This window comes from Malania oleifera, chromosome 7 (genome assembly GCF_029873635.1).
Source record: "Malania oleifera isolate guangnan ecotype guangnan chromosome 7, ASM2987363v1, whole genome shotgun sequence".
In the NCBI taxonomy this organism is placed as follows: Eukaryota; Viridiplantae; Streptophyta; class Magnoliopsida; order Santalales; family Ximeniaceae; genus Malania; species Malania oleifera.
In genome coordinates, this window is record NC_080423.1 from 76119355 (window position 1) to 76191443 (window position 72089).

The window sequence follows — 72089 nt, forward strand, 5'->3', positions numbered from 1 at the left end:
CCTCACCTGAATATTTGACACCAACTGTGGTGAGGCGCACACACGTGACCCTACAAACCTGAATTCCTGTTCTCTCGGAGGTCTGAAGATCACCTCTTTCTGATGGCAATCAATGTTGGCATAATTAGCTGCCAGCAAATCTATACCAAAAATAACATCTAACCCCTGCATATCTAATACCACAAGATCGGCTGGTAATACCTTCCCCTGAATGCCCACTAGATAGTTTTTAAGTACCCTCCTACACCTCACTACTAATCTAATCGGCGTAGCTATAGATAACTCAATATCTAGAAACTGTGTCTCAACCCCAGATACTCTAACATATTCCGATGACACAAAGGAATGGGTGACACCTTAGTCAAATAAAATAGTAGCTTTATATGGTAAATCAAAAAGTGTACATGTAATAATGTCTCAGGCAGCCTCAGCGTCTCCTGGTGTCAAAGCATAAACTCGTATCGAAGCTGCGTTCCTCTGCTGGCCTCCACGGGGTGCCTGATAGCCACTCTGGAATGGTCTGGGAACTGGTACGTAGATTGGTAGCCCTGGACAAGCTCGTGCCATATCACTGAGGCTCCCACAATGATAGCATACATCTTTCCTTACTCGGCACTCTCCCAGATTTTCTTCCCGTATGTCTGACACACGGGATAGGTCTGCACACTCTAATTCTTGTGATGTCCCGTCATCTGCCTCTGACCTCTACTATGTTGGTTTCCTCTCCATGTGCCTTGGCTAGAACCGGTCTGAAAGCCTAAGGGAACATACCTCTTCTTCTGGCTCGATGTTCCAGCATCTCCCTGATTGCTCTCCTCTACAATGGTGGCCTTATCTACTAACTCAGAGAAAATCTGTATCTTAAGAACTACCACTTCTTTATAAATGTCCTGCATCAAACCCCTCTCAAACATCCTAGCCTTCTTAGCTTCATCTGGGACAATATAGGAGTAAAATCATGACAACTCGATGAATTTTTCCGCATACCTCTGAACTGTCATTTGTCCCTAGGACAAATTCAAAAACTCTTGTACTTTAGCCTCTCTAACAATAGCAGGAAAATATCTATCAAAGAATATCTCTTTGAACCGGCTCTAGGTCATAGCCAGCGGTATGCATCTCTTCTCCTCCAATAACCTCGTAGCTGTCCACCACCTCTCGTCCTCGTCGATCAGTTTATAGGTAGCATATAGGACCCGCTACTCATCTATACACTAAAGCACCATTAGTATTTTCTCTATCTCCTACATCTAGTTTTCAGCAATTACAGGATCAACTCCTCCTGAAAATGCTAGGGGATTCATCTTCGTGAATTTGTCTATGGTACAACCCAGACATGCAAACGGACCTCCTTGCACCCTAGAGCTCCTAGCGATCTCAGCCATAACCTGCTGAGCCACATTGCGTAAAATAGCATCTAAATCATTTCCACCTGCCCTCAAGGGCCCTGCGCCCTCATTACCACTAGCATGGGCAATGCTATTCCCCGAGTCCATCTTGAAAAGACAATGAACATGGTTTAAGAACCCTATCTCCATACATATCTGTTAGCTTTGGTGTATTCCCAAGAGAGGGGGTGATATGGGTATTTAAAAATTAATCCCCTAGGTTCAACTAATCTAACAAGCAGTATTTCAAAAACCTAGGGTATTTCTATGTATTCACAATCCCAATCAAATATTTAAACCATAAACATAAACATACAGGTACAGAAAGTAAACTGCGAAAAATAAAATCAACACCAAATATGTTATCGGGGTTCGGCCAACTGTGCCTACGTCCCCGCCTTGGCCACACTAGCACAAGTATTCCACTAATGCTCACTCAATGGGTGGAGCGGTACCTAATACAACCGGGTCAATTAAAGGGGCTGACCTCAACCAACACGCCTTAACAGGATGACGCACCTAGCTTTCCTAACCGGGTCTAAACCAATCCAGGACTATTCCACAGGGCTAGTCTCCCTCTTCAAACCCGTGCCTAGAATACAACAAATGTGTCTAAAATATTGTGTACACGGAAATGCTTCTTACACTATTCAGATCATGCACCACTAAGCACAATATAATCCATGCACCTCAAGTATATATGAACTATAAGCTCGGGGCTCTACGTGTGCAATCAACACTTAATATTATGGATAATATCAAATATGCACAAGAGTGTATAAACAAGGTTTTCCTTGAAACACAATATACAATATCTCAATGTAAGCTTAGGGTTTCAAAGATGCCAATTAGAGTATTCAAACAACCTCAAAAATATTTTGTCAAATGTATTTAGCACATGAGTTGTTTGAAATCTAGCTTTATAAAATATTTTTCACATAAAAATAAAGGCTTAGGTTACTTGCAATGACAATGCAAGAACTGCAACCTTCCAAGTCTTTCCACACAAGATTTATCAAGTTAAATCAGTGGAAGAACTTGATGCTTCTACTCTCAATAAAATCAAACAATCAATATAATCTAATGAGAGTATTTGCAAATATGAATGATGCACAAGCACATAAAATATACTCACAACACTTGCAAGATCAAGAAGGATGATAAGTATAAGTATTTTGGAGTATAATAGGCTTAAGAAGGATTTTTGAATTTGAGAGAGTTTGACCCTAATCAATTTGGCTAAACCTTTCTAATTATGACAAATGAATAGGTATTTATAGGCAAGGAAGGATTTTTGACTATTGGGGACCCAATGGGAATAATTAAAAAAGTTTAAAACAGGTTTACAAAAATTAACCTCATTTACCTCTTTAAAATAATTAGAAAAAATATTTTAACCCGCGAGGTTTGGGTGCCCAACCTGAAGTTCGGGTGCCCGAATAGATTCAGTCACAAAAAAATTTTAAAAAGGGTTCAGGTGCCCGAAATTATGCTCAGGTGGTTGAATCAAAGTTAGTAGCTTTTGGCGCGCGGTTCGAGTGCACGATGCTACATTCGATTAATCGAACCAAGCAATTCGGTCATCCAAGGGCTTTTTGAATGCAAAGGTTTGGATGCCTGGGTTGGTGAAAAGCATCCTGACATGGGTTCGGTCGCCTGAGGGCGATAGGGTCAATACAGGTCCGGTCGCCCGAAGCCTGGTCAAACTGCTAACTTTCTAGCAATTCGGGCGCCTGATGAGTTTTGAACTCCTAGGGCTTGGTCGTCCGACCTCTCTCATATTATGTCATTTTGCCTAATTTTACTTCAATTAATTTCCCAGATGATATATGTGACATTGGGGACTTTCTTTTGTGCAAGTTCTGGGACTTAGGGTCTTTTCTAAGGTCTTACTGAGTATGCCAAAAACTTGGCGTCAGTTAACCGGTGATCCCTAAAGTCTCTAAGGTCTTGAGCTTTATAGTTCCTACATGCATGCAATGTAGATTATTACAGAAATTTTTCTTATTTAGTATTACAGACCCGAATAGAACAAATATAAATTACAATAAGTCTTCAGGGTCTTTAATCTTCAAGTCTTCTCATGTGCCAGCATATGATTTGATAATATAAATCTGCACACAAACTTAACAGACATTAAATATCAAGGTGTTTGTCATTATCAAATCCAGGTATGACCTATCAGGTCAACAATATCTAATATATTTCATCAATCTGAAATCCCATATTTTCGATTAACTTATCATCCCTAATCTTAATTCAAGATTCAATCCTGCAACCTAGACACATAACCCAATAATAGTTTACTATAGCTTTCCTGAAATCGTCACCCGAGGAAAGACATAGAAAACACCACAGAAATCTTGTACTCAGGCTACAAAACAAAACCTCAAATCCTTTTCCTATTCTCTGGTATTGTTTCCATTGTACTCTAACGTCTACAGAACCTAACAACCTAGGCTCTGATACCAAATTGTAACGACTTGATTTTTCATGCAAATTTTTTTTATATAGATCATAAAATTATACTACTCTGATATCCTAAATAAAATCTATAACATCATCCCGATCTAAGTAGGGACTGGGAAGCCTGAACATCCATAAAATTTCCTATGCACCGATAAACAAAAAGGCATATATCCACATTTATAATACCAAAGTTTCAGTATTTCCAAAATATAAATACAAATGAACATTCCCAAAAATCTTCCATCTGATCTCCTAGGGACCATTCAAAAATGCATCTTTCCTAAAAATACTCACCCTACAGACAGGGGAGTACTGTAGTTGCCCTACCTCCGAGCTTGATCTGCTCGTCTATCTGGTTCACTTGAAAAGTGATAAATTACTAAGATGAGACAACTTTTAGTAAGACGAAGCTATTACCGGTCTGTGGTAGAGGAGTTTGCATAACTATAATATCTTATTTAAAAATATTGTATGTTGTAAACAACCAAGTCTGAGAAAACACGCATACATAAAACACAGTATAACTCACACCTATGTTGCTTAACATAAACTGTTTTCCTGAATATTCTATTCAAAATACTTCTAATATCTATAGGTATGACTGCGGTTTCTGTAAATCTAGATATATAATAATATCTAAGAAAATTTTCCTAGATGGATAACTAAAAGTCATATTTTAACCCCTTATGATAGGGTTGTGCAGTCCGTAAGCGAGACTTAACCTTGGTTGGCTGACTAGGATAAGTCAACTAAACTCCAATAGTTAGATCGGCCACCTCAACCCTAATTGACGAGGAGCCTGTCCACAACAAAGGCAGAATCGACTGCTAAAAATCCACACACTATCTATGATATGTGATTGCACTCTGAACTGAAATAGCAACGGTACCGCGCTTTGAAAACTGATCTAATCCATCAGGATCTAATACTATATATATATCCCAAATATCTATGTTACCGATTAACCATGATTATGTTTAACTAAAATAACCATAACGTAGTAGTAAACTGATCTAAATAAACTGCTAAATCTGAATGTTATGTTTCTGTAATATAAATATTATGGTTTACTAAAACTGAATTTCATATTTCTGTATAAGTTGTAAAAATCATAATCTGTATAAATCATAATTCTGGCTAATACTGCATATCGTGCTTTCTGTATAAACTGTATAATCATGGTACTGAGAAAACTAAATATTTTAACTATATAAAATTACATAAATTCTTGAATGTTTAAAGTTAGTTTTGTTTGAGTTCATGTTTGATTGATGAATTTTTGGGTTGCATGTTTTAGTTACATGATAAAGTTTTCATTTTTTTTGGCGTTGTCCAAAATTTTTAACATAAGTTTTATTTCTTATTTGAATGGTTAAACATAGGATTATTTTCCATAGTTAATTTCGTTATCGTTTATTTTATTGTGCCTGTTTCCCTTTTCTTGTCTTTAATTTAGTGTGTGTTAGGTTCATAATTTAAATTTCATATTGTTTTAATTTCGTCACAAAATCTCAAACATCCCAAAACTCGAATCTGAACTGTGTTCAGTAAATCTTTTGTTTCTAATTTTCTTTTGGAATTACACTAAGTTTGGAATTAAATTACATTCCCTGAGGAGACGATCTGGCCCTTGGGCTAATTATTACATGACTGAACTTCTATACTTGGGATAACTTCCGAGCTGCTCATTTTTTGATTGAGTCACTAAGCTAAATTTGTCTCTACATGCACAATTACCCCAATCTCCCCGCTTTCCTAATCTCCCTTTTTCCCTCCTTTCCCTCTTCACCTCGATCCCCCTCCTTGCCCTCCTCTCTTCTTTCCTCCTCCCTCATTCCTTCTTCTGGCCTATGTGCGTCCTCTCCAGCCTTCCCCACGGCTACTGTTGCCGCCGTCATTGCTTCCCTCCGCTACTGTTGCTTCCCCCTCCTCCCTTCTCACAATTCTGCATCGCCGATTTCAAAGTCGCTACCAACAACTTCAGCTCAGACTTCATCATCTTTGAGAGCGGGGAGAAAGCCCCCAACGTTGTGTACAAGGGTCGCCTCCCGAACCATCGATGGACCGCTGTCAAGAAGTTCACCAACCTTGCCTGGCCTGACCCTAAACAAAGAAGCTGTCTCACCCTATCGTTAAATCAAACCACTCTCCGCAGGTGTTTTGTGCTCCGATCCACGAAGATCTCATATCTGAATAGGTATACTCTTCTACATTTATATTTTTTTTTCTTTGCTTTAATCAACTGCTTATTTTTTACTTTCATTTTTATGATTTTTTGTATTAATCCTTTTTTTTTTCTTTTGGGTAAAAATTTGCTTGAGAAAATTTCTAGGTTTTGTCTATGCCGCTGAATCAGTTCGAATTCCCAGGAGATCCATTGTCAAATTTATTAGGTATCGTTCTCTCTATTGCTTGTGATTTCTCTCCTCGACTCTCTCGACTTTTGACTTCTCAAACCAAGAGGAAGGAACAAGGGGAACACCAAATCAAAGCTAGCCATGAATTGTTTCTAGTGGTTTTATCCAAAATCAAATCTAGGATAAGTACCCTTGTTCATTGATCTTGCTCTGTACATATTAAAATTATTGGCTTGAATCACAATCTATATCAACTGTTGAAGTCTATATGTTTGGTTAGATTATAGGATTGAATCTTAATCTACATCTGGTTTGAATTGTATCTATTGGCTCTATACAGAGTCCATCAACTTTTATGATCAGGTTCTAGGTTCGAAATTGTTCCTTTGGAAACTATTAGATGAAAATTAATTCTGCTGAAACCTTTAATTTCGGAACTTTATTTATATAGATTTTTAATTTGTGTGTAAGAAACTATGCTCTAACAATAGAATAAATTTTAAATTAAAATCCCAACTGCAGATGATTCTGCCAAGCTAGTTCATTGGGTTTCATGTTTCTAATTTCACTTGGTATTAGAGGGTTCTTCAAATCTACGAGTCTCACAATATAGCAATTGCATGGTTTAAAATTTTTGTGTGTAACCTATACAACAACATATATTGGCACAAGATTTCTGTTCTTGGTGGTTCTTAATGTGGATTATCATTACAACTTTTGCATCATTGGCTTACTATATGATATTTCGTTTCAACTTCAAATTTCAAGGGCTGCCAAAGGGGTCTTTTTTACATCAACTTTGTCCCACTCCATCCCATTCACTATGGGTGTCTAGTTGTTGGAGGAGTTTTGTTTTTTGTTTTTTGATTTCTTCTTAATTGTTTGTGTGTGGGGGGTGGGGTGTGGAGGGGGGGGGGGGTTCAGTTCTTTTTAATATGGATACTTGAATTTTCACCTTCTAGCTAGATGATGATTACTATGGGAGTCTAATAGGTGATAAAGTTTTTTCACCTTCTAGCTAGATGATGATAACTATAGGAGTCCAATAGGTGATAGAGCTTTCTTTTTCTAATTTTTTTTTTTTTTAATTTTGTGGTTATTTATGAAATGAATGGTTGATGTAAGATTTTAGCAACCCATGGTTTAAGGCTTTAAGCCTAGGCTTGGCTCCCTTTTTGCGGAAGCTTCTTGTTCCAAATTTTATTTCCAAGTTATGTGGTGTACCTAACATAATCTTTGTGTTTGTGTATTTGAATTTGAGAAGTTAAAAAACAAATACATCATTTGGAATAACATTTCGCAAAGTTCAAATACATATATACATTGTTTGTTATTTTTAGTGATTCATTTACTCTTTGTATTTGTTATTGTAGAAAACAAAATACTGTTTGCTTAAGAATAGTATTATTCATAATATTATGATGATCATAAGAAAATTCAGATGCCCTGTTTTGAATATTTTCTGAGGAAGATGATATTATTGATAAGATGGATACTATAGAAAACATAATATTGCTATGATGATCACATGAAACCCCAGAAAATGATTGTTTTGCAGGTATACCTCCATGAATTTCTAGAACAGTTGAATCACTAGCATCTTGTTTGTTTATACCTCCCATCATTAAATTTGTGGTAGCAGTCAACTTTCCAACTACATTGGGTTCTCTCCTTTGTCGAGGAAGCAAGGTAAAGTCATATTATGTTTTCAATAACGAAAATGGAGAAAAAAAAAAATAGCATTATACACACACCCTTCCTAAGTGATGGTATTGAAATTTAGTAGGATTGAAATTTAGTAGGTTTGAAATTTATTATTTTTTTAAAAAAGTTAATTTTGAAAGTTAAAATTTAAAAGAGAAATTAAAATTATGGAGTTGAGTTTAATGGAGTTGAAATAAGAGCTATGGGAAGTTAATCATAGATAATGGAATTAGGGTACAAATAAGTTGAGACAATTGGAGTTTTATCATGTCTAAACTTGTTAAATTTTTAATTGGACTAAAGTTTGAGTCTAACTTGAATTTGCTTGCTCAAACTAATGCAATTGAGTAATTTTAATTTAAACACGAATACATACAAGCATGAACATGGAGCAATGGGGTGAATGGTGATGCTTTTCTGCTAGCATCCTTCTATTATTTTGATGATATAAATTTTTCCACATGAATGAGCCTCTCCCACTTTTACATTGTAAAGAGATATTTTGTGAAATAAAAATTCAAAAATGACTAGAGAATAAAAGGTAAAAAAACTAAAAACGGATGAGGTTAAGAAAACTATAAACCTCTAAAGTTCAGTGAAACGCAAATTAATTTTTATATCTTTATTCTTGTTTAAGCCTTTCAAAATGAGCCCACTACAATATAAGGAAATCCTACTTATCACGAGCTCCTTATGCAAACACACTTCTATGTTGCCAACACACAGCACACATTTACAATTCTTTTTTGTACATACAACACACACAATTTCTGTTGTTTGCGCGCTCAAATTTTTTTCCTGCGCACAATACACAATTTCCTATGCAGCATGCAAAAATTCTATATAAGTTCAGAGGGAATTCTGAAAAATCATAAATTATAGAATACTTGAACTATGACATTTGGCAATGTATTGCAACATCTTGTATTATTGTTTAAAACTTGAGATATTTTCTATAGATATTATAGTCTTCTTGATTTGGATATTGGATTATAGAGATGCTTACTTCTGTTGATTCTGCTGCCAATTGGGAAAAATATCATGGCATTGGCCAATATTTAGGCATCTATGTTCACTGGCCAACTTACCTGACATTACTTGCTTTGCTACTTATATGGTACGCTCACTGAGGTTGAGTGTGTGCTTAAATACTTGACTCATGCTGAAGGTATTACCCTTACTAATATGCGTCCTCATTATGCTAATTGCCCAATGCACACTATTACAGTAGAAGCGCACTATTATAGTAGAAGAGATTGTTTATTGCGGCAAACAAAAATTAGGCTAAGGGACTTTATACACTGAATAGAATATGGTATCTTGGTTGACTTGGATAATTGTTGATGACCCAAGAAAGGTGAATTTTTTATGCTATAGAAGTAACAAGAAGAAGTGAACCCATTTGAATAATTATAAAATAATGTTTATTCTCATTGAAAGCATAATCACATGGCAAAACCAATAATTTGGTGCTTGTAGGGCTTATCAGCCTGCGGAAATTGGTTGTTCTGTCATTAGTAAAATGTGCTTTTGATTGTTTTAACTGGGTTAATTTGTTTTTCTGGTATTAGTGTATTGGTAGAGGATTTGAGAACATGATCATATTTTAATATTGTTATAGTTTTAATAATTTTTTGTAGTTCTTTGCGCTACAGATCCATCTTGTTGTTCGAATACATTGTGAAATATACTAAACTAATTAAATTTTAATTGGACCTCTGATTAGTGCTTATGTTTGTTGTTTTTTCTATTGTCACTATTGTTCTTTTCTATGTCGTGTGTTGGGGGGTATAATAAATAAAAAGAAAATTTAGAAGTGTTTGCTTCTAAAGCACACACAGTTAACTTATTCTAATGCTTGACTGTTCCTGTTTTTGATCTTGCCTACTTTCCCTTTATGTTGTTGAAATTAAGGATAAATGTGATCTTTAAGGTATTGGCATTAAGAAGATCATTCTTGCATAGGGTGTTGGACTATAAAGACGAATTCTTTGCATTGCTGATGCTGGTTCATGAAAGTTACAGCTTACGAACTACAGGTTTTCATCTTTTAAACCCTTGACAGGTATTGCTTCATTAAAAAATTCTAAAACCCACCACCCCTGGCAATAATTTAAAAAACCAGGAACTTTGTTTGCTTCTACTGGAATACATACTTGTGTTGAATGCCAACTACATAGCTGATGAAGTATATTGTGAATTGCATGCTGGTAGTGCATTTAGCGTGTTGCATGCTTGAAATGATTTATTTGTTAAAAACAACCAGATTTCAGGTATAGGTTTTATGGAAAAATGTCCAGTTTACAGACAGAATGCTACTAAAATTTTATTAAAATTTTTCCAAAATAAAACCATGTACAAAGATAATTATGATAAAGTGAATGTTAAAATATTTTTGAAAGGATGAGTGAAAGTTAAACGAATATTAAACTTCATCCTTTATATGAACAACATTGCATATTACTATCCATAATGCACCAAATGACTAAATCTTTTTGCGAACTCATCAGTAATTCCTGTCATGTATGTTTCGCATAACCACACTTAAATTATTATACTTCTCTTGAGGGTTTTTTTTTTTTTTTCTAGTTTTTTCTTTTGCATTAGTGTCCGAATGTCCAATTATTTTGCTATCAAATCATTGATACTTATGATACATATACATATATGTTCAAAAATCGTATACTAATTTTTTTTTTTTAATTCTTAATTTGTAAGGTTCACAGCTGTCACTACATCAACACGATGTCATGCACTACAGTCGGATGCAGCTTTTGATTTTTTTTTTTTTTGTTATCTAAACAAATGGAATTTCTGTATTTTAGTTTGATTTTGTATAATGTATTTGTATTGAATTTGATTTTTAACTTTGAATTTTTTTAATTTTTTTTTGTTATTTGAACAGATAGAATTTCTGTATTTTAATTGAATTTGTATAATATATTTGTATTTAAATTTGAATTTGAATTTTGAATAATTTATGAATTTTTTAGTAATTATGGTGTAATATTATGTATGCGAAAATGTAATTATGGATTTTTATAGGAAATAATGATTAAAAAATTATTAATTTTAAATTATTAGTGACGATTTTTGTTTATTTTTTAAGTATTTGTGAAGGTTTCAAAATCGTCACTGTCGCGACGTCCCGGGAGCGCGTGTGCCCCGGGCGGCGAAATAAAAATTATTTTTAATTTTCTAGGAAAAATAGGGAATGTCGGAGTCGCCACTAACCTTTTAGTGTGGTTAGAACACATTATTACTACCCCGTTAGGGGTAAAATGGGCCTACGTTACCAGAGCTGGGGTCGGGAGTTCGGTTACGCGAGGGGAAAGTACGAGCACCCCCTACGCGCCCGTTCTTACGAACGGTACCTAATTAATTTAAAATTATCCCTAAGTTAATTTAAAAAGTCTTTAAATTACTCCTTTTGTAAATTTATAAATACACATGGAAAATAAATAACTAGATAAATATAATATATACATATATATTCCCTCAGAACTTAAAGGTAAGTGAAGCCCGAAGGCTAATACCCTAGCATTAAAATCATAAGAATAAAAAATTAAAAATAATCATAAAAATAAATAATAATATACAATAATAATAATGATAGTAATGATAATAATAATGAGAGTAATAATAATAATAATGAAAACAAATACGATAATAACATTAATAATGATGATTTTAATATTAATAAATAATAATAATAATAGTAAAAATAATACTAATATTAATAGTGATAGTACATAATAATAATAATAATAATAATAATAATAATAATAATAATAATAGATAACATAATGGTAACAATAATAATAATAACGATGATAATAGTAATAATAATAATAATAAATAACAATTACAGTAATAATTATAATGATATTAATAGTAATAATAATAAATATTGTTAACTAATAGTAAAGATAATATACATATTTTAATAATATTATATTTACCTTAATATTAACGCACTATTAAAGATATGCACAAGACACACACATATAGATAATTAAAGAAACAAACCGATTTTAAGATTAAAATATGGAAACCAATGAAAAGGGCGAACTTATGGAAACAAGTTAATTTCTAAAATTAATATGAACCTATTCAACACGGCCACCAAAATTAATACACAACCTTAACTATACAAATATTAAAAATGAAATGAGTGGAATAATGACCAAAAACCCTAAGTACACACAACAATGATAATAAAACAATTAACCAGTATAAAAAATACAATAGAAAAAACTTGCCATGAATCTTAGATATTCAAATAAATACAAAGAAAACTGTAAGATGAAAGGTAATTATTTAATGTATACACAAACACACACACACACACACACACACACACACACATATATATATATATATATATATAATAAATACAACTTGGATATCTTACCTGCACAATGAAGACCAAACATTAGATCCGAAACATGAAAATAATCAAAATAGGAAACAGAAAGAAAGGAATAAAAAGAAAAAACTCTACGTGCGCGCGTGTGTTTGCAGTGTGCTTGCTGTGAGTTTAAAGGTGAGTTTTTTTTTTTTTCTTTATGTTTTGCTGTGTGTGCTGTGTGTTTGCAATGTGTGTGCAGTGTGTTCGTGTGTGGGTAAGTGTAGGCAAGGGAACTCACCAAGGGGGTTGCCGGAGAATGGAGCAGGGGACACTGGGAGGTCTTGCCGTTGAGGCTCGTGGAGATCTGGAGTAGATGCGGTCGGAGAGCAACGACGACGGCAACGACGTTGATGGTCCTGTGGTGGCAAAGACGATGGCGGTGGGCTGAGCTCCTTGTGGCCGTGTTGGGGTTGTTGGGTTGAGCGTGGCCGGCTGGTGGTCTCGGGTGGTCTGTGGTTGCTGCTCGGATAGCTGCTGTGCGCGGCTGTGGAGCTGCTGCAGGTGTAGACTGGAGGGTGGCCGGAGTGGTGGTTCTGCTGGTGGTCTAGGGAGAGCAGAGTAGATGGCTCGGCTGTGGCTGCCCGTCTAAAGAAAAGATGGTGGTTGTGGTCAGCTGCTGCAAAGGTTGCTCAGGTCTGAATGCTGGTGTGAGATGGAGACTTGGGTATCAGGGAGATTGAGGAGTGGCCGTGAGTTGCAGACGAGGAGGCGGCAAAGGTGAGGATGGATGGCCGTGGAAGACTGGAGCGGGCCTCGGGAAGAAGAAGAAGATGAAGCACGGTTTTTTTTTTTCTCTTTTTTGCTTCCTTTGTGTTGTGCGCTGCCCGTGCCTATATATAAAAAAATTCTAAAAACCCTAAAAAAAACTTCGTTTTTTGATTTTCTTTTTCTTTTTCTTTTCTTTTTCTACTTTTACTATTATGGTAATAATGAAAATAGTAATACCAATAATAATAATTATAATAATAATATAAAGATCAATAAGGAAATAATAATAATAATAATAATAATAGTAAAATAGATAATTAAAATGAAAATAATAAAGATATTATCAGTAAAATAAAAATAATAATAATACTAATAAGGTAATAATACAAATATTAAAAGTAATAATTAATAATAATAATAATAATAATAATAATAATAATAATAATAATAATAATAATGATAACATTACTAATAAAGATAAAGATAATAAAAATAATAATAGTCAAAATGAGATACTAATGCTAATAATAATAATAATAATAATAATAAAATGATAATAATTATAATAATAATAATAAGGTAATAAAAAAAATAAATAAATAATAATAATAGTAATAATAATCCAGAATAATTATAGTAAATTAATAATAATAATAATAATAAAATAAAGATAATAAAAACATTAATAATAATAATAATAATAATAATAATAGCAAAATAATAATAATATTAAAAATAATAATAATAATAATAATAATAATAATAATATTGGGCCTGGGTAAAAATGGGGTGTCTACAGCTGCCCCTCTTTGTAGGTTTCGTTGCTTCAAAGTAAAAGTAGGAACTCTCCTACGTTATTTGTAGCAACAAACCTGCAAAAACAAATGACGCTGATTTTGGACCAGACCAATGCATCAAAAGAGAACAAAGTGTGACTTCCCAAAAATGACCAGCGAAGGATCAACATGAGTGAGACCGCAAAAGGGTTAATAGGAGTGGATCGCGAAGGGTCAATAAGAGTGGGACCGTGAAGGGCTAATAAGAGTGGACCGCGATAGGTCAATAAAAGTGGACCGCGATTGGTCAATAAAAGTGGACCACGATAGGTCAATAAGAATGGGACCGTGATAAGTCAATAAGATGGGACCGCGAAGGGTCAATAAGGTGGGACCGCGATGGGTTAATAAGGTGGGACCGCGAATGGTCAATAAGAGTGGGACCATGAAGGGCCAATAAAAGTGGACTACGATGGGTTAATAAAAGTGGACCGCGATGGGTCAATAAAAGTGGACCGCAATGGGTCAATAAGAATGGGACCGTGATAGGTCAATAAGGTGGGACCGCGAATGGTCAATAAGGTGGGACTGCGATGGGTCAATAAGAGTGGAACCGCGAAGGGTCAATAAGGTGGGACCGCGAAGGGTCAATAAGGTGGGACCGCGAAGGGTCAATAAGGTGAGACCGCGAAGGGTCAATAAGATGGGACCGCGAAGGGTCAATAAGAGCGGGACCACGATGGGTCAATAAAGTGGGACCGCGATGGGTCAATGAGGTGGGACCGAAAAGAGTCAATGAGATGGGACCGCGAAGGGTCAATAAGAGTGCGACCGCAATAGGTCAATAAGGTGGGACCGTGATGGGTCAATAAGGTGGGACCGTGATGGGTCAATAAGAGTGGGACCGTGATGGGTCAATAAAAGTGGGACCATAATGGCCAATAAGATAAGGACCACAAAGGGTCGATAAGAGTGAGACCACGAAGGGCCAATAAGGTGGGACCGCAACGGGTCAATAAGAATGAATAAGATGATCAAAATAATTTGGTTGAAACTGCTCGCATGAATGAGATAATCAAGAAAGCTTTGAGGCGATCCAACACCTCAGTTTCGTCATGAACAACACCATTTTTGGATGTGAGGGCCGATGCCTTAATTTCAAGGTAGATGACTCAATTTGGAACAAGGGAATGGCTACCCTGTATGGATGACCAATCGGGTATAAGGTCTCAAGATCTTTTGGGAAGTGTCCTCAAGTGTAAGGTTCTAAGTCCTGAAGAATTGCTCTGCTAAGGATGATCCATTGAGTGTAGGGTCCTGAGACTCTTTGAAGAATAAACTCCTATGCAGGGTTCTAAGTCCTGAAAAATTGCTTCACTAAGGATGATCAATCGGGTGCCAAGTCCCGAGACCTTTTAGAACATGTCCTCAGGTATAGGGCTTAGAATTATTCCACTGGGGATTATCAATTGGGAACAAAATCTCGAGTTTCTTTGACTGTCTTTAAATTACCCTCTTTGAGACTCAACAACCAATGCATCAATTGCTTCTTGGGGTCAATTGCCACAGTTTCAAAGTATGTCAGTCTGTGCATGGGGGCCAGTTGCCCCAGTTTCAAAATGTATCTAAACAAGAATGGTTTATTCAAGGATGCAAAAGGATTATTCGGAAGTTTATTCAACTAGGCAAGTATGAATGAATGGTGCTCTATTGCTATATGTATGCATGTTGCTACCTAAGATGCTAGAAAGCAGTGATATGTTGCTATGTGTGCATAATGATGCGTGAATGCAAAGATGTATACATGTTGCATAAGATGCCCTTTGTATTTTCTTTCTTATGCAAGGCATGTAATGTATGGTAATGCATGAAATGCATGGTAATGCAAGAATCTCTTCTCCTTCCATCGTGCTTGTAATCGACAACCCAATCTCTAATCTTGGGTGTGCTTTCAATTTCCACGTTGCCGTTGATTCTGGTCATGTTTCAAATTCCAAAAGGCGCTCAAAATCTGCCCCAGTGTTTACATGTCATCGGTAATTTCCCTGTTTTTGACTTTTATTCTGTCCTAAAAGCTCTTGAATTTGCTCCAATGGAACTCAAAAATTGCCCCGTTTCAATCCTCATCCACTGATCTTGGCTATGTTTTCATCATGCACTCTGATATGACAGCATCGAAATTAGTCCAGACAAAACGCAAACCAAAATCTGCCCCAGTTACCATCGTTTGTTACTGATCTTGGCTTCAACATGAAGGCACCCAAATCGGCGTCACTAGAACTCAACATAGAGTTTGCCTCACTTAGGTGCATCTGTAACTATTCCTGACCATTTTACCTGCCTTTCACAAGGATCCTCGTTTGGCGAATGTGTCAGTGATTAAGCCCTTTTGACCATCCGTCCTCCTTTTGGAGCTTTTGAAGAATGAAAATATATATATATATATATATATATATATATTTTAATGAAAGATTGAATGATGAATGATCATGCATTTAGGACATCAATTTGCTAAATCAAAAGGTCATATGCACAAAATAGATGTTTTACTGTGTTCACCTTCTATTTCAATGGAAAAAATTCATACCGATATTCGAGAGCCTATGATGATGGTGCTAACTTTTCGAACTGAATAGCTGATTTTCTTCTTTCACCGACTGCCCCAATTTATTAGGGGACTATTCTTCTACCTTGTTCTTCCGTGAAACCATTGGGAACCTCCTATTTAATGGTTGCCCCTAGTCCAGCCAAGCCCGACTCATGTTTTGATCTCAAGATGGTCTTTAAGACTCAGGACTAAACGTAGGCTTAGGAATATGGGTTTTCAAAATAAAGGGGAAACCAAGGCTCAAAAATCCCATTCCCTCATAATGTTTGCCCCAGATTGGGGTTTCTGCAAGGTATTGACCGAATTTGTCATGTGAACAAGTTGCCTACGTACCTTTTCAGGATCAAGTCATTACGTAGTTCAGACACGATATTGCGTCTGACAAATCATTTGATACAACAATGTATACCAATCTGGTCAGGACTTTCATTTGGACTGTAATGTAGGCTAGAGGTATGGGTTAAAGAAGAAAAGAGTCAAATAAGGCTCAAAATCATTGTTTTCATCAAGGGTAATTTGGTCAAAGATCACATATGTAGCATGTCTTTATTTCTTTCTTTCCTTTTTTCTTCTCCTTTCTCTTCCCTACATATTCTTTTTTACTGCACTTTTGCTCTTCCTTTTGTGAAGGACTTTTTTAGCATTTTATTTGGACATCCTTTGGGACTGATTTTTTTTTAAACTGCCCTAGTGTGGGGTGTGATCCTTTGACGAGTTAATCAATAAATGAATTTTTCAGGCTCAAAAGGGCTTGTAAGAGATTTCTTCTTTGAATTTCTTTTGGGTAGCAGAAAAAGGGTCTGCCGTCATTTCGATAGCCCATTGTTGTCTCATATGACTTGCCAAACGCTAGGAGACCCAACCCAGGTTAACTTTTTGGTGAACTGGCTTTTAAGAAAAGAGTAGTTTAACATTCAGGCTCAACTTGGTTAACAATTGGTAAATCAATATTTGGTTCTTTTTAGGGATAACTGGTCGGCCAAAGATGGCCATCTATCATTCGATCAAAACTTGATTAGCGGACTGACATGAGATTCATGGAACCAACATATATTTTACTGAGGCTTTTAGAACTTCTTCGCAGTATTTGAACTCATCGAGTGACGAACATTGTTTCATCTTCCTTTATTTTCGTCTCGTAGCTTGAATTTTTCATAACTAACACCTGCTTTTGGTTCATGAATACTGGTATTTTATTTTCCTTATCTTAGCAAGAAACACGAGTAAACAAAATTTTGGACATTGAACTCTTGATGCAAGTGATATACGAAAATGCATAATTTCATTTCTTTGATAGAAAAGGAAATTTCGGAGACAAAACCTTTAATAAATTGCAACAAAAGAAAGAAGAAAACAAAAGAAAATAAAAGCATCCCTGAAGGGGGCGAACAATCAAAAGCTTGCCACTTGTATTTCTCTGTTTCCATGGTCAAAAAGTAAACCCATTTATTCAGACTATATGCGGAATATCTCTGGTTCAAAACTTGTTGTACTTCTCTAACTGATCTAAACTTCAAAATATTCTTTTAATGTTGCACAACAGGCTCCTCCACGTCAATTGCCAATAAACCCAAATCTCTTAAGGTTTGTACTTTATGCTTGAAATGCCAACATTTCTCGATTGAATGACCTATTGCCCCAGAATGATACTCGCATCGAGCATTTGGGTCGTACCACCTTGGGAAAGGGGATTGTAGCAACAATCCTGGTATTGGTGCAACCATTTGGATTTCCACCAATTGCGGGAACAATTCTGCATAAGTCATCGGAATAGGTTGAACTTCTTTTCTCTTTCTTTCCATTAGGGGGCTCCCTCTCATGTCCTGAACATTCAGGTACCTTGAAATAGGCTTAGGTCCGAAGGAAACTACTTGGGGTTGCGCACCTGAATGCACTATCTGATGGACTGTGGGCTTGTAAGCAAAATTATTATTTGTCCACCAGGTTTTACCCTCTTGGTAATGATGCCCCTGAATCATCTGTGCTTCCTCGTCTTTCTTCCTCTTACTCGGGTCAGTTTCTGCATCACCACTTTTGGTTCTTCCGACTTTGATGGCCGTTTCAATTCTCTCTCCAGTAGAAACAATATCCATAAAGTCATGTGGGGTTGCCCCTAGGAGATGTCCGAAGTAGGGATCTTTCAATGTATTCACGAATAGGGAGATAGCCTCCCTATCTTCCACTGGAGGGCTCACTTGGATGGACATGTCCCTCCATCTATATGCATATTCTCTCAATGTTTCGTTAGGTTTCATTTGCATGCTTTGTAGGGTCATGCGATCAAGTGTCATTTCTATCACGTGGCGGTACTAAGCTATGAAGGAATTTGCCAAATCTTTCCAAGTACGGATTCTAGCTCGATCTTGCTGAATGTACCATCTGATAACTGCTCCAGTCAAACTATCTTGAAAGCAATGCATCATCAGCCTCTCATCATCAATGTGTGCAGCCATTTTCTGGAAATAAAGGCGCAAATGGGTTCGAGGACAATGGGTTCCACCAAATTGAAATCCGGCATCTTGAATTTTGGCGGCAGAGTGACCTTTGGCACCAAGCAAAGGTCATTAGGATCAACGGAGTCAAATGTATTATACTCCTCAATTGCTTTCAAGCGCTCCTCCAATACGTCACAACGACACTCAGACTCAAATCTATTTATCCCCATATCAGGAGTTGCTAAGGGGGAAGTCCTTGCCACTGGGAACCCCTGTGCTGGCACAGTTGGGATGAATGGAGGTATATTTGGCATTGGATCCCCCATGACGCCCGGTGGTGGAGCTGATGTTTGTCCATGATTTAGGGTGAACCCTGGAGGGTGAATAGGGTCCATATCTGTCTCAGGATCATTCTATACCGCTTTTCCTTTGTTCATCAACAATTCCAGAATTTTGCTCATTTTTTCAATCAATTCTTCTTGTCCTTGTTCTATGCCCAGGACCCTGTTTTCTAACTGTTTGCTCATTTCTCTTGCCTTTCTTTGGGTATTGTACTGATGTGTAGTGGTCTCAATTATTGCTTTTTGCTACTCAAACGACTTCTTTCCTTGAGAGAGCTGTGGACCAAAACTTCCTTTTTAGAACTGAATGCATGACCATGGGATGCAATAAATGTTTGTGCATGGATGTAACTAGTGCAATTACACATACAAATAGAGATATGAACATGCATGTGACCTATCGTGCATGACTTGTAGTAACCAGGAAAAAAAAATAAAAATTTAAAAAATAATAATAATAATAAAATAATAAAATAAAATTAATTAATTAAATTAACAAGTAAAATGAATAGTATGATAAGGAACAAATATATATATATATATATATAAATATTAAAGCATGTATATATATATATATATATATATGTGTGTGTGTGTGTGTGTGTGTGTATATATATATATATATATATAAAGTATGAAAGCTTCTTAAAGAAGCTTTACCTTAAGGTTTATTATTATATATATTTATAAACTAGCACAAGCTTCTTTAAGAAGCTTTGAAAGTCAATCCAAATTTAATTGGATTTTGTGTGCGTGAGTGCATTTTCTCTCTCTCTCTCTCTCTCCTACGACTCTCTCTCTTCGATTCCGGGCTAGTTTTACGCCGGATCGACAAACCGAAACCACCACGACGCTCCTGGCGAAGTTCTCTACAAGTCTGCCGAAACGAATCGTCAAGAAAATGAAGTTGGATTTCATCCCAAATCCAAGATAAGGCTTTATATTCAATATTTGGATTTTTGACAGTTGAAAAAAGTAATATACGCGTAAAAATACTGAACTTTAATACTGAAAATTTTCAGTTCCAGGGTATTGATTGGGAACGTTGGGAATCATCCCTAAGTTGAGGTAAGACTTTTTAAGTCGAATTTGACTTAGTGGTAGTTATAGAAAATGTTGAACGTACGAAAATACTAAACTTTAATTCTGCGAGTTTTCATTTTCAGGGTATTGAGTTGAGAACCTTGTGGGTACGGAGAAGATTTTCTTAGGGGCTTTTCAGGAATCAGGTAAGGGGATAAACTAAACTAGTTTTGTTTTGAGAAAATGTATGTATATATATATATATAGCATCTGGTTTCAGGAAAAATAAATATATTTATATATATGATTTATATTTGGAAAATACTGTTTAAATGATGATATGTTGAATACGTAGAAAATTTGTTTAGTGTGGCATGAGTATAAAAATGTTGTGAAATACTGTTTTTTTTTTTTTGAATGGGAACGATATGGATTTCTATGATGGAAAATCGGCGTACGGGCCGAGATATTTTTATATGTATATGTGATTTGCCGGCGTACGAGCCGTGCTATGTGGTTGAGATTTGCTGGTGTACGGGTCGTACTATGTGATTTGCCGGCGTACGGGCCGTGCTATGTGATTTGCCAGCGTACGGGCTATGCTATGTGGTTTGCCAGCGTACGGGCTGTGCTATGTGATTTACCGGTGTACGGGCCGTGCTATGTTAAAATGTGTAATACCAGTGTACGGGCCAATGATTTTCATGATACACGTATATATGTGAAATGATATGATTAATGTGAAAATAAATGATATGAGATATTTATGTATCACGGTTTTAGTATATGTATATGATATCAGAACCTGGTTGGCTTGGTCTAGGCTAGCACTTGCACGGTACCGTTGCTATGTATCCATGGTCCTCGTGATCATGATATCTGTGTTAACGCCGCTGTACGGAGTGGTATGAGATTGGATGGTCGATGTGGTTATTTTCAAGAAGTGTGCTGTTATCGCCCCTGGTGTACGGACCAGTCTGGGTAGACCCATCGGACCTACAGACTACTGTTTGACTTGGCAGTGGTCGGCTAACCATTGTCAGGTCCCGCCTTCGGGCCACACAACCCAGTCATGTGGGGGTAATACATGACAACAGCCAGCTAACCTACTAGGATTGTTTTATGTTATTATTAGTGTATGAAATGAGATATGTTTATGAAAATGCAGTATATTCTGCTATATGTTGATATGCATATGTTTTCCCATATTTAATAAACAGTATTGAATATGTTATGTATGGTATATGTAGAACACAAAATACTCATGTTGCCACACACTGGTATTAGTTTATTTCCCTTACTGAGAGGTGTCTCACCCCTAAATCTTATACATTTTTCAGGAGCCCCTAATAGGAGAGCGGGAAAAGCCCCGCTGATCTAGAGAAGTTGTTTGCCCTCTTTGGAAGGGTAAGTTTTTGGTGGGGACAGTTAGGTTTTGTGGGGATTGTCCCTAGATTTCATTTTTAAGATGTATATACTGTGAGATAGTAATTGTAGTGACTCTGGTATGTGTTATGCACATTATGATGAGATGTATATGATTTTATACTTTCTGCTGCGTAGGCTTCTGCTGTATGTTTTGTTATATCCCTGGTGCCCACGAGCCCAGGTGGATTGTGACCTGTTGAGTTGGAATGTATGATGTGATGATAATTTATTTATATAAAAAAAAATATATGTGAAAAAGGAGCAGGTCGTTACATGACTTATGTGTGAAATTATGCATGAATGCATGGATGCAATGGAACCTAAATAACTACTTTGTCAGCATTCTAGGAAAAATCCCACTAATGAGAGATTTCAAGATTAACATGACCATTGATGGGCCACGATTTCATTTCAACTCTTCACTCAACCATTCCTTTCCTTGTTAATGGTCCATGTATCTTAGATTCTATGAAGGGTCAGATTATGATCTGAGATTGGGGTTGACCAGGGGTAGTCAACCCGTTGGATTTGTTCAATGCAGGCTTATAGACCTTAATATGCACTTAGACATTGAGTATTTTAAAATATGGGCTTCAAGCTTTTAATGATGGGATCAGGCCCTAGTTTTAAAAGGACTTGGGCTTGGATTCGCGTAGAAAAATGTTGGACAATAGGGTCAAAGCCCACTTTTGAAATCTGGGTTTTACCCTTTTTGAAAATCAGGCCTGGGCCGAATCTTTGCTTAGGAAGAGGTCGGGCCTATGCTTGTTATTTCTAAGAAAATTGGGCCCAAATTATTTGAAAAGGGTTGGGCCGACCCATATTTTAAAATACTTGGCCCAAGTGCTTTATTTTTGAAAGGTTGGGTCAGGTTATGATCTGAGCTTGGAGTTAACCCAGGCTAGTCAATCCATTGAATTTCTTCAATGCAAGCTTGTGGACTTTAATGTGCACTTGGGCCTCAAGTATATTAAAATATGGGCTTCAATATGTTTCATGATGTGATCAGACCCTAGTTTTAAAAGGACTTGGGTTTGGATTTGCTTAGAAAAATGTTGGCCCATATTTTTAGGTAATAGGGCCGAAGCCCATTTTCGAAATTTGGGTTTGACCCTTTTTTTGAAAATCAGGTCTGGGCCGAGTTTTTACTTAGGAAAAGGTCGGGCCTATGCTTGTTATTTCTTAAAAAAAAAATTGGGTTCGAGTTGTTTGAAAAGGGTTAGGCCGACCCATATTTTAAAATGTTTGGGCCAAGTGCTTCATTTTTTTGAAAGGATGGGCCTTGGTCTCATTATTGGGCTTTTTCTGAATACTGGCTAAGTAGCATGTATGTCTAAAATGGATGTCAAATGTATGATATAATACATATATACAACACACTATACATGGAGAAGGATGTGGCTCCTGTCCCAACCTAGAGTAGGTACGTATATATAGGGTTCTTCATGGCTCTATCCTAGTTAGGAAAGACTATAGACAAGTATGTGTGGGTAGGCTCTAACCCTATTAACAAAAGGTTCCCAGTTTGGAATTCCATCCTCCCCCATAGGGGTCCGGATAAAAACCGCACTGAGTGGAATGGTTCGCGGGTCCCATCAAACTCTGCCACGAAGGGACTAACGCTATTACACTCCTATCTAATTCTAGTAAGGAAAGCTCAGGTATAGAGCGTGAAAGTGTGTGAATTCAAATTTTAACCTAATCCCGCTATCCCCACATTTATTCACATGCTATTAAGAATATGGAAATAAGATATCTACAATTAATATATTTATTTAAAAGATATGGAAACATAATATCTGCAATTAATATGTTGATTCAAAAAATTTGGAAACAAAAAAAAATAAGGAAACAAAATATTTACGATTGGTATACAAAATATCTATAATTAATATGCTTATTCAAAATATCTACAATTAATATATTTATTCAGAATATTTGGAAACAAAATATCTACAATTAATATTCAAAAAAATTAGGAAACAAAATATTTTTAATTAATTAAGGTTATTTACAAATTATGGAAGTAAAATATTTACAATTAATCAAAGTTATTTACAAATTACAATATTCACAAAATAAGGAGTAATTAAAAGATTTATTAAATTTGAACTTGGTATAATTTCTAATTAATTACAGGCTCGACTCTCTAGGGTCCCCAACGGAGTCGCCAAGCTGTCGCGACGTCCCGGGAGCACGTGTGCCCCGGGCGGCGAAATAAAAATCATTTTTAATTTTCTAGGAAAAATAAGGAATGTCAAAGTCGCCACTAACCTTTTAGTGTGGTTAGAACACATGATTACTACCCCGTTAGGGGTAAAATGGGCCAACGTTATCAGAGTTGGGGTCCGGAGTTCGGTTACGCGAGGGGAAGGTACGAGCACCCCCTACGCGCCCGTTCTTACGAACGGTACCTAATTAATTTAAAATTATCCCTAAGTTAATTTAAAAAATCTTTAAATTACTCCTTTTGTAAATTTATAAATACACATGGAAAATAAATAACTAGATAAATATAATATATACATATATATTCCCTCAGAGCTTAAAGGTAAGTGAAGCCCAAAGGCTAATACCCTAGCATTAAAATCATAGGGATAAAAAATTGAAAATAATCATAAAAATAAATAATAATATACAATAATAATAATGATAGTAATGATAATAATAATGAGAGTAATAATAATAATAATGAAAACAAATACGATAATAACATTAATAATGATGATGATAATATTAATAAATAATAATAATAATAATAATAGTAAAAATAATACTAATATTAATAGTGATAGTACATAATACAATAAGGATAATAATAATAATAATAATAATAATAATAATAATAATAATAATAATAATAATAATAATAATAATAGATAACATAATGGTAACAATAATAATAATAACGATGATAATAGTAATAATAATAAATAACAATTACAGTAATAATTATAATGATATTAATAGTAATAATAATAAATATTGTTAACTAATAGTAAAGATAATATACATATTTTAATAATATTATATTTACCTTAATATTAACGCACTATTAAAGATATGCACAAGACACACATATGTAGATAATTAAAGAAAAAAACCGATTTTAAGATTAAAATATGGAAACCAATGAAAAGGGCGAACTTATGGAAACAAGTTAATTTCTAAAATTAATATTAACTTATTCAACACGGCCACCAAAATTAATACACAACCTTAACTATACAAATATTAAAAATAAAATGAGTGGAATAATGACCAAAAACCCTAAGTACACACAACAATGATAATAAAACAATTAACCAATATAAAAAATACAATAGAAAAAACTTGCCATGAATCTTAGATATTCAAATAAATACAAAGAAAACTGTAAGATGAAAGGTAATTATTTAATGTATACACAAACACACACACACACACACACACACACACACACACATATATATATATATATATAATAAATACAACTTGGATATCTTACCTGCACAATGAAGACCCAAAATTAGATCCGAAACAGGAAAATAATCAAAATAGGAAACAGAAAGAAAGGAATAAAAAGAAAAAACTCTACGTGCGCGCGTGTGTTTGCTGTGTGCTTGCTGTGTGTTTAAAGGTGAGTTTTTTTTTTTTTTTTTTTTTTTTTATGTTTTGCTGTGTGTGCTGTGTGTTTGCAATGTGTGTGCAGTATGTGCGTGTGTGGGTAAGTGTAGGCAAGGGAACTCACCAAGGGGGTTGCCGGAGAATGGAGCAGGGGGCACTGGGAGGTCTTGCCGTTGAGGCTCGTGGAGATCTGGAGTAGATGCGGCCGGAGAGCAACGACGACGGCAACGACGTTGATGGTCCTGTGGTGGCAAAGACGATGGCGGTGGGCTGAGCTCCTTGTGGCCGTGTTGGGGTTGTCGGGTTGAGCGTGGCCGGCCGGTGGTCTCGAGTGGTCTGTGGTTGCTGCTCGGATAGCTGCTGTGCGCGGCTGTGGAGCTGCTGCAGGTGTAGACTGGAGGGTGGCCGGAGTGGTGGTTCTGCTGGTGGTCTAGGGAGAGCAGAGTAGATGGCTCGGCTGTGGCTGCCCGTCTAAAGAAAAGATGGTGGTTGTGGTCAGCTGCTGCAAAGGTTGCTCAGGTCTGAATGCTGGTGTGAGATGGAGACTTGGGTATCATGGGGGAGGTTGAGGAGTGGTCGTGAGTTGCAGACGAGGAGGCGGCAAAGGTGAGTGTGGATGGCCGTGGGAGACTGGAGCGGGCCTCGGGAAGAAGAAGAAGATGAAGCACGGTTTTTTTTATTTCTTTTTTTTGCTTCCTTTGTGCTGTGCGCTGCCCGTGCCTATATATAAAAAATTCTAAAAATCCTAAAAAAAACTTCCTTTTTCGATTTTCTTTTTCTTTTTCTTTTCTTTTTCTACTTTTACTATTATGGTAATAATGAAAATAGTTATACTAATAATAATAATTATAATAATAATATAAAGATCAATAAGGAAATAATAATAATAATAATAGTAAAATAGATAATTAAAATAAAAATAATAAAGATATTATCAGTAAAATAAAAATAATAACAATACTAATAAGGTAATAATACAAATATTAAAAGTAATAATTAATAATAATAATAATAATAATAATAATAATAATAATAATAATAATAATAATAATAATGATAACATTACTAATAAAGATAAAGATAATAAAAATAATAATAGTCAAAATAAGATTCTAATGCTAATAATAATAATAATAATAAAATGATAATAATTATAATAATAATAATAATAAGGTAATAAAAAAAATAAAAAAATAAATAATAATAGTAATAATAATCCAGAATAATTATAGTAAATTAATAATAATAATAATAGCAAAATAATTATAATATTAAAATAATAATAATAATAATAATATTGGGCCTGGGTAAAAATGGGGTGTCTACAGCTGCCCCTCTTTGTAGGCTTCGTTGCTTCAAAGTAAAAGTAAGAACTCTCCTACGTTATTTGTAGTAACAAACCTGCAAAGACAAAAGACGCTGATTTTGGACCAGGCCAATGCATCAAAAGAGATCAAAGTGTGACTTCCCAAAAATGACCAGCGAAAGATCAACATGAGTGAGACCGCAAAAGGGTTAATAGGAGTGGATCGCGAAGGGTCAATAAGAGTGGGACCGTGAAGGGCCAATAAGAGTGGACCGCAATAGGTCAATAAGAATGGGACTGTGATAAGTCAATAAGGTGGGACCGCGAAGGGTCAATAAGGTGGTACCGCGATGGGTCAATAAGGTGGGACCACGAAGGGTCAATAAGGTGGGACCGCGAAGGGTCAATAAGAGTGGGACCATGAAGGGCCAATAAGAGTGGACCGCGATGGGTTAATAAAAGTGGACCGCGATGGGTCAATAAAAGTGGACCGCGATGGGTCAATAAGAATGGGACCGTGATAGGTCAATAAGGTGGGACCGCGAATGGTCAATAAGGTGGGACCGCGATGGGTCAATAAGAGTGGAACCGCGAAGGTAATAAAAAAAATGATAATAATTATAATAATAATAAGGTAATAAAAAAATTAAAAAAATAAATAACAATAATAGTAATAATAATCCAGAATAATTATAGTAAATTAATAATAATAATAATAATAATAATAATAATAATAAAATAAAGATAATAAAAACATTAATAATAATAATAATAGCAAAATAATAATAATATTAAAAATAATAATAATAATATTGGGCCTAGGTAAAAATGGGGTGTCTACAGTCACTAATAGTAGAGTATTAGTGACAAATTTCAAAAGCATCACTAAAGCCCAAGTATTAGTGACAGTTTTAAATTCATCACTAATACTCTACTATTAGTGACGATTTTGAGCCAAGCCAATTTAAAATTTATAGTGTCGGTATTAGACATTTAGTAACGGTTATAATCCATCGCTAATACTCTATTATTAGTGACGCTTTTAGGATTCATTACTAATAAGTATTAGTAACCGCAGTTATAGCAACTAATTCAAAATCGCCACTAATATTCACAAAATCGTCACTAATAGTATTAGTGACGTATTAGTGACAATTTTGTGATTATTAGTGACGATTTTGATCCTTAATTAGTAACCTTATTTTTTGTAGTGCTTGATGTAATTATTTAAAATTTCATCCATTGGAGTTTAGACTTGTCATGTCCTTTCTCGATTATCTTCATCATTTCCTTTCCTATGGCATTTACTGCAACCCCTCCATGGTTAGGCAATGGATTACCGTGCATATTGGGCCCCATTTCATCATCAAAAGCTAATTACCCTACATCCCTCAAGGTCGTCACTATGTATTTAAATGACCAACAGCTTTTAATTAAATGTCCTAGTGCCCCCACATGATATTCATATTGGGCATTAAGGTTGTACACTTTTAGGTAAGGAGGTTGCATTGGTACTCCTGGTATCGGGGCAACCACTTGACCTTTCATTAGTTGCAGAAACGATTCCGTAGCAGTCATTAAGTTGGGCTGAATTTCCATTCTCCTCGTGTCTTTGGAAGTATTCTTTCCGGAGCCTGAACATTCTATTGCCTAGGAGTTGACAATGAACCCAAAGATATAATTTGTGGTTGCACATTCTACTAGATTGCACTTTTACTGTGGGGGTTGAATATTGTACTATCATTTGTCCATCTGGCACTATTTTCTCTATAAGGATGTCCTTGTATTGCTTGCACTTCTCCATCCTTCTTTTTGCCTATTCCTTTCTTCACAACCCCTTACTTAGTACAAGAATTATCAATCCTTCCCATCTTGAACACTCCTTCGATTCTTTCTCAAGTGGCTACCAAATTAATAAAACTTTGGGGAGTACTTCTAATGAGATGACTGAAGTATAGATCCTTGAGAAATAAAAAATTGCCTCATATCCTCAATCAAAGGATGCACTTGTGGTGCTACTTCCCTCCATCGATATGCATACTCCTTGAATGACTCTTTCATTTTCTTCTCCATTTTTTATAAGGTCAACTTGTCAAGAGTCATTGATTACATGCCAATACTAATCAATGAAGGCATGAGTCAAATCTTTCCATGTGTGAATCCTCGTACGATCTAGCTTGATGTACCATCTCATGGCAGCTCCAGTTAAGCTATCTTGGAAACACTGGATAAGCAACTTATCATTATTTGAGTATGCAACCATTTTCTGACAATATATATTCAAATGGGTAACTGGACACTTAGACCCGTTGAACTTTTGAAAGTCCAAGACTTTAAACTTTATCGATAGAACAACATTAAGCACCAAGCACGAGTCACATGCATGTACTAACACAAACATATTTGTATCTTCCACAGCTCACAAACGTTCTTCTAATACCTTATATTTACAATTTACTTCAAAGCTAGGGACTTGTCCTTTGAAAGTTTCTCTAGCTATTACCATTTCTTTAGTATCAAGAAATATGATCGATGTAGGTTACATTTTTTCATTCTTAATTTGTCTAAACCTTTGGACTAAATGCAAGCTTGATGTTGTTGTTACGAATGGGTACGAGCTTGGTCTTGAGCTTGTCATCACATTCATTGGCTGCGAGGGAGGGTGCCCATGGACTGGTGTGAACCCCGCTGGAAATACAAATCATCCTTAGTTGCTAGTTCTGGTGGTTGTAGGACTTTTCCTTTGTTCATAGAGAAGTAAGCATTTACATCAACTTATTCATTTGATATTTAATCTCTCAAACATCTTGACTAACATCTTCATTGAATTTCTCAAGTCCCAACATTCGGCTTTCTAGATGTTAGCCCATAATTATGACTCTTCATCAACTATTATAAGGATCTAAGGAAATTTCTTTGTTCTGATCAATGTTGAAACCAAAAATTTCCAATTTATCTTAGTGGTCTTCTTGGTATTGTAACTCTAATACACTGATTCTACGGGAAACTATAATGTGAGCATGGTCTCACTGGCAATGCTTATGATGGCGATGTATGTATGACTATGCGTGATATGCCTGAGTGCTCATGAATGCAATGCTACCTAAAATTACCACTTTACCAAAATTCTTAAAAAAAAAAAAAAAAACCCCCCAATTCTATGTTTATTGCATCAAGTTTAATAAAAGTACAAAGATGAATTCAAAAGGAAAGATCACTCTTTCTTATTTTTATGTTTTCTTTTTTTTCAACTAATTTAATTACAACAATAATAAAAAAAAACATACACACATTCTTAATGGAAGCATCCAAACCAACTCAACTTTTGGTGTACCTCATGTATTAATTTTTTTGTTTCAAAATCTAACTGTATGGGACACACTCCATGCTCAACCTACTTCATTTTCTTAGCCATGGTACGTTCTCACCCTGTTAGTGGCTCCCTACACTTGAAGGATCATCTCAAATGGCTGGTGATCCTATATATGCCTGAAACTCGGGGTCCCGGTATCGTGCTTTCTGTACATAAGGCACAAATATCTGATATTGGGCCCGCAACTCTTTGTCATCAATATTCCAACTTCGCAATTGATATTCACATTCTTGTAAAACCTGGGACTTTTCCTTATTCTTGGTCTTAGCAGTTCTTAATAATTCCTTATTCAACTCGGCTTTTGCTTGAAGTTCCTTTCCTTTCTTTCTTAAAGCTATCATTTTTTCCTTAGATTGTAGGTACATGTCTTTATTATGTTTGACCTTCAGGTGACACTTGGGGATTATCCCATGCTCCTTTTTCCTCATTTTTCAAGTATTCAATTCGACCCTATGTATTTTTCCTCAGCTAAGCAAAGTTTTTCCCAAAATTCTCTTTTTTCTTGTAACCATTATATTTCTTGGACTTCCCTTTTCATCCAAGACAAAAGTGTGACCGTAGTGACCGAAGATCCTATTTCAAGGGTGGGAATCACTTGAGACCATGGTTGTTGGAGATCTATGACTAAGTACTAAGTTGAGATGAAATTGATTTGTGGGCCATGGGCTACTAGGCTAGATATTATGATTTGGGCTTGGTAAGGTAATTAATCCAAGTTAGGCCCAATTGGGTCTCAAGAGATTGGGCTAAAATAGGTCTAAGCTATAGGTTAAATGGGCAAAGCCTAATTAGTTCAGCCAGATTACGCTTAAGGTTGTGTTAAGTTAAATGAGACCTGCCAATTGAGGCGAACCCAATAGGATTAAATGTGAGAGTGGCCGCACTAGTAAATGGGTTTGGTTTCGACTAAGTCCAATTAGGCCTTGGGGTCAAAGTAGATTAGAATTTGGGCCTAGAGTTAGGGTCTTGGTTAAGGGACCCAGGTCAAGGTTGACCTAGATCTTGGGTCCAATCTAGATCCAGGTTGAGTCTTTGGGTTAGTTGACTTAGACTCAGGTCAAGTTGGCCTAGGTCTCGTAGGTTGGGTATGGATGTTTGGATTTGAGTATTCAAACCCAGGTTTGGTTTTTGGATATAGATATTTTGGTTTATGGGCTCTGACTTTTAGATCTTGGTCAAGCACCCGAGTCTATTTGGTGAAATGTGGAGGGAGACTTACGATTATTGGGTCAAAAGTGAACCTTGTTTAGGGTTCTTTTCAAATTTGAACTCAAATTGTAGAATGCCAAAAAAAAAAAAAATCTATTAGGCTAAAATTCTTGAATTTAAAATTAGAAAAAATTTTAAGCAAGCCAAAGATCAGAACAAAATTAAACCAACTAATACAGAACAAAATTAAAAGAATGGGCACCAACCTCTTTTACTCCTCTTTTTCTAAATCTTTCAATTTGCAAACTTGCTCCTTCCCTTTGCTCAAACTCACTTAATTCTTTATTGCAAAGCCTTTTTTCTAACCTCTACAATTTGGGCCCTTTAATCTCTCACCCTTTCTCAAACCTTTTAATCTTAACCTCTCAGCCTCCTTTAGTTCTCACTTTTTTTCAGTATCCAATTTTTCTCAAAATTTTCCCCCACCATTCTTTGAAGTGCTCGATTTATAGGTCAGAATGAAAACAACCAATTAAGTTTGATTGCTCAATCAAATTTAAAACTATTTATTTGATTAAGTTTGATTGATTAATCAATTTTAATCGATCAATCAAATTTAAAACTAATTAGATGACTTTTTTCTGATTTATTTATATTTACCAATATATTACTAACTGAAACTCTCTTGTGATGTGCATGTAGGTGTAAACATGGAGGAGTTGGTCCACTAGATTTTTATTTTTATTTTTTTTATATATTATTTTTTTTACTAATTTTTTATTATACTATGATTTTTTGCTAAATAAGGCCCCCGAAAAAATGAGGTGTCTACAAAACAATAAATAAAATTAGATTGCAATTCGATCAACCTAATCACTGTTATCATAGAGACCTATTTCCGGACTAATAATCCTCCACATAGTCCATAGTGTACACACAATTTAGTTACTTAACAAAGACCAAATTTTGCACATAAGTTTCAAAGGTATGCTTATTTCATTCTAGAATGCATTTCTTCAATGATCAAAATAAATAAAGTAGAAAGCTAATGTCCCCTAGATCAATACACAGATCAACAATACATGCATAATACCACAACTTATAAAGACTACGGTACTGAGTCCTTACCTAGCCCTTGTTTCAGGTCATCTAAACAAAGTGCTACTGCTCTTTATATTCTGCTTCCCCCACCTCCAAGCTATGGTAGCTCTCTCCTGTCTGCTTCTTTGAGTCTGCCTCTCTGGCCTTCCACTCTTTCCTTTGGAATCCTTTCCTAGTCCATTGCTCTAACACTGTATCTCATTCTACTCTCTAATGGACTCTTGCTTTGAAGACTCATTCTCTTTCTATTTTCACTACTCGATTGCTCTTTTTTGAAATCACCCCCTCTTTCTTTACTTGAATGGCCTTCTTATTTATAGGCCAAAGCCATAGGATCCCTTGATTTTCATTAATTTGTTTGTTTCGGGGTCCTTCTGGACAGGATGGTGGAGTAGGAAATAAGGAGCATGGTAGTGGGGAGCAAGGGAAAGCTGGGGCAGAGTAGTGGAGTAGGGGAAATGGCTGCCCGCGGGGGTTCTAAGGTGGCTTGACCACGAGGAAGGAAAAGAGAGTAGGAGGTAGGGTCAACATGCAGGTTAGTATGGGCTTCAGGCTGAATTGAGCATATTGGGCCTTTAAGATTGAGGCAAATTCAGGCAAAGGCCCACTATGATCCTCACTAAAATAATAAGCCCAAAATTGACATGTGTCCTACAAACAATGACATATGCTTATAAATTGACTAATCCCATAGTTGATGTTGATTGTTGAGTTGGGAACCCATTTTTATCAATGAGATCTAATGTATATACTTTTATTAATTAAACTCATTAAAACAATTAGTCAAAATTCATATTTCTATTTTCACGAATTAAATTAATTTCAGATATTGAACATTTTTTAATGCTTAGATTGAGGCTTACTGTGAGCTGTAAGAAGATACAAGGAGAAGCAAGCATGGCACCCAAGTTCAAGTCCCATGTCAAAGGGAGGAAAAAGAAGAAAATAAAGTATGTTGAATTTGCAGATATGTCCTAAGACTCCTAACATTCCCTGTACGAGGTCCTTTTGACATTTTCCCTACCAAATCCTAAGCATTCTGCGCAGCTAGATACTGGGATATAAAAAAAAAAAAAATTAAAAATAAAAAATAGAATAGTGGAACACGAACTGATGATGAATGATCTTCAAACATACATGCAGGTACCTTGATCCTTGAGGAGACTCAAGAAGACTAGACCATAACTCCTTTTCCTTTTTATTTCATTCCTTTTTTTTTTTTTTGGTTGCTTTGTCCCTTATATACATACATATGTTTGACAACTGTTTTCTTGGTTTTGTGCTAGCATATTAACATTTTCTCCTCTACCAACGACCCCACTGTTAGGGCATTCCGGCCGTCTGGTTGCAGTTGTCACTCACAGCAGCCTGTTGCACAGCAGATGTGGTCTGATGGTCGTTGGACGTGGATGGGGACGAGGACTCGTAATCCTTGCTTTTACCCCACAAGATGAGATATAGGCCGATGATGATGACGATGGCACCAATGATTCTGCAACTTCAATCATGTTAGGCGGTTTTTGTTTATGTTTGTTTGATCGTGCGCATGTAGATATAGATGCAGATATGGTTACCTTCCAAGGTACAAATGTTCGTTCAAAATGAAGGAGGCCAAAATGGCAACAAAGACCAGGCTGAGAGGACTAAAAGCAGTCACAAAAACAGGTCCCCTGGCTTTCACTATCAATCCTTGTATGTAATAAGCAACCCCTATGCCTACCATGCCCTGCATGATGTATCATTTTCACTTTACCAGATAACAAACTGCTGAAAATAAAATTCAATTGCAATTGCCGTAAATTGGGGTTTCAAGAACATATGTCCCCGCGTGAATATTTGTCTTGTTTTGAATTGGTTTGAGCACTCTTACATTGTATAGAACAGCCAGTAATTTAACATCCCAGTGGAGAGACCACACGGTCGCTTTTCCTCTTTCCATAATGAGTGCCAGTGCAGCTCCCTCGACAGTGCTAGCCAAGCATATCCATGCAGTGAGGGAGAGCTCAGCAGGGTATGTTCTTAATGTGATTGCCTTGAGAGTATGAGACGTTAGTTCAAGTTTGGAGGGTCACCAAGAATTTTACTGAGAAATGCTAGCTCGATTCATTACCTGCACAATGATGGAACTAGCCCAGCTGAAGCATCCAATTATTATCAACAGGGAACCCTTAATTGTATTTCTAGCACTTGTTGCACCCTCTTCGCTTATGTCATAATTTCTTCTCCCTTTTTCCCAAATCAACTCAATAATTGGACCCTTCACCAGTGACAACACCATGGCTCCAGCAACTGTTGCTAAAGTTCCAATGACCTTAGCTTGGCTTCTGACATCCTTAATTTTCACCATCTCAAACCTTGGGCAAAATTGAACCATACAATTACACAGTATTGTATATATAAAGAGAGAAATATAAAGAAAGAAAGAAGAAAAAACTAGAAGGAAGTGGACAATTGGTGGCTTTTTGCTTTTACCCGGAAAGGAAAACACTCATACTTCTAGTGAAGATCTGAAAAAGATATTTTACCTAAAGATGCAAGCCAATAGAAAGGCTATGGCAGGAAGAGTGTTGGACATGGCAGCTGCAAATGATGCAGATGTGTACATCATCCCCACATAGTTCAAGTTATTGTACAAAACAGGCCTGCAAAAACCAAGAACAAATTTTAATACTGCTGCTGAAGACTGGTGCAGATATGCAATGGTACTGTTGGTTTTAGCAAATTTTACTCCAGAAGGCCGATCAGCATTATTTTGATGAAGACTGAGCGTGTCATCTTAGGCCTCACCGTCCTGTGCTTGTAAAAACCAAAAAACAAAACAAAACAAAAGTTAAAATTGAAAACACGCTTTCGTAGTAAAACTTGATCCTTTTCACCCACAATTCAATTGGTTCGATCATCTCTGCATATGTGTGTGTGTGTGTGTGTGTGTGTGTGTGTGTGTGTGTGTGAGAGAGAGAGAGAGAGAGAGAGAGAGAGAGAGAGAGAGACTTTTCGAGGAGAATGGAGAAAGGGGCAACAATGGCTGTAGCAAATGCATGGCCATAGACAACCAGTACGTAATTGTTCATTCCCTGGTCAAGTGCAGCCTTGGAAACAACATCCATTCCCCCAAATGCCAAATGCAAGAAAATTACAGCCAGAAAGGGTTTCACCCTATTAACCAGCTTACTCACACATTCACTTGAAGTTTTGATTTCTTTCTTCATAGGCTCAAAATTATAATATTTTGAAGTTTGCATTGGGTGATTTATTATATATATATATATATATATATATATATATATATAGAGAGAGAGAGAGAGAGAGAGAGAGAGAGAGAGAGAGAGTTCCCCACCTTGTCATTCACATTTCATTTATTTTTAAATACTTGTCATTCACTTTTCATTTATTTTTAAATACTAATTGACTAATGAAGATAATGTAATATTTAAAAATTAGCCTATAACTAATCTAATTAACACAAAAGATATGCTAATTGAGAACTCGACCATAAATTCACTTCCTTTCTTTGTCTTTATTTTCCAATATCTTTAAATATTCCAATAAGCTAGAAATTTCCATCCAACAAATTACAAATTTTCATATGTTGACCCACCCCTGTGGGTGCATTTATTTGTTTTTTGGGAAGGCACAGCTCGTGGAGCATGCGCAGCCTCGAGCATGCAATTTGTCTTTATTGCTGCTCCATCTCAATGCTCCTCTCTCTCATATATACATATGTACACTGCTTTTTGATATATAGTGTGAGTGTAAAAGAAAATATACAGAGAGAAGAAAATAGAGAGTGATGTGTGCGTGTGGCATAGGGGTTTGAGTTAGAGTTGAATGAGTGAGTGTGTTCTCCTCCTCCACTGTATTTTTCTTGATAATATAGTGTGACTCCCTCTCTCCAATGGATGTAGGCCAAGTTTGGCCGAACCATGTAATTTTCCTTGTGTTTGGTGTGTGATTGTGTTCTGTGTGTTGCTGTTAACATCTCCTCTTCCTAACAACTGGTATCAGAGCTTGGAGAGGGTGAAGAGCGTGATTAAAAATTTGTGCTTACCTTCGGGTTCAGTGATGTCAAGAGGAAGCTGGGACAGCTATCACAGAGGTGTGAACGGCGACTTCACACACCGCTATATCAGCTCCTCGTTGTTTTCCCGCAAAAATTGTTCGCTGCTGATCACAATCGGATCTCTCAACCACAAGTGATTGCAACATCTAGTGAGGACCATTTTTTTTTCTCTACGTAGAGACAGAGATGGAGCAAAAGGATGAAGAGGAAGATTGAGTCTTCCACTGCAAGTCTCTAAAAAGGAGGTAAGGTCTTTTATTATTTAAAAAAAAAAAAAAAAAAGGTATTGTCTCTTCATTTTTTAATACAAGGAGGGGATATCGGCACATTTAATTGCAAGTAGCAGCAGAAGGGAGTAGAAGGTGCACGCCCAGAATTTGCAATTTTTTACCATGTCACCAGGGGGCCCACCTACCACGTCACTAGTGGGGCCCGCCTACCACATCATCTCTGGGACCCACACATAAATCGAGTCAGACCTATTCCTAGTTATGTTGACCATTCCAGACGCATTGGTGCAATCGATTTTGCCAAAATCAACCTTTAAGTTACTATTTTATAATGGATAACAATTTATCCAAGTTTGATGTGGAGAAATTTGACGGTCAGAACAATTTCAGTTTATGACAGAGTACAGTCAAGGATATCTTAATTTGGCGTGACTTGATCAACTAATTGGGAAGAAGCCAGAAAATATCAATGATGATGATTGAGTAGAGATGGAAATGAAAACGGTTAGTACTATTTGTTTATGCTTGTCTAATGAAGTTTAATATTCTGTTTTAGATGAACCATCACCTGTTGAGCTTTGGAATAAATTAGAACAGAGATACATGTCAAAATCTCTAACAAACAAGCTTTTTTTTAAGAAGAAACTCTGTCAGCTAAAAATGGAAGAAGGGGTAAATATTATTGACCATATAAATGATTACAACAAGATCATGACCCAACTAATGAGTCTTGGTGTAAAAGTTGAAGAAGAAGATAAAACACTTCTTCTCTTGGCATCTCTACCACCTTCTTATGATAGTCTCGTCACAACATTGTTTGTTGGTAAGGAAAACTTGAATTTGAAAGAAGTAATGGCTTCACTACAGGATACTGACACCCTTAGAAAGCCAACTGTTAACCTCCAAGGGCGTGCCTTGGTCTCACAAGGTGAGAAACATACTAGGGGCAAAAATCAAAATAGAAATCAAAACCATGGAAGATCAAGAAGCAGACGGTCCAAATCAAGAGCTCTAGGAAATTCTAATAACACTCAGAACAAAAAGCAGATCGAGTGTTGGAATTGTGGCAAGATTGGCCACTATAAAAATCAATGTCGATCCCAGAAGAAGGAGCCAGAAAATAAGACCGAAGCAAATGTCACCTCTTCTTTAGGAGAAGGAGATGCACTGTTATGCTCTTTGGAAAGGAAGGAAGAGTCTTGTGTATTAGACTCTGGAGCCTCGTTTCACATAATAGGCAACAAAGAAATGCTTAATAGGAATGTACCTGGTAATCTTAGCAATGTTTATCTTGGTGATGACAAACTTTGTGAAATTGCAGGAAAAGGAGTCTTGGGTATTAGACTCTGGAGCCTCGTTTCACACAATAGGCAACAAAGAAGTGCTTAATAGGTATGTACCTGGTAATCTTGGCGATGTTTATCTTGGTGATGACAAACTTTGTGAAATTGCAGGAAAAGGAGAAGCAAAAATAAATTTGACAAGTACCACCTGGAGTTTGACTGATGTCAGATATATCCCTGATCTTAAGGAAAATTTAATATCTATTGGACAGCTTGCAAGTGAAGGTTACACTACAACCTTCTATGGTGAAAGTTGAAAATTTTCCAAAGGCGCGATAACATGCTTATGCGGTAAGAAAATCGGTACTCTTTATATGATCTCAGATGCTTGCATGTCAATTTCAATTGCTACAGGGAATGAAGATTCAAACCTATGACACAGAGACTTGGTCACATGAGTGAGAAGGTTTGAAAATCATGAATTCAAAGGGAAAGATACCAGGTCTCCACTCAGCTAATATTGACCAATGTGAAAGCTGCATCCTCGGCAAACAAAAAAGAGTCAGCGTTCAGACATTCAGTAGAACTCCAAAGAAAGAAAAATTAGAACTGGTGCACACCAATGTTTGGGGACCAAGCCCAGTTTCATCCATTGGCGGGAAATCCTATTTCGTCACCTTTATTGACAACCATTCTAGAAATGTATGGGTTTATTTCTTAAGACATAAATCTGAAGTGTATGATGTTTTCAGGAAATGGAAGGCCATGGTGGAAAATGAAACAAGCTTAAAAAACAAAAAGCTGAGATCAGACAATGGTGGTGAATATGAAGATAGAGAATGCAAAAGGTTTTGCTACGAGCATGGGATCAGACTTGAAAGAACCGTGCCAGGTACACACCAACACAATGGCATAGTAGAACGAATGAACAAAACCTTGACTGAGAGAGTCAGAAGTATGTGATTACAAGCAGGTTTACTAAAGCAATTTTGGGCAGAAGCTATCAACACAGTTGCTTATCTTATCAACCGAAGTCCATCAGTACCATTGCAGTTCCAGTTACTGGAGGAGGTATGGAGCAAAAAGGAGGTAAAACTTTCACATTTAAAAGTTTTTGGTTGCGTTACTTATGTACATATAAGTGATCAGGCTAGGAGCAAGCTTGATCCAAAATCTCAAAAATGCACATTTATTGGATATGGTGAAGATAAGTTTGGTTACCACATCTGGGATGATCAAAACAAGAAAATAATTAGAAGTCGTGATGTTGTTTTCAATGAAAAGGTTATGCACAAAGACGCAACATCATCAAGTAATCCCGCACTATATAACCCTGATATTGTAGAGTTGGATGATTTCACTAACAGCAACGTGACACAACAGACTATTGATAATTCCTAGACAGAGGAATCTATCACAGAGGAGTGCTCTGAAGCACCATAAACTCCTACTCCGACTCTAAGGATGTCTTCCCGACCGCATGTACCAAATAGGAGATATTTGGATTACTTGTTACTAATTGATGTAGGTGAACTAGAGTACTATGATGAAGCATGTCAGGTGGATGAGGCTAGCAAGTGGGAACTTTCCATGAAAGATGAGATGAAATCACTCACTGACAATAGTACTTGGGAGCTAGCTAGGTTGCCCAAAGGAAAAGAAGCTCTTCAAAACAAATGGGTGTGCCGCATAAAAGAAAAGCATGATGGTTCAAGAAGATTCAAAGCAAGACTCATGGTCAAAGGTTTCCAAAAAATAAACGGTATTGACTACTCAGAAATCTTCTCACCAATTGTGAAACACACAACCATTTGGATAGTTTTGAGCATTGTTGAAGCAGAGAATTTACACCTCGAGCAGTTAGATGTAAAAACTGCTTTCCTCCATGGTGATCTAGAGAAGGAGATATACATGCACCAACCTGAAGGTTTTGCAGAGAAAGGCAAAGAAAAACTTGTTTGCAGGTTGAATAAGAGTCGGTATGGTTTGAAACAAGCTCCAAGGCAATGGTATAAAAAATTCAACCACTTCAAACAAAAGAATGACTACCGCAATTGCAAGGCTGATCATTGTTGCTATTTCAAGAGGTATAAATCAAGTTATATAATTCTTTTGTTTTATGTTGATGATATGCTAATTGTAGGATCAAACATGGACGAGATCAGAAAATTGAAAAAGCAGTTGTCCACTAAATTTGAAATGAAAAACTTGGGTCTAGCAAAACAGATGCTTGGGATGAGAATCACTAGAGACAGAAAGAAGGGAACCTTACAGTTGTCTCAGGCCGAGTACATCAGGCAGATTCTCAGAAGGTTCAACATGAGTGATGCTAAGGCAGTTAGCACGCCATTAGCCGGTCATTTCAAGTTATCAAAGATTCAGACTCTAGAGTCAGAGGAAGAGAAGAAAGAAATAGACAAAATGTCATATGCTTCAACTGTAGGAAGCTTAATGTACGCCATGGTTTGCATGAGACTAGATCTTAGTCATGCAGTGGGAACCGTCAGTAGATTCATGTCAAATCTAGGAAAATTCATTAGGAAGCTGTAAAATGGATTTTACGATATCTCTGAGGTACAATTAACAAATGTTTATGCTTTGGCAAAAGTAATCTAACATTACAAGGATACGTAGATGTAGATTTTGCTAATGAGATAGATCACAAAAAAAGCACTACTGGATATGTTTTAACAGTAGGTGCTACTGTCGTTAGTTGGGTATCACAAATTCAGAAAATTGCTCTATCCACTACAGAGGCAGAATATGAGGCCATAACATAAGCGAACAAAGAGATGATCCGGTTACAGGGTTTGATGATAGAGTTGGGTTTCAAGCAGGTGCAGAGTGTTTTGTATAGTGATAGTCAGAGTGCTATACACTTGGCGAAGAATTCAGCATTCCACTCAAATACCAAGCACATTTGACTCCACTATCACTTCATCAGATCTCTTCTCGATGAAGGGATATTAACCGTTGAAAAGATCCTTGGCAGTAAAAACCCAGCAGATATGATGACAAAGACAGTGACTAGAGAGAAATTAGAGTTATGCTCAAATTTAGTAGGTCTCCTAGATCTACTGAAATCATCCAGAAGATGATCCCTACATGTGCACCTCAGCAAGGGGACTCTCTCGAAGGAGTGTGAACGCCTTAAGTCTAAGGCAAGGTCACAGTGTTGTAGCATCAGATTAGAAGACACTTGGTTGCCCCCACATATTTGGAGGGGGTGTTTGTTGACCCACCCATGTAGGTGCATTTATTTGTTTCTTGGGAAGGCACAGCTCGTGGAGCACGCGCAGCCTCAAGCATGCAATTTGTCTTTATTGCTGCTCCATCTCAATGCTCCTCTCTCTCATATATACATATATACACTGCTTTGTGATATATAGTGTGAGTGTAAAAGAAAATATATAGAGAAAAGAAAATAGAGAGTGTTGTGTGCGCGTGGCAGAGGTGTTTGAGCTAGAGTTGAGTAAGTGAGTGTGTTCTACTCCTCTATTGTATTTTTCTTGATAATATAGTGTGACTCCCTCTTTCCCGTGGACGTAGGCCGAGTTTGGCCGAACGACATAATTTTCCTTGTGTTTGGTGTGTGATTGTGTTTTGTGTGTTGTTGTTGTCATCTTCTCTCCCTAACATCATATTGTGTAAAACAAATGAATTTAACTAAATTATTAAATAGACAATAGTAAATGTATGTAAATTAACTATATTAAACCTACCATGATCGAGTTTGTCCAATCACTAGCATATATAATGGAAGTAGATGATTGGTGAATAATATAACCGAAGTTAGACCAGTGTGCTGCATGTATCAATGGGGAAATTATAGCCAGCGCCGGTCCTTCCAACGTGGCCCTATGATGGTCTACTGGATGCGTGACACGTGGCTCATGCTGAAAAGATAATCATGTGAAGCCAACGTCGTTAATCTCAAACACCGACGTCGACAAGTGCACAACACCGCAATCGAAATATTCATGCAATTCCCAACCTCCACCACTATGTGCAAGAACACCTCAGCCGCTATAACGTCGTCGGCAGCTCCATCTTCATCATGAAGACCTCAACGAAGCCGACAATCTCGGCGCCGCGGTCCAACTCCAACGGCTAAACCTTGGGTATGGAGCTTAACCGCATGTTTGGCGGAGGTGGTAGCGCAGCTCAATCTCCAATCCAAAGAGGCAGTCGACCCATTGGTACTCCTCATCTATGTCTGTTTCCAAGTTTATGTGTAGATGAAAAACATTGAACTACTCAAATTTATTTTCAAAATTTTTCTTGCAAGTCAGGTTAGGCAAGTCGTTAATTTTTTCTTTTTTTTCCCCCATGAGAAGCTTGCTCGGGTCTGTCCTCATCTTTTCCCCTCTTGTTTCAATTTTATTTCGCCATTTTGAGTACGAAATCATAAGAAAGAAAAAATCCATTGAAAGTCTTAATATATGTTGCCTACTACATGTTTGTTGAAATGTTTAGTTCAATAAATGTTATTTATGTTGCCTACTACCCATTGAATTTGGTGGTTGCGGAGGTTTTCCTTTGCATTGGAAGTTATGTGATTGCGGGGGATTTTCTGAAAATGAAGCTCAAAACAAAGCACATGGAATACAAGCAACGGAAAACAAATTTGGTGGCTTCCTGAGATTTTCTTTTACCTTGGGATTTTAATGGCTGCTAGACATCTTATTTTGCTTTGGGAATTTAGTTTTCAAAATTGAACCTCCTATTGGAAATTTGAAATCTTTCAAAAAACTTTCCTAGTCTGAGAGCTTCATTGAGGCCTTCATGACGAAGTTGGAGCCACCGGCGATGTTATAGTGGCTGACGTGTTCTTGCACAGGGCGGTGGAGGTTGGGAATTTCAAGAATATTTCAACCGCATTGTTGCGCACTTGTCGGCATCGGTGTTTGGGATTGATGAAACAGCAAAAAATAAAACAAAAACAAAATGAAATGAAGAAAAATATTATTCAATTTCTCTGCATAGTGCAAATACAAAATGGTTCTCCTTGCACGGCACATGACTCATGAACCATACATAGAGTAATGGAACACAACACTTCAATTGGCCCTTCCCTTTAGATCGGCAATAATCCAAAGACCGGATTGTTTCTGCTAAGATGCCTGGCACTGGATTGACTAATTTCTGAACTTAGGCTGCAAAAGAGACGACTCCCTGATCGATGACCCCTATTTCTTTTGGGAAGATCAACAACCCATAGATGGCGAGGGCCAGTATGCTCATATGACTTTCTTCTGATTCTTCTGGTTTTACCAGAGCTTTCAATACTTCCCAGGAGATGGCTTTCACGTCCTTGCCGACTTTGTCATTCACTCTTTGAGCCTTAACACCAATTACCCTACTTAGCTCCTTTCTGAATAAGGTGGTGGGATTAGGCACATAGGCTTTGTAGTTCTTTGGCAAGTTCAGCAGAGACACATATTCTTCTATGGTAGGGGCCATGTTTACCCCCTCCATGGTGAAGCAATGATAAAGAGGGTTCCAAAACTCTGTTAGGACATTCACTACATCATGATTAACAGTTATATGTAGTAGGAAGCCTATGTGACCATACAACTTAGAGAAACGCAGTCGTCTCTCAACTGTCCAATCAATCTAGATTTTCCTTATCTCCTTCAGGGCATTGGTTCTAACATCCAGTTTGCCCCGAGCTGGCAATTCCCCTTCTGAGCTATGATTCAAACTATCCCCATGGCTGTTTTGCTGCGCTTCAGAATAAGTCTGGACCGCAATCTCCCCTTCTTTGCACATTGCCATGGGACCTATCACGAATTAAATTTGGGCTATCTTAAAGTTTTGGCAACACAATAATGAGTCTATTATACATGGCTATGCGTGGAATGATGCATGAATGTAATGCAACCTAAATAGCCACTTTGCCAAAATTCTGAAAAAGCTTTTTCAACTAATGAAAGGCTTCAAAATTGAAACGACCCTCAACGGAGATTTACTTTCCTCTAATGACCCTAAAAAGGCTGACTTTATCTCTCAAGTATTCAATTCTCTACTCAATCATTCACTCACCTAGTGAAGACCAGGGTACCCGGGTTTATTTAAAAGGAGTCAGGCCCGATTTGCTTAAAAAGAGGTAGGCTTGGAAAAAATGTTGACCTAGGCTCTTAGGCAATAGGACCGAGGCCCATATTTTAAAATCTAGATTTAGGGTTTTGAAAATTGGGCCTGGCTGGGTTGTTTGCACTTTTAGGAAAAGGTTGGCCCCGCGTTATTTGAAAAGAATCTGACCAACCCATTTTTGAACAAAAATGCCTGAATCAGGTGTTTTATTTTCATGAAAAATGGGTCGTGGTCTCACTATCGGACTTTTTCAAAATATTGGCCAAGTGGTATGGATGCCTAACATGAATGCATAATGCACAACACAACACAAGGCATTTCAAGACATATATACAACAGACATAGATTACAACATGTGGAGAAGGATGTGGCCTCTGTCCCAGCCCCGGGGTAGGTATATACACGGGGTTCTCTGAGGCTCTATCCTAAGCGGGGGATTTTGGATAAATATGTGTCGGTAGGCTCTGATCCCTATTAACAACAAGTCCCCAGCTTGAAACTCTATCCTCTCTCATAGAGGTCCAGACAAAGTTCAAACTGAGCAGAGTGGTTCACGCGCCACCAACGACTATGTCCCATGAGGGCTAACGGTACTATGCTCCTTTTTATTCCTAAAGGGTAAAACCCAGGTAGAAGGCTCGTGAAAGTGTGTGAACTTACAAGCTCGACCTAATCCCACTATCCCCACATTTTTTAGCATGCTTATTTGAACACAGAATTCACAATTAAACACATGCTTAACAAATTAGCAAAGGAAACAAAGCATCATACTTATTCAAGATATTCACAACTAATCACATGCTTAGCTAAAGAAATCAGTAAAAATCACATGCTTATTCAAGTACCAGAGCAAGCAAAGCATTTACGATTAATTTGATACACAAAATTATCCAGATATATGCAACCAAGTCATCCAAAAACCGAAAGGGAGTATTCTCAAAGGCTTATCAAATTTGAATTTCGGGATAATCTTCAACTAATCACTAGCTCAACTCTCAAGTGTCCCCAGCGGAGTCGCTAAACTATCGCAACGTCCTAGACCCGAACCTAGGGAAAGAACCACTCTCTCTTGGCACAAATGTGTGGGGGTACGGCTGCGAACTAGGAAAAATGGATGTGTGAATTTGAAAATGTGATTTTTCGTGGAAAACATGGTGTATGAAGTCACCACTAACCTTTTGGAGTATGGTTAGAACACTTGATTACTACCCCGTTAGGGGTAGAATCGGTCTGCGCAACCAGAGTCGGGCTCAGGAGTATGGTTACATGAGAAGAAGGTATTAGCACCCCTTACGCGTCCGTTCTTACAAACGGTACCAAATTAATCAAAAATTATCCCTAGCATAAATTTAATAAGCCTGTCGAAATTGCTCCCTTTCAAAAATCAAAAAAATGAAAATACTATATAAGTATTCCCTCAGAACCGGGGCAATCCAATACTCGGAAGAGTCAATGCCCTTGGTTGCAATCATCAGGAAAGAAAATCAAAAATAGGATACAAAATACACTCTCAGGGGTTTTGAAATCTATAGGTTTTTCTAAGTAAGAAAATACTACTCCATGAGGTTTTTGAAGTTTGTTTGGGATGAAAATGATTTCCTGTGCCTAAAAATGCTTCTTCTTTTTTTTTTTTTTTTGTGATTTTTCCTAAGTGTGAAATACATTTTTTTTCTGATTTTTCCCAAACTTCGAAATAACACAAAATAAAAATCATGGAAATCAAGGTATGAAAATATTTTGGAATTTTTGAGAACTTTGTGATTTTTTTTGTAAATTTTCTGGATATAATAATAGTATACAAGCAAAATGGAGAAAACCAGGGTAAACCGGTCCTAGGAGTGGTGAACCGGTTAAATGTCGACCAATTTGGAGGAAAACCAGTTTAAGGTCTTGGTCGAGACCATATCAACACGTGTTTCCTTACGTGTGGGTTGTATGTGTTCAGGTGCATGTTAGGTTGTGCAAGTGATGCATGAGATGTGTGTGAGCATGAATGCATGACCATGTGTACACATGGATGAGCACGCGCATGGATGCGCATGCATGCATGAATGAGCATGTGCACGAATGTTCGTGCAAGCATGAACGAGCACGTGCATGAATGTGTGTGCATGCAAGGATGTGCGCGTGTAAGAATGAGTACGTGCAAGAATGAGCATGCGCACGTGCCTACATGCATGAATGAAGTGCACGTGTATGAGTGTGCGTGCACGCATGGATGGACAATAACCCAAATAATGATGCCATGGGTGGTGTCGGAATGCCCAAGTGTATGTGTGCATGGATGGGTATGAGCATGCACATGCTTGCATGCGATCGACGACACTGATGCATGAATATGTGTATGCATGTAAGACACAAATGGGCATGTATATGCATGGTGTGTGTGAAATGACATGTGTGTACATGAATGAGCCCGTGAATGTATATGTATGTGAATGAATGCATGCATGTGTATACGTGTGCATGTGAGCGTATATGAATGGGTGTGACTGTGAAATTGCTTGCGTGTGTATGCGTGCATATGGACATGGGTGTATGTGAATGCATGCATGCATGGGTATGCATATGCAGGTGAGTGTATACATATGCATGCATGCGTGTGTGTGGGTGCATATGAAGGTGTGCACGTATACGACACGTGTAACATGTGTCTGCACAAACGTGTGTAAACAACGTGCGCAAAATGTGTGTGCATAAATGTGTGTAAATAACAAGTGCAAAATGTGTGTGCATAAATGTGTGTAAATAACATGTGCCAAATGTGTGTGCAAAAAATGTGTGTAAAGGACATGTGCAAAGTGTGTGTAAATGAAATAAAATACAAGTGTTAGTGTGCACATTGGAGTACAAGAAATTAACTATTAGTATACAAGAAATTAAAGGTTAGTATACAAGAAATTAAATGTTAGTATACAGGAATTTAAAAGTTAGTATACTGGAATTTAAATGTTAGTATACAGAAATTTAAATGTTAGTATACAGGAATTTAAAAGTTAGTATACAAGAATTTAAATGTTAGAGTGTAGGAAATTAAATGTTAGCATGAGTTAGTAAATGCATGAGTCAGGGTTAGCATGAATGCAAGCAAAGAAAAATAAAATGTTAGTTAAAGTTAGTAAATTAGCATGTGAGGGTGTGTGAAAAAGTGTGTGAACAGTGTGTGTTAATGTGTGTGAATGGAATGTGTAGTGGTGTGTGAACGGTGTGCGTAACGGTGTGTGAACAGTGTGTGTCTTCACTTTGGCGTTTTCACAAACACCTCACAGCCATGCCAACATAACCCAATGAGAGTGGTGTATGAATCTTGTGCACAGGTGTATGAAAGCATGTGTAGTGTGTGTGTAAATGCATGTTAGCAATGTATGTGGAAGTGTTCAAACAATGTGTGTGTATAGGTGTCCAAGCGTGTGTATGTAGGTGTATAGTGTGTGTAAATGGTGCCAAGCTAAAGCTCCACAACTAAACATCTCACGCAAGCATTTCATCAAACAGCTTGCACCCATTGGATTAATTCCCACATGATGAGTTCATACATTGCAGAAACAGATCGGAGGAGACCCTTCATCCTTAATCAAAAATAAAACTCTGGAAATGCACAACAACCCAACATCAACACCTCATATATTTCTGGGAAATTTGTGTGAACAAACAACATGAATAACGGACAAGAAACAGAATCACCCGGAGTTGTTGATGCTCGGAACAGGGGGCGGAGCCGTGGTAGTTGGTGATGCCAGTGGTGGTGGCTCGGGTTGCTGGAGTTTGAGAGGGAGTTGGATGGTTGTTGTGGAAGTGCTCGGTGATTCTGTGGAGAGTTGGGGTTGCAGCAGGCTAGTGGCCGAGAGGTGGTGAGGTGTTCTTCACAGTTGGTGCTTGCAAGTGGGATCTGGTGTGGCTTGGCTGGGGGGAGAGTAACCGAGAGGTGGTGAGGTGTGTTTTCAAGGCTGGTGCTTGTAGGTGGGATATGGTGTGGCTTGGCTAGGGGGAGAGTAGCCGAGAGGTGGTGAAGAGAGGGAGGTTGGTGGCTAGATTTGCAGGGAGGTATGGCAGGTGGTGGTGTTGAGGATGGTGGCTGGGGCTTGCGAAGGGGACCCAAGAGAGGAGAGGGGGAGCTGTTGGGAGAGACCGCGAACCAGAGAGGGAGAGTTGTGAGATGGTTGTTATAGAGAGAAAGGGAATGGAGGTGAGGGAGTTGGTTGCGAGTTTACTATTGTGGGTCTATGCGAGAGGCAATGGCTCTAGTGGTGGTGCTTGATGATGGAGGAAGAGGATGGGGGCTGGATCTGTGAAGGTATGGAGGTTGCAGAGAAGGGGAGAGCGGTAGAGGTGAAGGAGGCTGGATCGTGGAGATTCTTTTCAGGGTGTGAGAGTGAGCGGGTGAGAAAAGGGAGCGAGCGAGATGGAGATCTGGAGAGGCTGGTGGGTGGTCACAGCCATGGGGGCTTGCAAAGGGGACCCGAGAGAGGAGAGGTGGAGTTGCTGGTGTGGTTGGTGATCGGGTGGTAGGTGACGATGGAACTCTCTGCCGTTGGTGGTGTTGCTGTGTTCGGGTGGTCTACGAGAAATACTAGAAAAAGGGAGAGAATTTGAGTGAGAGCTGGTTTTTTAGAGATGGTGCTCAGGTAGAGTCCGAGAGAGGTTGAGAAAGAGATGGAGATTGAGAGCCTCGACTGGAGAGGTTAAGGGTAGTCTAAGTGCTTGCAGGGTGAGGTTGAGAGAGGGGGAGCTATTGGAGGAGGTATAAGAAAGCTGGGAGGTCTGGTTGTGCGGTGGAGAGAGATGGAGAAACCAGAGAGGTGGGCCAAATTTGCCAAGAGCTGGGAGAGAGGATGAATGATCCTGGGAGAGAATGAACAGTAAACCAAAAAAAAATCCCCCTTGCTGTGTGCGTGAAAATGGCCTTTAAAGGCCCTTTTTGTTTTTTTTCTTTTATTATTTTTTCTTGTTTTGTTTTTGAAAATAATAATAATAATAATATAGTAATAATAATAATAATAATAATAATAATAATAATAATAATATTACTCTAAAATGATGCTACTAATAGTAATAGTAATAATATACTAATAATAGTAGTAATAATAATAATAATAATATACCAATACTAATTATGATTACAGTAAAAAATGAACTAATAGTCATGAACCTTTTTTATTTTTTGTTCTTTTCGTATTATATTTTTTTTATTTTGTATTTTTTATCAACCTTTATCCTCCGAAAAGTGAGACTCGACCGACCATTGAGACTTGATTTCCCAAAAAAAAAAAAAGAGGACCCGGACTCCATTTTCTTAAGATGCCCGAAGTTCGGTGAAAATGCACCGGAACTCGGTAAAAATGACCCGACTCACCAAAAATGCACCGAAACTCGGTAGAGGCACCGAGACTCGGTAAAAACAAATGGACTCACTGGAACCGAACTGAAACTCGGTAGAAGCACCAAGACTCGGTAAAAACGGATCAGAGCTCATTGAAGACAAAACAGAACTCGATGAAGGCAGACCGAGACTCAATAGACAAATCAGGAGTTGGTAAAACATACCGAGACTCAATTGAAACTCCAAATCGGGACTCGATAGACACACCGAGACTCGATTGAAACTCCGAGGTTCTTGGAAGACAAATCAGGACTTGGTAGACACCGGGACTCAACGAAACCAAACCAGGATTCTGCAAAAACAACGAGACTCATTGAAAATGAAATCAGGATTCGGTGAAAACCACAAGACTCATTGAAAACAAATCAGGACTCGATTGGGTCTCTCAGAAGGGTCCTCCAATTTTCGGGGCGCGAAGTCAACTTTATGTGTCGGGTCTTCTCGAGGTAGCTTGGTTAAAATTGGGGTGTCGACACTCACTATTCCTCACTGGTGCACTATGTGGCTTACGTTGCAAGTGTCCATGCCATCTGAGTCATCATTCACTTATCTTATCTTCTATAAGAGTTACACTTAACTAACTGTGAATATGTTCATTCCTTAATTTATCTTTTAATGTTATACCACTCATCTATCTAAACATTCTCATCTCGGCAAATTTTACTTTTTGAATATTATGTTTTTTTGTCCCCCAACATTCGGATCCATATAGTAATTACCTAGTTTTTTTTATTTAAAAAAAATTGAGTGGGTAGAGGGGGCCATTGAAGAGGAACTCACCCTAATGTCAGTAACATGTAATTACAATGCATATTCATCATCATAATAGGATATTCATAAATTTCTAAAACATTGTTAAAAGCGTGTACAATATATATTATGGCGTTTATATTGTGTTGTAAAAGGCTCGATTATGACCTTTTACAACATTGTAGAATAGGATGTTTTAAGTGAGCGCAGTAAAATCGAATTTATATGTTTAATATAGAGATTATTTAGGCATGTATTAATTTACATCAAAAGTAAATATAAATTTTATTTTTTTCCATAAATAGAGTACTAATTATTAAAACTTTATGAAAATTATTACATAAATAAATTTATTTTCATTGTAATAAAATTTAAAAATTGTGTAAGGATATTATATATACTATATGATTATATATATGTAGAGACCACAATTTTAACGAGGCCTTTCCAAGGAGATCTCATGTCAAACCTTCCCACGCTGTTTATGGACCTCACACATCTTTGTAGGTCCCACACTGCTTGTGGACCCTACACATCTTTGTAGGTCCCACGCTGCTTGTGGACCCCCACACATCCTTGTAGGTCCCATACTACTTGTGGACCCCACACATCTTTGTAGGTCCCACATGGTTTGTGCGCCTCACATCTCTTGGTACGCTAACTCGGATTCCTACATTCGGTGCACATTATCCATTTGGTACGCTAGTTCAGATTCCTACATCCGGTGCACGTTACCCCTTTTAGTACACTAGTTCGGATTCCTACATCCGGTGCACGTTACCCCTTTGGTACGCTAACTCGGATTCCTATATCTGGTGCGTGCTGGCTCGGGTTCCCATAACCCTCACCTGGCTCTTGGACCCCACATAGTTTGTGGGCCCTACCTCCCTTGGTATGCTAGCTCAGATTCCTACATCCGTTACACGTTACCCCTTTTGGTACGCTAGCTCGGATTCCTACATGTGATGCACGTTACCCCTTTTGGTACGCTAGCTCGAATTCCTACATCCGGTGCACGTTACCACATTTAGTATGCTAGCTCGGATTCCTACATCAGATGCACATTATCCACTTTGGTACGCTAGCTCGGATTCCTAAATCCGGTGCACGTTACCCCTTTTGGTACGCTAGTTTAGATTCCTACATCCGGTGCACGTTACCACTTTTGATATGCTAACTCGGATTCCTACATCCGGTGCGTGTTGGCTTGAGTTCCTATAACCCTCACACAGCTCGTGGGCCCCACATATCTCCATTGGGCCCCACATGATACGTGGGCCCCACACCCTCTTTGGTACGCTAAATTAGATTCCTACATCCGGTGCACATTACCCCCTTTGCTATGCTAGCTCAGATTCACACATCCGGTGCGGGTTACTCCTTTTGGTACGCTAGCTCGAATTCTTATATCTGGTGTATGCTAGCTCGAGTTCCTATAACCCTCATACGGCTCGTGGACCCCACATGGTGTGTGGGCCCCACACATCTCCGTTGGGCTCCGTACAACTCCTAAAACCCCCATATTATTTTATTATTATTATTATTATTATTATTTATCTAATTTGTCAAATGCAAGCATGCTTTGTTCCCCCCATCATCACTCACCACATGCTTTGTTCCCCTCCTTATCATTTTATCTCATGCTATATTCCTTTCATCATCACTCACCACATGCTTTGTTCCCCTCTTTATCATTTATCACATACCATATTATCTTCATCATTTTTCACCTCATGCTTTGTTTCCCCATCATCACTCACCCCATGTTTTGTTCCCCTCTTTATCATTTCATCTCATGTTATATTCCTTCCATCATCACTCACCACATGTTTTGTTCCGTTCTTTATCATTCATCTCATGTTATATTCCCTTCATCATTTTTCACCCCATGTTTTGTTCCCCCATCATCACTCACCCCATGCTTTGTTCCCCCTCTTTATCACTCATCCCATGTTATATTCCCTCCATCATTTTTCACCACGTGCTTTGTTTCCCCCATAATTACTCTCTTATGTCTTCTTTTCCATGCTTGCCCCAAACTAAGTCTATAAATAGTCTTCTCATTCTAAGTACAAGAGAGGAGGTTTTTCTTGATGGTAGAAGAAGATTTTGAATATTGAAATCTTATATTGTGAGTTTGTGAAGTTTTTTTTTTTTTTTTTTCCCCTTTATGGATAAGGAGTAAGGTTACATTTCATTCTCTTAGAAAATCAAGCAGACAACCAATCCTATTTCCTACTGGGTCGAGTCACCCTATCTGAAGAAAGCGCTCCATAGTGCCTCGAGTTAAACTCATGAACCACCCTCGGGAAGACGCTGTAGACTAACCTCTGCGGATTCACAGACAGGAAAAGAAGATCGAATGAGAGGAAGAAGAGAGGTAAAAATAATGGACTTTCTCTTCCTATGTTACATTTCTGCCCCCTTTCCCGAACCGGGTTTTGTCAGTTTATTTGATTTTATTTTTTTATTTTATTTTAAATAACTTCCTTTTAATCCATAAAAAATTTTAAAAAAAAATTCATAAAAGACACAAAAATTTGGAAAAATTCTCAAAAAAAAATCAAAAATTTTAAGGTTTTGAAACTTGTTTACATTTGAAAATTTTTAAAGAAAATCCAAGAAAGTTTCCAACGTGTTTTGCAAAGGTTAGATTTGTTTCCTTACATTCAAAAATTTCAAAAATACGTTTTAAAGTCATATCTTTAAAACTATGACTTTCATGGTTGTTACCTCAAATTCTGTTGTATTCGGAAAAACATTGGAAAACCCTGAAAAATCAATGGTCTCGACCAAGACCTTAAACTGGTTTTCCCCCAAATTGGTCAACGTTTGACCGGTTCACCATTCCCAGACTAGTTCACCCCGGTTTTCTCCATTTCGCTTGTATACTATTATTATATCCAGAAAATTCACAAAAATCACAAAATTTTCAAAAATCCCAAAAATATTTTCACATTTTGATTTCAACTGATTTTATTTGTATTATTTTGAAAATTCAGAAAAAATCACAAAAAGCATTTTCACATTTAGGAAAAATCACAAAAATATCTTTTTAGGCATAGAAAATCATTTCAATCCCGAAAAAATTTCAAAAACCTTCCGAAATAGTATTTTTCCTTCTTAGAAAAACCTATAGATTTCAAAATCCCTGAGAGCGTATTTTGTATCCTATTTTTTATTTTCCTTCCCGATGATTGCAACCAAAGGCATTGACTCTTCAGAGTATTGGATTGCCCCGGTTCTGAGGGAATACTATTTTCATTCTTTTGATTTTTGAAAGGGAGTAGTTTTGAAAGGCTTATCAAGTTTATTTTAGGGATAATTTTTTATTAATCTGGTATTGTTCGTAAGAACGAGTGCGTCAGGGGTGCTAATACCTTCCCCTCGCGTAACCGTACTCCCAAGCCTGACTTTGGTGACGTAAACCGATTCTACCCCTAACGGGGTAGCAATCAAGTGTTTTAACCACACTTCAAAATGTTAGTGGCGACTCCTTCACACATGTTTTGCACGGAAAATCATATTTTCAAAATACACATTCATTTTTCCCAATTCGCAAGCCGAACCCATTTTTAACCAGAGATTGGCTCTCTAGGCCAGGACCGGGACGTCGCGACAATATATATATAAATTTTTGGACATCCACATTTTTAATATATTATTTGGACACTCCATTTCATTTTGCAAAACATAGAAACTAACATATATATGCTATATGATTATGTAATTGGTACGTCTTTTGATTTTATTAAACTATTTACAATCTTAAAGAATTACTTCACCTTTCCCAATTATTTACATTGGTGTTAATACATTTCTTTTATTAATTAAGTCGATCATGGGTGATGTAACAATCATAGGTAACACGTCATCATTAAAGCTTCCTATATCATATTTAATAGTTTTCTATGCATCATTGTCGAGAAAATCTAACCAAGTCAATATTAAGAAGAAAAATAGTAAAGATAAAATAATTTTATCATTAAATAGAAAATTTTCTTAATTTATGTGAGTTTCAATATTTATTTCCGTTTGATTTCCTAAAATTAAGCCACAAAAAAGCATTACATAATGATGGCGAGACATCCTAATTTGAAACCCTTACAATGCAGGGTAGATATATGCTCACTTTTTTCAATATCATTTTTATTTATTGTTTACTATTTTTATGTTTATTAATTAATTTTATTTTGTTACTTCAAATTGCTAAAACAATTTTTGACGCTCTCGATTGAGTTCCAAATTCTCATTAATTTCTTATTTACTCAAACTTTTTTTGTCATATTTTATTATGTTTTAGGTTGAATTTTTCTTAATTAATTCTTTCTATTATTATTAATAACTATTTATTTATTTCATCACTTTCATCATGGTTACTGATGTTATTATTTTTATATTGAGTCTGTTTTTATTCCTAAACCTACTTAATAATACAAAAGTGACATCAAATTTCTAATTACTTTTATAATATATTTTTTATTTTCTATTGTCATTTTTTCGTTTCTAGAAGTCTTTTATTTATATTTTCATTATTTACCATTACACTTTAATTGTTATCTTCATTTTGGGCTTTTAGAACTTACAATAATTTTCCAAATAGGATGTGTGTTGGCATTATCTTTTAAGATTATTTTTTACATATTTTAACTATATTTTATAATTATTTGTTTTACATTTTAGTCATTAAAATTTTTATTTCTTTATAATGTTCTTATCTATTTTGCACTTTGGATTCTTGCAATTTCCCATAATTTTTTTTAGGCAATTTTTTTTATTTGGGTAAATTTGAACATGCATTTTAGCATTTATTATTATTATTATTATTATTATTATTATTATTATTATTATATGCAACAGAATCAAATTAGTTGTTTTGAAATTATGGTTTACTAATATTTTGGTTTTAATTGTTGCCAAAACCTTGGAATCAGGATTTTTTTTTTTTAAGTATTCTAGGGCAAGAGGGAAAGTAATATTATATTTTGAAGGATAATTATATAGAAGACCTACCCCTCCACATGTCCATGTGCCTGTCTTTTAATGTGTTGGGAATTTCACATGTGAGTTCGTCTCACATTGAAAAAATTAACACTTATATACATGGTTAGGCCCAATATCAAATAAGATTCATCTAGGTATGTTAGTGCTCACCTATGTTTATATTGCTTATACAAGGACTTTCCAATTCTAACAGGTGATATCAGAATTGATGATTCATAACTTTGAGCAAGTGACATTGAAAAGTCAAGGTATGAAACTAATTCTCCTATCATGCTAACATTTGTAGGATAGTGTGTGACCAAAATCAATAATGATCATATAGACTTGGAAGACAAATCTAAATACGGTCAAGACATGGAAAGTGTGATGGGTCAAGACTTGGGAGGTGCAATTAGTTTGGAGGCAAGTGAAATGCATTTTAAGGCACGTGCGAGGGTGAGGCCTACTTGGGCAACTTTTGAAGAATTGAACTTGTTCCCATAAAGGGGAGGATTTTGCACAAGAAGAAGAGTTGGAATTGAGTTTGAATTGGGATCAAATGCTTATGCAACTACTCTTGTGGATTTAGACACATGGAAGAGGAGCGTTGATGAGTGTCCTCCCATAGTTTCATAGACATATTGACATGTGGAGGGGGAGGTCTCCTGTATAATTTTCCTATATTGAGATGTTTTGATTTTGGCTATAATTTACTATAATTATATTTTGAGAAGTTTGACTTATGAAACATTTAGTATTTATTTTTCAATTATGCATAATTGGATAGCTTTAAAAAAAATTTATGTAATTATGCAACACTCTAGAAGTTATGCACAAGTGTAAAGTAGAGTCGTAACTTTATTTAGTAAAGACTTGCATGCCATAGGGTTATGTTCCCTACTAAAAATAATGTAGTAAGTAACTACCTTAACTTTGAACAATCTTATATGACACATTTTTAGTAAGGCACGAAACTAGCATGGTACCTTTTTTTTTTTTTTTTGGCACTACTTTAAGAAAGAAGATGCATTGCAACTATATTTCTTGGCAAGAACATGATCTAGTAAGACCATGAGCTTGGCGAGGAAAGGATCTTCAATATGCACATGATAATTAACTAATTCTAACATCCCTCTTAAAATTAATAAAATATTAATATTAACATTGTCCCTCCAACACTACATATTTTGCTTGTGTTTCACATGACTTTAAAGACGAACGTGTACTCCTCCCAATATATATATTTTTAGAGTAAAATAGATTAACCTCTCTTGAGGTTTGATAAAAAGATAATGACCACCCCTGAGATTTCAAAACTTTTACGAACCTCCCTGAGATTTCAAGATTTCTAGAGACATTTCCGAGGTTTTCTAAAAAGACACAAACCTCCTTTTATATTTTGAAAAAGGATAAGTTTTTTTAGGAGAAGTCTATGTCTTTTTTCGCAAACCTCAAAGGAGGTCAATCTATGACATATTTGAAACCTATGGGGAGGGCTCTATCCTTTTTCCAATCCTCAAGGGAAGTGTCTTTTACTCGTCGACAAGATGTATATATGGTTGTACACAAAAACTTTAGACACGTGTTCTATAATGATCATTTTCAATAAGGCATATGGAACAATGACCCTATTGCTGAATTTTTTTTGTCCTCCACATGTGAATATGTTTCATTTTTATTTTTATTTTTACTTTTTGGGTCAAAAAAGGGCTAAAGTATCCTAAAATAGAAAAAATAAAATAAAATAAATCACATAATTATAAGAAAAGAAAAACTATGGTAAAATGCAAAATAATATCATGCACATAAGCATTATTATGCTCTAACAGCTACAACTTAATTAGAAACAACCACTTGGCACAATAGTTGGGAATAGCTTTGGCCTATCGCGCAGTGCCCAAGCACATGGTTGCATATCCGCTTTTATTCTCATGAAAACTCCCTTGCCTGATAGACTATATGTGGATGACTACTAATATTGGAAATTATATAATTCACTTTCACATGTGCACACCCACATTAAGTGTCTTGGAATGTCAAAGGCTTTTTTAACATTGAAAATATGTGCGACCCAATGCCATTCATTCACAAAACATGGATTGATAGGATGCTTTGACTTTTGTGAAAATGCATCCTAAGATTATGCATCTATAGAACAAATGTAATAAGGGAATGAAAACAAAATAAAAACACAACTATTTACATCGTTTGACAGTGCACCTATATATATAGTTAACATCTTATAATAGACTTTAATCAACAAAACCTTCTGAATATAAACCATAGCTCAACAAGATTCTCAGAAGAAATTTTTCTTTTGCCAGGATTTTAACCAAGAGTCTGTAGGTATCCTAAATATTATTGCAACCAAGAAATGAGGGAATGATTTCAAATCAAACTTCCAAAAAATAAAAGGCTTTATTAAGACAATATTACAAATTAATATTTATGTGCAACTATAGATCATATTAGTTCTTTTTGTGCACTATGTTGTCCTTTATATATTGGGAGTTTTTCTTCTGGGGTAGCTTTTGTGTGGTTACATATAACAGATTAATTATCTCTTGCCAATTTTTTGAGTCTCTTAAGGCCTCCATATGTTGCGGACGAGATTCCCACATCAATTCCCCCTTACCTCTCAAGTTGAATTGCCTTCCCAATCTAAGTTGAACTAGAGTGGCCTTTGTTAGGATCCTGTGAGCAGTAAACAAGCACCAGAAATTGAGAAACACCAGAAATTTACGTGTGACGCCCCGATTTTTGTATAAATTTTTTTTTTCAACAAAAATAAATAAATACTCACTCGTCCTCAATAATATTCATAAATCGGCCATGTCAACCACCATATTACCATTCATATGACCCGACCTGCATTTGGTACTGGATTAAAAATTATTTCATTATACAATCTAACAGCAGAAGACAGTATATACATATTAGTCATAGTACAATACCCAAAGTATCAACATACATCTATATACATTACCATAACAGACTCAAAAACAACTCAACTCTAGGGGAATTACACCTCCCCTAGTCCAAAACTCACCCTGTGTGTCAGGGGCTCAGCTCCCTATGGTCCCAGAGCTCTATCACCTGGCCTATCCCTGTTCTCTGAAAAATTTAGATAATTGGATGAGACACATTTCAGTAAGAAGGAATAAATTATTTACAGTGTGTGGCTATAAGAGTTCAGTTATAATATACTTTACTTTTCAAATCATCATTTCATCTGATAAAATACGTTGATATACACATTCTCATAATCATATAGATATACAACACAAGCTTTTATAAGCTTAAAAATCATTTTTCAAGTTTATTCATTCCCAACACATGTTCACCCGCGAAGTTCCTAAGAATAGGGAAGATTACCCGCCCATACAGGTAGCTTCCCTCTACCCTAACACGTTATGCTGTCAGGAATGGCTACATTTGATACCTATTAGGGCACTCACCTTACTCAGTAAGCCCTCAGGCGGAGAGTTTCACTTCGCCTCAATTATTTATTTTATAAAACACACACTCTTTCATCTCTCATAATCATTTCCCATTCTAACTCATTACATATCTATGTATACATAAATTCACATTTATGTACTTTACATAATACAATAGATCACATAATTCCAATTCTCAACACATTCACGATTTCCATACTAAGCATACCTCCCCAACGGCATCAGTAAGAATTTCATGCACACAATTTCCATACTGAGCATACCTCCCCAACGGCATCAGTAGGAATTTCATGCACACAATTTCCATACTGAGCATACCTCCCCAACGGCATCAGTAGGAATTTCACACACACAATTTCCAAATTGGGCATATCTCCCTAACGGTATCAGTAGGAATTTCATGCACACAATCTCCGTATTGAGCATACCTCCCCAACGGCATCAGTAGGAATTTCACACACACAATTTCCATACTGAGCATACCTCTCCAATGGCATCAGTAGGAATGTCACACACACAATCTCCCTACTGAGCATACATTTCCAACGGCATCAATAGGAAAGGAATACCACCTACCCACAATTATTATACGGTATTGGCATATCCTCAATCATATTTCAGTATTTTCATATCAATATACATTATTAATCTCATATCAGTATGTCTCAATTCATTTTAACATAAATGTTCTCATCATTTTCTGTGCACATTTCATCACCTCGTAATAATATATATTATATTTCACGTATTTTCATGTTTTCCCAAAATACTCATATCAATAATTTGTACAAAGTCATTTTTCATGCAAATAATTTTCACTCACATATAAATACAACATTTCATTATTTTCCACTAATCACATCAATCATTCTCATTTCAATATTTTCTCAGAAAATACTCATCGTTATATTTTACATTTTTCAACACATGACATGTGCCACACAGTTTTTATCTAATATTCATAATATATTAATTTCAGACTCCAAAGCATCACAAATTAATATTTCTCAAATCCCACACAATTTATCTGATATTTATATCATAACAATTTTCAGGCAAAATATAATATGCTCATATTCATATATTAATTCAAACGGTAATTTTAAAAATACTGTTATAATTTATTCCCCTTACCTAACTTACTGAGAGTCTCGTTAGGACCCAAATCCTACGCCTTTGACACCCGAAATTCTAATCGTACAATTTGCATTTTTCCTAAATTAATTAACCTATTTCCCCAAAATAATACCCATCTAACCTTCCGTAGGTTCTATATACCTCAAATTAACATTTAAACTAATATTTAACACCCCCACTTAATTTTCTGAATTTTTTTACGAGTCCCAAAATTACACCCACGACGCTCACCCTAGGCCTAAATTCTGAAAATTCTACTTCAACTCCAGATACTCAACATTTTAGTATTTTCAAATTAATCCTAATTAATTAAAAATAAGTCCCTTAATAACCCTTGTACCCAAAATTTGGGGTTTTTCCCACGACAACCCCATGAGAATTCTGTCCCACTAGACTTGTAGAGAATCATCCCTAGATTCTCGTGATGGTGTCCGTTCGTCAATCAGGCTTATAATTTGCAAGAAATTAAAGAAAAAGGGAAAATTGGCTTACCCTATGAGATACGTCTACACCGCTCCTACCATCGATCTACTCCGGTTGAAATGACGGCAGCGGAGAATGGAGCTCAACGGTATCTTCTGATTCTAGATCGGGTAAGAATCCGTCACGAAATTGAGGAGAGAAGGAGAGAGAGAGACTGCACAGGTCTCCTGCGCAAAATGAAGAAATGGAAAGAAAAGGGGGGGGGAGAAATCAATCTTCCTGAAGGATAAAGATCCTTCAGGAAGTTAACATTAACATTAATAATAATAATAATAATAATAATAATAATAATAATAATAATAATAATAATAATAATAATAATAATATTTAATTAATATTAAAAATAATATATTTTATTAATAAAAATAAAAATAAATTTTAATTATTATTTTTTTTCTTTTTTTATAAATTTAATTATCTAATTAATTAATTATTATTATTTTCTTTTTGGGAATCACTCCACCAATCTTGTATAGCCCTTTTGGGGTTATCACAACGTGGTTCGGTTACGATCGACCTACGTCCACCTGTGAGCAATAAACAAGCACTAGAAATTGAGAGACACCAGAAATTTACGTGGTTCGGTCAAGATCAACCTACGTCCACGGAGCACACCACAATTCACTACACCACTAAAAAAGAAAATACAATCTCTCAGACCTCTCTTCTCTCTTCCTCACTACACTACACTTTCTTCTTCCTCTCTGTTCTATCTATCTCTCAACAGCTCTTCTATTTATAGATAGCTGGAATAAATCACAATAAATAAAAATTGAGGAATTTCATTCATTTACAATTAATGGTCACAGATTACAACTGCGGACGAGTCTCCAGCTTGCAGATCACAGCTCACGCATCTCTTGGCTTGAGCACAACAATCTCCCACTTGGAGACGAAGACGCCTCCTCAACTAGTATCAGTATATGAATAAAATGATGTGCTCAAAATATGTCTTCAGACATGAAAACCAACTGAAATTGAATACAACTTCAGCTTCTCTATAGTCACCACCTTTGTTAACATATCTGTCGGATTTCTGCTACCTTGAATTTTTTCAAGTGTCAACACGCCGTCCTCTATCAAAGATCTAATGAAGTGATAACGTAGTCCAATATGTTTAGTTCTGGAATCAAATGCGGAGTTCTTTTCCAGATGTATCGCACTCTGACTGTCACTGTACAAAACATTTCTCTCCTACTTTAATCCAAGCTCTGTTAACAAACCCTGAAACCAAATCATCTCTTTACTGGCTTCTATCACTACTACATACTCAGCTTCTATAGTGGATAAAACAACATTCTTCTGTGTCTGTGACATCCAATTAATAGTTGTTGTGCCAACACTGAATATATACCTAGTGGTGCTTCTGCAATGATCAATTTCACCTGCAAAATCAGTATCTACAAACCCTTGGATTTTCAAATTGCTTTTGTCGAAACATAGGCACTTATCAATAGTGCCACGTAAATATCTCAAAATCCACTTCATTACTTCCCAGTGAGTCTTCCCTAGATTTGACATATTGCTAACAGCTCCCACTGTTTGGCCAATATCTGGTCTAGTACCAACCATAGCATACATGAGACTTCCAACGGTTGAGGCGTATGGTACCTTAGCCATGAAATCTTTTTCTTCATCTATCTAGGGAGACTAGTCCTTAGAGAGACGAAAGTGACCTGCCAATGGTGTATTTACTGCCTTGACACTACTCTTGTTAAACCTCTGTAAAACACGAATGATGTACTCTGATTGAGATAATCGTAACATTCCTTGTTGCTTATCTCTAGAGATCTGCATCCCAAGAATCTGCTTTGTAGAACCGAAGTCTTTCATATCGAATTCCTCTAACAATTGCTACTTCAATTTTCTGAACTCTTCTATATTTGATCCTACGACTAGCATATCATCAACATATAACAATAGGATAATATAGCTAGTACAATACCTCTTGAAATAGCAACAATGATCGGCATTGCACTTTTGAAAATTATTCCTCTGCATACAACTGTCAAATTTCTTGCATCGCTGCATAGAAGCTTGTTTGAGACCATACAAACTCTTCTTCAATTTGCATACAAGATTCTTTTTACCTTTAACTAAGGAACCTTCTGGCTGTTGCATATAAATTTCCTCATCAAGATCACTATGAAGAAATGTCATCTTCACGTCCAACTGCTCAAGATGTAAACCCTCTGAGGCAACAATACTCAAGATAGATTTGATGGTTGTCAGCTTCACAACTGGTGCAAAAATATCAGTGTAGTAAATTCCTTCCTTCTGTTCGAAACCTTTGACTACTAATTGGGTTTTATACCTCTTGGATCCATCATGCTCTTCTTTGATTCTGTACACTCATTTGTTGTGAAGAGCCTTCTTACCTTTGGGCAACTTAGCTACTTCCCATGTTTTGTTGGATTTAAGATACTTCATCTCGTATTTCATTGCAAGCTCCCACTTGCTCGAATCTCCTGCCTGACATGCTTCAACATAGCATTCAGGTTCTCCTCTATTTGTAAGAAGTAAATGATTCACATACCTCCTATTTGGTATATGCTGCCGAGAAGATCTCCTAAGCTCTGGTGCTGGAGTAAGAGGTGGTGGTGCAACAATCTGCTCCACATGTTCCTCTGCTGAGGATTCTCAGTGTTCCGTTGACGTGTCCTTACACCTTCTAGAACACCATCCATATCTATAAAGGTTGTTTCAAACTCTGTAGATTCTATTGTGTGTCTATCTTTTTACATCACCTTTTCATCAAAAATCACATCTCTGCTTCTGATCACTTTTTTGTTTCATCATCCTAAATGCGATATCCATATTCATCTCCACCATAACCGACGAAACTGCATTTTTGGGATTTCGAATCCAGCTTATTCCTGATATGATCATTGATATGTACATATGCAACATAACCAAAAACTCTCAAATGTGAAAGTCTTATCTCTTTATTGCTTTATACTTCTTCTAGTAGACTATAGTCCAATGGTACTTATAGACTCCTGTTAATCAAATAAGCTGCTGTGTTGACTGCTTATGCCCAAAACATCTTTGGTAAGCCTGATTGCATATGCATGCTTTTGACTTTTTTCTGTCAATGTTATGTTCATCTGCTCGGCTACACCGTTGTGCTGAGGCATACCTAGCACAGTTCTTTCCATTCTGATACCATGCTCATAGCAGAATTTATCGAACTTGGTGTCATCATACTCACCACTGTTATCAATTCTTAGCTTCTTGATTTTCAAACCAATTTCATTTTCTATCATTTCTTTCCAAATCTTAAAAGCATCAAAAACATCATATTTATATTTCAGGAAGTAAACTCATACCTTCCATGAATGATCGTCAATAAATGTTACGAAGTAATGCTTCCCACTTGTGGATGAAATGGTCGTTGGTCCTCATACATCTGAATGGACTAGCTCAAGTCTGTCCTTTTTTGGGGTACTGATGTTTTTCTGAAAACTGACCTTCTTCTGTTTCCCAAATATGCAATCCTCACATGTGTCAATCTTCACCGATTGTAAATCACTCAACTTACCCTTTGAGTGCATCACCCTGCGTCCCTTCTCACTCAGGTTTCCAAGTCGTTGACGTTATATGTTACTATCATCATTTCCTATAGCAACTGTAATAGACATATATGCATTAGGACTTACATAAAGAGTACCACTTTTCTTACCTCGTGCAATTGTCAATGCACCCTTCGAAATCTTCCATTCATCACCAATGAAAGTTGTGTTATATCCTTCATCTGCCAGTTGACCAACTGAGATCAAGTTCTTCCTTAGGTCCGGAATATATCTAACATCTCTCAGCGTCCATACTAACCCATTCATCTTGATCTTCACTGTCCCTTTGCTAGCAATGTCGCAAAGCTGATCATTGCCAAGGTATACTTTACCGAAATCATCTGGTGTATACTCCTCTAGGCAATCTCTACTGTAAGTGGCATGGAATAAAGCTCCATAGTCTAACACCCAAGACTCGCTTTTGCTCTCCAAAGAGTATATCAACATATCATCATTTTCTGAAACAACATTTGCTTCTGTCTTTTCCTTCGTCTCATATTCTTTCTTCAGACTTTTGCATTGGTTCTTGTAATGACCATTTTTTCCACAGTTCCAGCACTCAATAATTTTTGTGCTCTAGGAACCTGTGTCTTGAGAACCTCTAGGATTTTTGGATTTAGACCGCCTGGGCCTAGATTTTTCGCGGTTGTTTGATCGTCCATGCCTATTTCCTCTACCTTGACTTTCCATGTTCAAGGCTGAACTCGAAGTAGAACCGTGGTTTGACTGCATTCTGATTTCTTCTGTCAAAATCATGTCGACGACCTCATCATATACTAGCTTTGATTTCCCTGTGGAGCTACTGATTGCAGTAACAACATCATTCTAACTTTTGGACAACTGACTGAGAATCAGTAGGGCACAAAACTCACTATCAAATGTAATCCCGACTTAAGCGAGTTGGTCCGACAACTCATTGAAACTATTCAAATGCCTACTAAAACTTTCACCTACAGACATGGTCATAGTAAATAACCTTTTCATAAGATGTACCTTATTAGTGTATGACGGCTGCTCGTACATATTAGAAAGTACATCCATCAAAGACTTTGTGGATGATATATGCTTGATATTAAATGCCACAGACTTTGACAACGTCATTCTGATAGTTTCGAGAGCTTTACGATCAAGCAACTCCCACTCATCCTAGTTTGTAGTTGCTGGCTTACCCTTTAATGGTAAATGAAACTCCTTCCCAAACAAGTAATCTTCAATCTGCATCTTCTAGAAATCGAAATTGTTGCCATTGAACATCTCGATCTTTGAGCTCTTTTCATTCAACATCTCGATTTTCTAATCCAGAGATGGAATTAGCTCAAATGGACAGTACGGTTGGATCTGAGAGGGTTGAAAACCTTAGAAATGGTTCAATTCGTTCGAAAAACGGACCCAAAATGACTCTGAAAAGCCCGGTCAAAGATCATGTCAAACCTTGTCAAATATGGTCAACGGAATATTGCCAAAACTTAACAGAATATTCTTGCCGTTACTTAACGTCATTACTGATGCCGTTTGCTGACGTGGCAGGGTGTGGGGTCCACTACTGATGTGGCACCGTGGAGCCCACCTGCTGGCAGATTATGTGGGTCCCACTCCTGACGTGGCAGCTAACGTGGCGGGTGACACAGTGGCTGACGAGGTGCTGACAAGATGCCGCTGACGTGGACGGCCAGATCAAATCAAATACAGATCCGAGTCTATATTTGGAGTGGGTTATTAGGTCAGTTCGAGGCGGTCAGGTGAGGAAAACGCGTGAGGTGCGTGCGGATGCGTGGCCGGCAGTCACCGGCGCGTGATGGCGCGTAAGGACACAATCGACTTCGGCAAGGCGCATGTTGGCGCGTGTGGTGTCGTCTGGGCTCCTTTCGAGCCCTGGTTTGCACCGTTGGTTTCATCTCGGTGAGATGAACGTAACGGTGGTCTCAAAATTTAATTTCGAGCCACTGCACAGAGCTCTATTTTCAGTGAAAATCTCCAATATGGCCTTTCTGCTCCAAACCAGTCTTTGATACCACTTGTTAGGACCTTGTGAGCAATAAACAAGCACCAGAAATTGAGAGACACCATAAATTTACGTGGTTCAGTCAAGATCGACCTACGTCCACCTGTGAGCAATAAACAAGCACCAGAAATTGAGAGACACCAGAAATTTACGTGGTTCGGTCAAGATCGACCTAGGTCCACGGAGCACACCATAATTCACTAAACCATCGGTAAAGAAAATACAATCTCTCGGGCCTATCTTCTCTCTTCCTCACTCCTCTACACTCTCTTCTTCCTCTCTGTTTTATCTATCTCTCAACAGCTCCTCTATTTATAGATAGTTGGAATAAATCACAATAAATCAAAGTTGAGGAATTTCATTCATTTACAATTAATGGCCACGGATTACAGCTGCAGACGCGTCTCCAGCTTGCAGATCACAGCTCACGCATCTCCTGGCTCTAGCACAACAGCCTTGAGTCTTGGACTATTGCCAAACTCTATGCAAGGCCCAGCACTTGGGTTTTTATGAGGCTCAATCTTTATTGGGTTCAAGTGCACTAGAAATTATATTTCTTTTAATTGCCTAGCAGAACTTGTAAGGATATTTGAAATCATTGGTAGGATTAATTGTTAGAAAGGGGAGGTATGGAGATGATGGTAAAATACACAATAGCTTAAGTTTTTTCCTTTTTCAAATCAATAATAAATAGAATAACCAATAATAGAAATTTTGAAGTAATGAGCAAACACCATAACAAATAGACCACTCAATCACAAAGAGAACATCAAGGTTTAGTAACATGGAATCCCTTTTGTGTGAAAGGGAAAACCACAAGACCGAAGTCAACTTCCAATCTTCCACTATAGCAAAATAGTATATTACAATTGGTATTTGTTAGTCGAAACTAGCACCATACATAATTTGTAATCGATCATCAAGAATTATAAATTCTAGGCATGAAAAACAATATAATTTATCACCAACAAGTTCGAACCAAACATGTTTGAGAAATAAAGAAATTGTTGTAAAGTAGATCGAATATAGGATGCACGGCGGAATAAAACACAAATAGCAAATTAAAAAACACAACCAGTAAATGAGAAGCAAACAAGAATCAACACAATGTTTACGTGGTTCGGCAATGCCTATATCCACAGAAGTAATCGCCACAACAATTTCACCAAGAAATTATAGAGTACACAATACACTTCTAAAAGTGATCTTTCTTATCTCACAATACACTCGGACAAGAATATATAGACTTTCTTTCGGGGTCCCCCCCCCCCCCCAAAAATAAAAACCAACCAACTTAACGTTGAAATTCAAATTTTGAATTTCAATCTCGCTACCCAGAAACAAAACCGTCGAAAGTTTTCTGAGATTTCTTGAAACCGCCAATGGTTTGAGATACCGAGAGCATGTTTCTAAAGATGTTTAAGATTTCAGTGAAACCGTCGACGGTTTTAGAGAAGCCACAGAAAACTGTCGATGGTTTTCTCTCAGAATGTTGCACTATGTTCTTCTCCTTGTGTGAATTAGTCATTCCAAGAAATGAGCCACAATTCACAACAATCTCCACCTTAGCGAATTTCTTCCCTTTAGGATAATCACGAAAAACAGAGCCCAGTGCTCCACCTTGACCTTTGTACATTGAGTTAGGTTTGTCTTCCTTCTAGCACTTGGAGACATGAAATAAGTCCAAGCAATGCTTGAACTTTTTAGAAGTAATCGATTTCGTCATTATATCTACTGCATTTTCAGACGTGTGAACATTTTCCAACACAATTTCACCTGAAGTAATCAATTCTTGAATCTTGTGAAATCTCACATCAATATGTTTAGTTCTAGCATGGTACACTAGATTCTTCGCCATGTAAATGGCACTCTGACTGTCACAATGCAGTACCACTCCATCTTACTGTAATCTCGGCTCTTTGACCAAATTGGTAAGCCATAAGGCTTCCTTTGCAGCTTCGGTAACTGCCATATATTCCGCCTCAGTCATGAATAATGCTACCAGAGATTGAACCATGGATCTCCAATGTATAGGTCCTCTTACAAGGGTAAAGACATAACTCTTTGTAGACCTTCTGTCATCCATATCCCCTGTGTAGACACTTTTATTTTAACCAGACTGCCCTGAGAGGACCCGGCGTAATAAAAGTTGACCTCGAACCCCAAAAATTGAACAAAAAAAAAATTAACTAAATCCTAGAGTCCTTTAAAATTGAGTTTTTTTGCTTCAAACTTGAGTCTCTTCAAACTTGAGTCTCGATATTTTTAATTTGAGTCCCAGGTATGTACATATGTATGTAAAGAGTCCCGTTCTATTTTGAGTTTTGATTATTAATTTTAAGTTTCTATAGGAGTTTCTCAAACTTTAGTCAATGTTCCTCAATGTCAAAATTAATTGTGGATTAAACCCCATAATTTCAAAAAAAAAAAAAATTGAGTCCTTTTTTTTATTTTAATCTAAGTTTTTTCTAATTTTTAGTTGAACTCCTTAAATGTCAAAATTTAAGTTCTTTATTTCTTTTCGTTTGGAAATCGGGTTTTTCAATTTTTAATTGGAGTCCTAGAATTTTTAAAATCGAGTTTGTTTTGAATTTTTAGATTGAGTCCTTAAATTTTGAAATGAGTCTTTTAACCTTAAGATTGAGTCCTTTGAATTTTAAAATTGGGTGTCTTGGTCATGTTTTATTACCAGTTGTTTTTTTGGGTGAAATTGGTGGACTCTGACATGGGATTTCTGGTCAAAATTAAAAATGCTTGAGGCCACATTTTATTAAAAATGAGAGGGGCTCATGCCCGAAATTGAAGTACAGAGTAATGTTGCAAGCTACCAATACAGGGAAATAAAAAATTTCAAAAATACAGGAAATTAAAATTACTAAAAATATAGAAAATTAAAATACCAAAAATACAGGGAAACAAAATGCAAAGTACAGGGAAATGCTGAAGTGCAAATTCAAGGAAATAAACGTACAGGCAAGTGCAAAGTGATGTTGCAGGGAAAAGAGCACGGGGGTTCATCCATGTACACATAAAAGTTAACAAAAAATAATATATGCAAAATTTTTCAGGCAGCTCCAATCCCTGTCTGCCAGTTGGAACAATTGGAGCCCCCAGCTCACCTGTGCACAAAGGGAAATAACACGTCAGTTAGCAAATGAAATTCAGAAGAAAAAAAATTCATGAGTGCAGATAGGGAATGAAGTTTGTTAAGAAATAAATATTCCCTGCCATGGTTGTTAGAGGGGATTTGGGTTAAGCCATGCTGGAGGGGAAGCCAATTTGGCTCCAAATCAGACCCCCAGCCGAGGCTCGCACAGTGCACCACACAGACAATCAGAGAGCATTGCAAAGAAATCCCTGCAGAAAGTGAGACAGCATTATAAAGAAAATCCTTGCAAAAATTGAGAGAGACGCGCAATCAGAGTAATAGAAGAGAGCTCTGTCGAAATAGATAGGCAATTAGAGAGTAAAGAAGCTCTGCAGAATTAGGAGCAGTAGAGAGAATTCGGAAAGGGAAATTAAATTGCCAATTCTTAAAGCTGCAAGAGCTCCAGAAAGTGGGAATTAGTCACTCAGAGCCCACACTCTCAAGAACCCAGAAGCCCTAAAAGGATAGACACCCCCAAAGAGCTATCCTTAGGAGAAGAAGACCGGAGGAGAGGAAAGACAAAGGTAAAAATCTAAAAGCTCCCTCCCCTGTTTGTTCAATTTATAAAAAAATAAAAAAAAATATATATATATATATTGTGTGACAAGGATGCAAGTATCCAGATCCAAGCTCTAGGTTCACATTTGAACCAGAACTGAACCCCTTTTTACCCGAGCTAAATCCAAACCCAAACATTGGGTTCGAACCTAAGCTCAACCCTGAACAAACCCCCCAAATTAGAGACTTGCATCATTACCAGACTCGGACCTGAACCCGAGTATCAGGTTCGAACCTAAGCTCAGCCCAGAACAGAACCCAAGAACCAGAGCTAACCCGAGATCCAAATCGGACCCCTTCGAACAACCAGGCCCAACTCCTAACTTCTAAACCCCAGCCCAATTGAACTTTAAAACCCAAAGCTCGTTTTAAATTTTTTACCCTGGCCCAATTGAAAGAAATCACTAAAGCCTATTTTAAAATTTTTACCCCGAGTCAAGCACATTTTTAAATTCAAGCCCCAAACACTTTAAAAACCAACCTGTTTTCAAAAAAAAATTACCCCGACCCACTTGCCTTTTAAAAATCAGCCCAACTTCATTTTAAACACCCCCACAGCCCACTCATGTTTTAAAAACAGACCCACTCTTAAAATTAACCCTTAAGTCCTTCTTGAACAACCCAAAGCCCATTTAATTTAAAAGAAACCCAAAAACCGAAGCCCAATTTTAAAATTTTCCAAGCCCGTGTCATTTTAAAAAAGGTTTAACCGAGGCCCATTCCAAAACACCGAGCCAATTTCTAAAACACCAACCTGAAACCCATTTCTAAAATACTAACCCGGGACCAATTCCAAAAAAATACAAAAAAACAAAACAAAACAAAAAAACACAACCCTAGCCCACTCGGGCTCACACAAGGTTAAACAACTCACCGGGTTTACTCGTGCGAGTCAATCCTAGTGTCACTCACTAGGTGAAGATGAACTCATCTTCCACCTTCTACCTGAAACCCTAGACCCGAAAGTTGAAACCCTAACTTTTCACACCGGATTAGAAAATAAGTGAGGGGAGTCAAACTAGGGGCTAAGGTCTCAGGACTTAGAGTTCCAGAGAGCTCGAAGGACACATGAAAGAAATTAAGAGAGAGAGAGAGAGAGTTCCACGCGAAAATAGAGAAGAAGGTGAGAGTTAGGTTATAGAGAGAACAGAGATAAGGGGGTTCGGGAAAGGAGTCTTAGAGAGCTAGGGCTTCGGTTGTAGGTTGCAGAGAGGAAGAAGGTATGTTGACCTTATAGGTCAAATCCCGTTTTGATCATGAAAAAACTCTTCGTATCTTACCTGTGCATTGAGTTTGTAAATAGGACCATACTTTGCATGCAAAGGTAAGGATACGGTGGAAGCCATGGAGATCTTAATGCTCACACCACAAGATGGCATTTGAAGAAACAAAAGGAAATGAATACCAATCTTTTATTCTTGTAATTGCAATTTAAATTTGTTGGTTTGTAATTGTTAACTTTGGTGCAAACCCAAGAAGGGGTGAATTGGTATTTAAAAATTCTTCCTAAGTTTAGCTAATCCAGCAAGCAGTATTTCACAAACCTAGGGTCTTTTTACGTATTCACAATCTCAAATAAATATTCAAATAATAAACATAAACATACAGATGCAGAATGTAAATTGTAAAAAATAAAATCAACATCAAATATGATTTCGGAGTTTGACCAATACTGCCTACATCACCGTCTTGGCACACCCGCACAAGGATTACAATATAAGCTCACTTAATAGGTGGAGCGGTACCGGTTACAACCAAGTCAATTAACGAGGCTGACCTCAACCTACACCTTACCAGGATAGTGTACCTAACTTTCCTAATCGGATCTAAACCAATACGAAACTATTCAACAGGGCTAGTCTCCCTCTTCAGGTCCGTGCCTGGAATACAACAAATTTGTATAAAATTTTGTGTACACGGAAATTCTTCTTACACAAGTTGACATGTACCAATATAATCAACACACTACCAAATGATAAGATATGATAAGCTCAATATAGTCTTAGTGTCTACTCTCAAAGATTTATGTAAATATTGCAATCACTAAATGAGAGTGTAAGTGATATGATCTTTCTGTCAAAATAATAGTCTCAATCACAATGCAACAACAAAGATCACAAACACACTTCAAATATCTCAACAAATATTTTTCTCAAAATAAATCACAAGAGATAATCAAAAATGGTTTGTAAAAATTATTTGATCTTTACGTCAAGATGATAATATCAATCAAAAGATATAGCAACAAAGATCTTCAGCACGCAAGTAAATATCTCAAAATATTATTCAAAGATAAGCACAAGAGATATTTGAAAACGATTTGTAAAATATTTTTCGCAACCAAAACACAATATGAACTCTTGAGTATTACAATGAAAATGTAAAACTCAAAAGTTCTAAGAAATTTTTCTATGGAAGGCTTATTTATGAAGCCCCCTAGAAAAACTAGAAGCTTATTAATTTCAATCAAAATGAGCAAGTGAGGGTTTAAGCTTTATAAGATAAACACAAGAGCACTTTTACTAAGTGTTATTTGCAATATGGATGAATAAGAATGGGAGTATAAAGTTTGAATATGAAAAATAGGTTTTTTGAAATTCAAAAAATATTTGTTAATTATATTTGCTAATCTCATACTAATTTTTGCAAATGAGGGGATATATATATAGAGTTCCCCAAAATTATAACCGTTCACGACATGTAGGGTATTATTAGGATTGTTTTAAAATATTTTAACAAAGTTAACCCCGTTCAAAAAATTTA

General features: G+C 36.8%; 1 protein-coding gene across 3 annotated transcripts; it reads right to left on the minus strand.

The window, feature by feature from the left end:
- Positions 1-33358: 33358 nt before the first annotated feature.
- LOC131159988 (WAT1-related protein At2g37460-like) lies at positions 33359-48727 on the minus strand. Of its 3 annotated transcripts, none has more exons than XM_058115251.1 (7): positions 47537-48727; positions 34912-34974; positions 34709-34825; positions 34294-34537; positions 34054-34215; positions 33758-33909; positions 33359-33675 (listed from the first exon to the last, which is right to left on the minus strand). In XM_058115251.1, the coding sequence occupies exons 2-7, from the start codon at positions 34956-34958 to the stop codon at positions 33507-33509; spliced, it is 891 nt and encodes a 296-aa protein (XP_057971234.1). In that variant the 5' UTR covers positions 34959-34974; positions 47537-48727; the 3' UTR covers positions 33359-33506. The 3 variants fall into 3 exon arrangements, with proteins under 3 accessions (XP_057971234.1, XP_057971232.1, XP_057971233.1); XM_058115249.1 differs by having other exon boundaries at positions 41479-48727; XM_058115250.1 differs by lacking the exon at positions 47537-48727 and adding an exon at positions 36232-36360.
- Between the last annotated feature and the right edge of the window lie 23362 nt (positions 48728-72089).

Excerpts from the sequence above, each read along its gene's own strand:
- LOC131159988 (XM_058115249.1), bottom strand. The coding sequence starts at position 41,567 with ATGCAGCACACTGGTCTAACTTCGGTTATATTATTCACCAATCATCTA. Across the intron at positions 34,826-34,911 it reads ATGCTGATCGGCCTTCTGGA|GCCTGTTTTGTACAATAACT; the intron begins GTAAAATTTGCT and ends TGGTTTTTGCAG. Across the intron at positions 34,216-34,293 it reads CTAGTTCCATCATTGTGCAG|GCAATCACATTAAGAACATA; the intron begins GTAATGAATCGA and ends CATACTCTCAAG.